The following is a 72,089-nucleotide window of genomic DNA, read 5'->3' on the forward strand; positions in this document are numbered from 1 at the left end:
CATTTCCCCTTGAGGGTTTAAGCAGAGCCTGCAGTTGCAAATTGGTGAATGCTGCTGACAGAGAGGATAAATGATCAGATACAGCAGCTGAATGTGAACTTCCACAGCCATTTCTTTCACTCCTTGGGTGGTCTACAATGTCAAAATCTATCGGCAGCTGATGGAAGGCATGAATGTACTGTTGTGATCTACATCATATAAATGTGAGATGTTGGTGGTAAGGAAACAGTTGGATCAGATACAGATGCTGTATCTGACCATTTCTCCACATAAAAAAGGAAAGTGTATGCTACTGCCCATGTATGCATGCATATGCATATGAATGCGTGTATACATACATACATACATATATATACATGCATAGACATGTGTATCTATACGTACATACATGTATGTATGTATATCTGAATTGGAGAAGGTTACTAAAAGCGAGAAGGTTAGCTTATCTGGAAACTTATGTGATAATCGTATTTGTAAGTTAGATAATTAGTTACTCGTTTGAGGATGATGAATGTTTCAATTTCTTGGATGGATGATGAATGTATTTGCGAATGTAAATGAAAATAAAAAACTTATAATATATATATATATATATATGTTATCAATGGAGGATACCTTGTTTAGGAGGACATGAAATTCTTGTAGCTTATGGTATGGTGCCCCAATATTGGTTGTATGTTACTAGTATGTAGTAGATAATACTAGGTTCAATAGTAGATAATACTAGAGAATACCTAAACCTGATCCAAACTCGAAACCGAACCTGATTCCCTAAACCTAGACCTAAACCTATAGCTTAAACCTAAACCTAAACCTAAACCTATGACCTATAACCTAAACCTAAACCTAAACCTATAACCTTAACCTAAAACCTAAACCTAAACCTAAACCTATAACCTTAACCTAAAACCTAAACCTAAACCTAAACCTAAAACCTAAATGTATTCTCAAATCCCTAAACCTATAACCTATAACCTAAACCCAAACCAAAACCTACAACATAAACCTAAACCTAAACCTAAACCTAAACCTATAACCTAAATGTATTCTCAAATCCCTAAACCTATAACCTATAACCTATTCTCAACTCCCTAAACCTATAACTTATCACCTAAACCTAAACCTTAACCTAAACCTAAACCTAAACCTATAACCTTAACCTAAACCAAAACCTATGACCTAAAACCTTAACCTATAACCTATAACCTAAACTTATAACCTATAACCTAAAACCTATTTGGTTTTCATGTTTTGACAGGATCAAGTTGACCCAAGTTTATTTTTTTGGGTTTATGTATAATGGAAATCAATGAATTTAATTCCCACACTGGTTTCCACTGAAATCAGTGAGAATTCTCTTTTCACGCTGGAAAGCCAAAGCAGTTTGATATAAATGACTGTAGAAAGAATTCATTTATAGAACCAAGCTCAAACCATATGATTATGGGCTCAAACAAATGTGACCTCAAATGAGTTCATTCTTGGATTTTTTTTAATTATAAAAAAGGTCATGGCGAATCTAACTGGGATAAGGGGGATGTGTGCATGTGCACTCCACCTTCTTCGTCTTCTTTTTTTTTGCATTGATTCAGGTAGGGGTGCCGTCACTTGTGTGCTTTCTGAATAAGGTTGATGCTGTTGATGATCCAGATCTACTGGAACTTGTAGAGATGGAACTCCGTGGTATGTACTATGACCGTTGTCATTCATTAATTTATTTATTAATGTTTTGGTTATGAGGCATCCTATTATGCTTGTTTGAGAGAAACTACTTTGTTTGTTAAACAGTAGTAGCTACTCGTAATATATGATTTTTTTGATGGTTGTTGTCACATATTTGAAGATCTGCTGTATTGTATTTATATGTGGCGTCCTCAGGTCTTACATGAACTAATTGATGACTTCAATTGGACATGCCAAATTTGGATGATTAATGATTAATATACTATCCTATCAACCATTTCTCAAAGCACTTGCATCCATTAGTAGCTATCTATTATCCTTAGCTTTTAAGCCCTTCCAGTAGGGTTGCAATTGGTTTTGTTTCACAATAAACCAAACTTTACAACTAAGCTATCAATGAGCTTCTTTCAAAGAATCAAAATTGATAGCACTCTTACCTAAAAAGTTTTGAAGGTCTTTAAAGTCCTTTATCTTAAAATTTTGAGAGAGATTTTTCAAAATTTTCACATATCCTACAACACCACTTGTGATGATCAAATTATCTATGTCAACAACACAAAGTTTCATTTATGTATTTCTTCACAAAAGTGCATGTATTAGTAAAAGGGAAAATAAAATCACTTGAAGAAAGTATTCTCTAACCTTTGTAACCAAACTTTAGATGCTTGTTTTAGATTATGGAGTGCCTTGTTTGGTTTGCATGCATGCCTCAGCTTCATATGATCATAAAATTCCATAGGTTGATCAATATATATGATGAAACCCTACTCTCTCACAGCAATGTGAGAATAACAACACTCCAGATATGTATATCTTTTATCTTTCTTGTATGTAGTTACGTGTCAAAAATCTTTTTGTAAAAAAAATGATTTCATTTGATTTTTTTTGTATGGATGCATCATGCATGGTTTTATGATAAAACACATGTATGTATGTGTGTATATGTATGCATGCACACATGGATGGATGAAACGTATGCATGCATGCATGGATGGACAGATTATGCATGTGTGTATGCATGCATACATGCATGGATGGATTTATGTATGTGTATATGTATGTATGTATGCATGCATGGATGGAAGACTGGATGGATGGATCATCACGCATGTGTGTGTATGTGTGTATGCATGCATGGATAGATGGATGGATTGTTAGATCATGGATGGATGGATCATCATGCATGTGTTTATGTATGTATGCATGCATGGATGGATGGATGTATCATCATGCATGTATGTATGTATGCATGATCCCAAACCTAAACCCGACCCCAAACCCGAACCCGATTTCCTAAACCTAAACCTAAACCTTAACTTATCCTCAATTTCCTAAAGCTATAAGCTATAAGCTATAACCTAAAACCTACACCTAATCATGTGCATATATTTGCGGATATATATAGATCCATGTATCGGTTGCATGGATCTATATATAGGTTGCATTATAGGGAAACATTTAATGATGTGTCATACAGGTTGTGGCTATCAAAGATATAATATCACCTCCTTATAGGGAAACATTTAATGATGTGTACAGGTAAATTCATTTTTTCTTATTCCTTATATTGTTTCCCAGTTATATTTGTGTTGGTTTCAGAGTATAGGTAACAATAGAAAGTGTTGGTCGATTGTGGCTAATAGACAAAGGGATGAGTAACCAACAATACGAATATGGGAGGCCTTCCCCAGGTATCCAAATGTTTTTAGATATAATTGTATTGTTTTTAAATGTATTAGATTGAAATTGATGGAGCAGACCCGGATGTGCGTCGGACCTATCCGGATGATGAGCGGGGGTCCCTGGAAGGTGGGAACCGCTGTTATGACCATGATGAAACTGTCCATTTCCTATGGACAGCATTAGAGTGGCCTGACCATTTGGATAGGCTATGTTTATGTATTAACTCGAAATTGATGGAGCAGACCCGGATGTGCGTCGGAGCTATCCGGATGTTGAACGGGGGTCCCTGGAAGGTGGGAACCGCTGTTATGACCATAATGAAGCTATCCATTTTCTATGGACAATATTGGAGGGGCCTGACCATTTGGACATGCCGTGTTTATGTATTTGATCGAAATTAATGGAGCAGACCCGGATATGCGTCGGAGCTATTCGGAAGAGCGGGGTTCCCTGGAAAGAGGGAACCGCTATTATGACCATGATGAAGTTGTCCATTTTTTATGGACAGCAATGGAAGGGCCTGGCCATTTGCGCCGGATGGCCATGTTTATATCTGTATTTGCAGGGACCATACCCTTAACCTAAACCAAAACCTATGACTTAAAACCTTAACCTATAACCTAAACCTCAACCTCAGCCTAAACCTAAACCTTAACCTAAAACCTAAAACCTAAACCTAAACCTAAAACCTAAATGTATTCTTAAATCCCTAAACCTAAACCTACACTTAATCTTAATCTTAACTCCCTAACCTAAACCTATACCTAAACTTGAAAACCCAAACATAAACCCAATCCCAAACCCGAACCTAAACCTTAACCTTAACCTATTCTCAATTCCCTATACCTATATCTTATAACCTAAACCTAAACCTAAACCTGAACCTAAACCTTAACTTATACCTATAACCTTAACCTAAACCTAAACCTTAACCTAAAAGTATAACCTTAACCTAAAACCTAAACCTATAACCTAAACCTAAATCAAAACATATAACCAAAACCAAAACCAAAACCTATATCCTAAACCCGAACGCATTCTCAAATCCTATAACCCATAATCTAAACCTAAACCTAAACCTAAACCTATAACCTATAACCTAAACCAAAACCTATAACTTAAACCAAAGCCAAAACCTATAGCCTAAACCCGAACCCACTCTCAAATCCAAAAACCTATGACCTAAACCGTTAACCTATAACCTAAATCAAAACCTATAACCTAAACCTAAAACCTAAACCTATAATCTATAACCTAAATCAAAACATATAATCAAAACCAAATCCCAAAACCCAAACCTAAACCTAAACCTAAACCTAAAACCTAAACCTAAACCTATAACCTAAACTCAAATCCCTAAACCTAAACCTAAACCTAATCCTATAACCTAAACTCAAATCCCTAAACCTTAACTTATAACCTAACCTAAACCTATACTTATAACCTAAAACTATTCTCAAATCCCAAAACCTATAACCTAAACCTAACCTTTCCCTAAACTTATAACCTAAACTCAATTCCCTAAACCTAAACCTAGACCTAAACCTAAACCTATAGCCTAAACTCAAATCCCTAAACTTTAACCTATAACCTAACCTAAACCTATACTTATAACCTAAAACTATTCCCAAATTCCAAAACCTATAACCTAAACATAAGCTTTCCCTAAACCTATAAGCTAAACTCAATTCCCTAAAGCTAAACCTACACCTAATTCTAATCTCAACTCCCTAACCTAAACCTAAACATAAACTTGAAAACTCAAACTTAAACCCAATCCTGAACCTGAACCCGATTTCCTAAACCTAAACCATAACCTATTCTCAATTCCCTAAACCTAAACCTAAACCTAAACCTTAACCTATAACCTAACCTAAACCTATACTCATAACCTAAACCTATTCTCAAATCCCAAAACCTATAACTATAACCTAAACCTTAACCAAAAACCTATAACCTAACCTAAACCTAAACATATAACCTTAACCTAAACCTAAACCTATAACCTTAACCTTAACATATAACTTTAACCAAAACGTATAACCTAAACCTATTCTCAAATCCTGAACCCGATTTCCTAAACCTAAACCTTAACCCATTCTCAATTCGCTAAACCTATAGCTTATAACCTAAATCGAAACCTAAACCTATACATTAACCTAAACCTATAACCTATAACCTAAACATAAACCTAAAACTTAAATGTATTCTCAAATCCCTAAAACTAAACCTACACCTAATCCTAATCTCAACTCCCTAACCTAAACCTAAACCTAAACCTAAACTTGAAAACCCAAACCTAAACTTGATCCTGAACCCGAACCAGATTTCCTAAACCTAAACCTAAACCTATTCTCAATTCCCTAAACCTTAACCTATAACCTAACCTAAACTTAAATCTATAACCTAAACCTAAACCTATAACCTAAGTGTATTCTCAAATCCTTAAACCTAAACCTACACCTAATCCTAATCTCAACTCCTTAACCTAAACCTAAACCCGAACCCGAACCCAATCCCGATTTCCTGAACTAAACATTAACCTATTCTCAATTTACCTATATCTTATAACCTAAACCTAAATCTAAACCTATAACCTATAACCTTAACCTAAACCTAAACTTAAACCTGTAACCTATAACCTAAACCTAAACCTAAAACCTAAATGTATTCTCAAATCCCTAAACCTAAACCTACACCTAATCCTAATCTCAACTCCCTAACCTAAACCTAAACCTAAACTTGAAAACCCAAACCTAAATCTGATCCCGAACCCAAACCCGATTTCTTAAACCTAAACCTTAACCTATTCTCAATTCCCTAAACCTATAGCTTATAACCTAAACCGAAACCTAAACCTAAACCTAAACCTAAACCTAAACCAATAACCTATAACCTAAACATAAACCTAAAACCTAAATGTATTATCAAATCCCTAAACCTAAACATACACCTAATCCTAATCTGAACTCCTTAACCTAAACCTAAACCTAAACTTGATAACCCAAACCTAAACCCGATCCTGAACCCGAACCCGATTTCCTAAACCTAAACCTTAACCTATTCTCAATTCCCTAAACCTTAACCTATTCTCAATTCCCTAAACCTTAACCTATAACCTAACCTAAACCTAAATCTATAACCTAAACTTAAAACTAAAACCTAAGTGTATTCTCAAATCCTTAAACCTAAACCTACACCTAATCCTAATCTCAACTCCTTAACCTAAACTTAAACCTAAATTTGAAAACCTAAACTTAAACCCGATCCCGAACCCAAACCCAATTTCCTAAACCTAAACATTAACCTATTCTCAATTCCCTAAACCTATATCTTATAACCTATACCTAAACCATCACCTAAACCTAAACCTAAACCTATAACCTATAACCTTGACCTAAACCTAAACCTAAACCTGTAACCTATAACCTAAACCTAAACCTAAAACCTAAATGTATTCTCAAATCCCTAAACCTAAACCTACACCTAATCCTAATCTCAACTCCCTAACCTAAACCTAAACCTAAACTTGAATACCAAAACGTAAACCCGATCCCGAACCTGATTTCCTAAACCTAAACCTTAACCTGTTCTCAATTCCCTGAGCCTATATCTTATAACCTTAACCGAAACCTAAACCTATACCTAAACCTAAACCTATAACCTACAACCTAAACATAAACCTAAAATCTAAATGCATTCTCAAATCCCTAAACCTAAACCTACACCTAAGCCTAATTCAACTCCGTAACCTAAACCTAAACCTAAACTTGATAACTCAAACCTAAACCCGATCCTGAACCCGAACTCGATTTCCTAAACCTAAACCTTAACCTATTCTCAATTCCCTAAACCTTAACCTATAACCTAACCTAACCCTAAATCTATAACCTAAACCTAAACCTAAAACCTAAGTGTATTCTCAAATCCTTAAACCTAAACCTACACCTAATCCTAATCTCAACTCCTTAACCTAAACTTAAACCTAAATTTGAAAACCTAAACCTAAACCCGATCCCGAAACCGAACCCGATTTCCTAAACCTAAACATTAATCTATTCTCAATTCCCTAAACCTATATCTTATAACATATACCTAAACCTAAACCTATAACCTCTAACCTTGACCTAAACCTAAACCTAAACCTGTAACCTATAACCTAAACCTAAACCTAAAACCTAAATGTATTCTCAAATCCCTAAACCTAAACCTAAAACCTAAATGTATTCTCAAATCCCTAAACCTAAACCTACACCTAATCCTAATCTCAACTCCCTAACCTAAACCTAAACCTAAACTTGAAAACCAAAACCTAAATCCGATCCCGAACTCGAACCCGATTTCCTAAACCTAAACATTAACCTATTCTCAATTCCCTAAACCTATATCTTATAACCTAAACCTACCCCTAAACCATCACCTAAACCTAAACCTATAACCTTGACCTAAACCTAAACCTAAACCTGTAACCTATAACCTAAACCTAAACCTAAAACCTAAATGTATTCTCAAATCCCTAAACCTAAACCTACACCTAATCCTAATCTCTACTCCCTAACCTAAACCTAAACCTAAACTTGAAAACCTAAACCTAAACCCGATCCCGAACCCGAACTTGATTTCCTAAACCTAAACCTTAACCTGTTCTCAATTCCCTAAACCTATAGCTTATAACCTAAACCTAAACCTATACCTAAACCTAAACATAAACCTATAACCTATAACCTAAACATAAACCTAAAACCTAAATGTATTCTCAAATCCTTAAACCTAAACCTACACCTAATCCTAATCTTAACTCCGTAACCTAAACCTAAACCTAAACTTGATAACCCAAACCTAAACCCAATCCTGAACCCGAACCCGATTTCCTAAACTTAAACCTTAACCTATTCTCAATTCCCTAAACCTTAACTTATAACCTAACCTATACCTAAATCTATAACCTAAACCTAAACCTAAAACCTGAGTGTATTCTCAAATCCTTAAACCTAAACCTACACCTAATCCTAATCTCAACTCCCTAACTTAAACCTAAACCTAAACTTGAAAACCCAAACCTAAACCTAATCCCGAACCTGAACCCGATTTACTAAACCTAAACCTTAACCTATTCTCAATTCCCTAAACCTATAGCTCATAACCTAAACCTAAGCCTAAACCTAAACCTAAACCTAAACCTAAACATATAACCTATAACCTATAACGTAAACCTAAAACCTAAATGTATTCTCAAATCCCCAAACCTAAACCTACACCTAATCCTAATCTCAACTCCCTAACCTAAACCTAAACTTGAAAACCCAAACCTAAACCCGATCCCAAACCCGAACCCGATTTTCTAAACCTAAACATTAACCTATTCTCAATTCCCTAATCCTATATCTTATAACCTAAACCTAAACCTAAACCTAAACCTTAGCCTAAGCCTAAACCTAAACCTAAACCTATAACCTATAACTTTAACCTAAACCTAAACCTAAACCTGTAACCTATAACATAAACCTAAACCTAAAACCTAAATGTATTCTCAAATCTTTAAACCTAAACCTACACCTAATCCTAATCTCAACTCCCTAACCTAAATCTAAACTTAAACTTGAAAACCCAAACCTAAACCCGATCCCGAACCCGAACCCGAATTCCTAAACTTAAACCTTAACCTTTTCTCTATTCCCTAACATATATCTTATAACCTAAACCTAAGCCTAAACCTAAACCTTAACCTGAACCTAAACCTAAACTTAAACCTGTAACCTATAACTTAAACCTAAACCTAAAACCTAAATGTATTCTGAAATCCGTAAACCTAAACCTACACCTAATCCTAATCTGAACTCCCTAACCTAAACCTAAAGCTAAACTTGAAAACCAAAACCTAGACCCGATCCCCAACCCCAACCCGATTTCCTAAACCTAAACCTTAACCTATTCTCAATTCCCTAAACCTATAGCTTATAACCAAAACCTAAACCTTAACCTAAACCTAAACCTAAACCTAAACCTGTAACCTAAACCTAAAACCTAAATGTATTCTTAAATCCCTAAACCTAAACCTACACCTAAACTTAATCTCAACTCCCTAACCTAAACCTAAACCTGATTCGGAACCCGAACCCGATTTCCTAAACCTAAACCTTAACCTATTCTCAATTCCCTAAACCTATTGCTTATAACCTAAACTAAAACGTAAACCTAAACCTAAACCTATAACATATAACTTAAAAATAAACCTAAAACTAAAATGTATTCTCAAATTCCTAAACCTAAACCTACACATAATCCTAATCTCAACTCCCTAACCTAAACCTAAACCTAAACTTGAAAACCCAAACCTAAACCCGATCCTGAACCCGAACCTGATTTCTTAAACCTAAACCTAAATGAATTCTCAAATCCCTAAACCTAAACCAACACCTAATCCTAATCTCAACTCCCTAACCTAAACCTAAACTTAAACTTGAAAACCCAAACAAAAACTCGAACCCGAACCCGATTTCCTAATCCTAAACCTTAACCTATTCTCAATTCCCTAAACCTATAGCTTATAACCTAAACCTAAACCTAAACCTATAACCTATAACCTTAACCTAAACCTAAACCTAAACCTGTAACCTATAACCTAAACCTAAACGTAAAACCTAAATGTATTCTCAAATTCCTAAACCTAAACCTACATCTAATCCTAATCTCAACTCCCTAACCTAAACCTAAACTTGAAAATAAAAACCTAAACCCGATCTCGAACCCGAACCCGATTTCCTAAACCTAAACCTTAACCTATTCTCAATTCCCTAAACCTATAGCTTATAACCTATACCTAAACCCAAACCTAAACCTAAACCTATAACATATAACCTAAACCTAAACCTAAAACCTAATATATTCTCAAATCCCTAAACCTAAACCTACACCTAATCCTAATCTCAACTCTCTAACCTAAACCTAAACCTAAACTTGAAAATCCAAACCTAAACCCAATCCCGAACCCGAACTTGATTTTCTAAACCTAAACCTTAACTTATTCTTAATTTCCTAAACCTATAGCTTATAACCTAAACCTAAAACTAAACCTAAACTTAAACTTTAACCTAAACCAATAACCTATAACCTAAACCTAAACCTAAACCTAAAACCTAAATGTATTCTCAAATCCCTAAACCTAAACCTACACCTAATCATAATCTCAACTCCTTAACCTAAACCTAAACCTAAACTTGAAAACCCAAACCTAAACCCGATCCCGAACCCGTACCCAATTTCCTAAACCTAAACATTAACATATTCTCAATTCCCTAAACCTATAGCTTATGACCTAAACCTAAACCTAAACCTAAAGCTTAATCTAAACCTAAACCTAAACCTATAACCTAAAACCTAAACCTAAACCTAAAACCTAAATGTATTCTCAAATCCCTAAACCTAAACCTACAGCTAATCCTAATCTCAACTCCCTAACCTAAACCTAAACCTAAACTTGAAAACCCAAACCTAAACCCGATCCCGAACTCGAGCCCGATTTCCTAAACTTAAACCTTAACCTATAACCTAACCTAAACCTAAACTTATAACCTAAACCTATAACCTAAACATAAGCCTAAAACCTAAACCTAAACCTAAAATTGAAATGTATTCTCAAATCCCTAAACCTAAACCTACACCTAATCCTAATCTCAACTCCCTAACGTAAACCTAAACCTAAACTTGAAAACCCAAACCTAAACCCGATCCCGAACCCGAACCCGATTTCCTAAACCTAAACCTTAACCCATAACCTAACATAAACCTAAACCTATTACCTGCACTTATAACCTAAACCTATAACCTAAACATAAGCCTAAAACCTAAACCTAAACCTAAAATCGAAATGTATTCTCAAATCCTTGAACCTAAACCTACACCTAATCCTAATCTCAACTCCCTAACCTAAACTTAAACCTAAACTTGATAACCCAAACCTAAACTTGATCCCGAACTCGGACCCGATTTCCTAAACCTAAACCTTAACCTTAACGTATTCTCAATTCCCTAAAGCTATAACCTATATACTATAACCTATAATTAAAACCTAAACCTTAACTTAAACCTAAAACCTAAGCCTAAACCTTAACCTAAACCTAAACCTTAACCTATAGGTTATAACCTATAACCTAAACTTATAACCTATAACCTAAAACCTAATCCTAAACCTAAACCTAAACCTAAACCTAAAACCTAAAACCTAAACCTAAACCTATGTTAATGATCAATTTTATTTTTAAAAAGTGCCCACTTTTTTTGATGAAGTTTATGCAATTCTTCATAATTCTGAATTATAATGTTTTGTTGGTTTAATATTTTTTTTTCAGGTGAAAGAAACAAAAAGAAAATTGTTGTTGATTTTTTTTTCTTTTTTTATTTATGATGTTAAACTTATATGTATTTATGTGTGGATGAATGTGATGTGGATAAGATTGCTTGTGTTTGGATGGATGTAGTTTATGTTTGGATGAATGTAGTTTATGTTGGATTTACGTAGTTTGGGTTGTTTAGATGGATGTGAATGTGAATATGATGAAATATATTATATAATAGGTGTATATCAGGAATAATACGATGAAATATATTGTAACAGGTGTATATTAGGAATTTTGTGCTGGAATATTTTTTTTCTTTTAACGACGAAACTTTTCGTAGCTAAAAAGAGACAGTCCATGACAGTCCTTTTTAAGGACGGTCCATGACCGTCCTTTTAAAGGATGGTCTATGGCCGTCCTTTGAAGGTTTATCAGAGACAGTCTACGACAGTCTTTTTTAAGGACGGTCGATGGTCGTCCTTTAAAGGCTTATAAGAGACGGTCCGAAACCGTCCTTTTTAAGGACGGTTCACGACCGTCCTTTTTTAAGACGGTCCATGACCGTCTTTTTTTCGTCAATAAAAATGACGGTTTTCGACCGTCTTTTAAGTAATACGACACGTCAAAATTTGACAGCCCTTGCGACGGTCCATGACCGTCCTTTTTGGTCATTTGAGACGGTTTTAGACCGACCTTTTTTCGCAGTTTTGGCGTAGTGTAGGAGTGGCAACGGCCCTAGCCTCGACAGATGTGGCTGGATCAACTTCGACCCGAGGAGTCTCCTTCCTCCGAATGGTGACTTTCACTCGGGGCTCGGAGCACAACATCTCTTGGAGACGAGGAAGTTTTCTCTTCCTTGACCCCGACGCCTCACCCATACCTACGCAAAAGAGCTCAATTAAAGGAGGTAGCTTCACTAAAAAATCACAACTAACAGAACCACGTATTGATACTGACCTAAAGCGAAAGGGGTGGGTTTAAATTTATAAAATCCGGACTGAAAAAAGGTCATCCGGGTTGATGACGTGGTGCCAGACACATTGCTCGACGTTAAGCAATTGCACCCTGGCAACGTGGGCCTGAAGAAGGGAGGAGAGCTTGGGAACGCCCTTCGGATAATCTACCAAAGAATAGATGAGAACAATACAATGCGAAAATCGATGACAGAATAGACACCTCAAGAAATCCAACCTAGAGTAGAAAATTTGGTGAGGACCCTGACCCGCAGACCACTGAGCTCTGTCGCGAGCGCCTCCCACTCTCCCGAGGCCCAAAATCACTTGATCTTCCAATCCTTGTTGGAAGTGGGGAGCATGGTGACAAGGCTAGAACCTTGCTGAGCCCTCACCGAGAAATAATACCAGTACGGATCGTGACGGTCATACTTGGCTTGGTAGATGGCCATGAACTTGTCAGGCATTAACTCTTGATTTTTGAGTCAACGCTAGATCAGGTAGGCCGATATTAGCGCCCTCCAAGCATTGGGGACAAGCTGGCCCGGAGCCAACTTTAGACGTGCGGTCATGGCACGCACGAAGGGGTGAATCAGAAATTGAAGTGCGCACTGGAGGGTGTAGATGAAAATTGCTATATCACCTTCAGCTGGGTCCCCAGGGGCATCCAGAGGAGCTGGAGCACAGATATGCACTGAGCTCGGAATCTGATAATTCGCTCGGATCTCATCCATCTGAGATTCTACCAAGACCGAGCCCCCGGGGGCAAGCTCGTCAGGTCGGCCACCTGATGGTCTAGCAACCACCCTTCCCATAGGATCTCGAGGTATTCTCATGAAGCCCTTAGAGAGAGCTCCGACTTTAGTGCCCTTATCTTTTCTGGCATGAGGTCGGAGGGGTATCGCTTCCAGCGGACCTTCCAAAGCCTCGTGCCTATAGTTTGTACTCTTTGGCTCTGAATCTTCCTCAAATGCATAGACTTCACGAGCTCCACCCGACCCATTTGATATCACAGAATGAATGGAAAAGGAAAGAGAGAAGAGAAAAAGGGAACCAGAAAGAGAAAAAAACTCACCGAAAATTGCTTGCTCTGGGGATTTGCTAGCAGCAAGCGTCTTTTAGGAGAAATAGAGTAGAGATTCAAAATGAGGGGAGGAACCAGCTTTTATAGCCTTAATCGGCCGTTCATAATGATGAAATCAACCATCTGTAATGATGACAAATAGCTGTACCCGAAGTTGGAATGCCACAGAGTTGAACCCTACGGTGTACATGGTAGCAAACCGTTGGTTTAGACTCACGTCCACTGAGCCATGCGCCACTCACATTTAATGTGAATTAATGTGCAGACGTCTTCCCATCTCCTGAAGTTCATGTGGCAACCCCCATTCACTCCAACGATTCGAATCCTTAACCGTCACCACGTGTTCATTAACCATAGGCTCAAAATCAAAAAGCTGCCGCCATAGTACGGCTCCTCAGTAACAGAGAATCATGATTTCAATTATATGCCTCAATTTTGCTGACTCCTCATCGTGAAGGGTGAGACGGATCATCTCCCTAGGCATTTACTCCCTGAGTCCGAGCTCGAACTCAGAGAGTAGGGGGCTTCTGTTATGGGAGAATTTGAGCCGACTCCAATTGGGTTAAGCATGGCTCGGCCAACTGAGCGACCACATCGGGGAAAATGGATGGCCGAGTAAGATAAGCCGACCCGTGATCTGGAATGAGCCATATTACTCTGTCCAAGTTCTTTTGTAGAGCTTTCACATCAGTCTGGAACCCAGTAGAAGTCATTACACACCTCATCCGCCGACTCCGAGGAGGTGCTTATTGACAACACGACTAAACTATCACAGGAAGGACTCAGATTATAAGGTCAGCTCGGGGAGAGACAAATCCTATAATTGTGCTCGGGGCTTAACTCCAGTAATGCACGTATGGAGTAATATTCGGTGCATAATCTCAAGGTAACTGCCAACTTCAGCGAATGCATCGTTCCCGCTAAATGGCATAAGTTGTGCCGAGAATGATGTGCACGATACTCTATCCAGAAGGTATAAATAGGGGATTCATTTATATAGACAGGTATGCAAAATCTCTCACCCAAACCTTCATCTATACTACTTAGACCCAGATTCCTATTCCGACTTTGACATTAGAGGGTTCCTTGCTTTAGCCAGGGTCTCTTTTGTCTTCCTCCTGTGCAGGTACACAGGGCTCGACACGAGTGCCTGGAACTCGGAGCAGGTAAGCTAGATTTTTGCATCAACAAAATAGATAAGTAACATTTAGAAAATAATTTAAAGGTGGGAGGCTTGTATTAAACCATAGCAAAAAAAAAAAAAAAAAAAAAAACTAAGGGTAGTTAGTCATGTCTCGGTGGATTCACAGTAGTTTCAACATGAGGTCATGGGTTCTGGACTCACATTAGTTTCAATCCGAGGTCACGGATTCCTTACTCATAGAAAAATTATTGTGTTGCGGATTGGCTGGTGTACCACACACCAGTGATAGAGCTGGTGTGAGTATGTGTCGGGTGAAGATGGGCGCTGACGCTCTCTGAGTTGTATGAACGGTTCAAAGGAGATTAAAGTTACGTGGGCCTCAAAATGATGTATTTGTTATATCCACACCGTTCATCCATTTGACGATATCATTTTTGACCATGAGCCCAAAAATGAATCATATCCAAATCTCAATGGACCACACCACAAATAGCGGCGGGGATAATGATTTTCACCGTTAAAACATTTGCTGGAACCACCGTAATGTTTAATTTCCATCCAATCTGTCCGTAAGGTCACAAAGACCTGGATGAAGAGGAAAAAAATTATCATATTGATCCAAAACTTCTCCCATCCCCAAAAGGGTTTCAATGGTAGATGTTCAATCCCCCGCTGCTTTTTGCAGCGTGGTTCACTTTATCTTTAGATCTGTCCTATTTTTTTTGTCTCAAGACCCTTACCACGAGCTTGCCAAATGGATGGACGGTTTGGATATAACACATACCTCGTGATAGGACCTACAAAATTAGGTGACGTCAGCACACTAGCTATATGGGCGGGTGTGGTACACCAGCCAATCCGCTTCCGTGTGAGTGCTAGTGGTAAAAAAAAAATAAATAAATAAATAACACCCGAAAAAAACCCTTTGACTCTGACATAACAGTCTCATTCAAATGCTTTCTGAGGTCCCATCTACGGAAGATTCCTTTACATTTAATACGACAGTATATTCGAATCTTTCTTAGGTCCCATGTATGGTAGAAATACGAGACACGTGACTGCACCTTTGCACAGAAAATCGTTTTTAATTTCCACGAGTATGGACAACCTACAGCCGGGCCCACGATTTAGACCTTTGAAATACTGTTTGTGAATTTTTAAATATAGGGTGGCAGTGTTGTGGGTCCCATTTACACTAGGTTCCGTGATCTGGATGTTGGGATTTAGTGTGCATGAATTCGACGTGTGCAGTGTCATCGGTTATGTACTCGCAGGAAACTCTCCTATGGGAAAAGTATGACGCTATGGACAGAACAGTTTATGCAATCCCCTATTTGCCTTGCCTCTCGCAAACATGTACAGTGATCAAGGCCGTTGATCGAGCGGTTTGTACCAATTGATGGACTATATGACTAGCAACCGTGATTGGAAATCTCCGACTGACCATTAGTCACAAGTTTTTGGTGTTGAGTGTGGACCGTAGTTTTCTTTTCGGGTGATGGTTTTCGGAACTTGTCTAGTGGGGCCCACTCGGATGCCATCAAATAAGTTACTTTTTCTATCTACAGTAGTAGATAAATAATTTATTTGAGATACGTAAGTTTGGTTTATAATAAATTATAAATATTTTTATTATTATTTAAAGTTACTTAATCATTTTATTTTAATAAGTATAAATCAAGATAAGTTGCTCTAGGCATAAGTAAACTAAGATCCAAATGCCTCCATAGTGTTCATTTCTACATGGCAGTAGGGTTTTTCAACCGTGATCTATATGCTCTCTGTGTAGGTCGGAAATTTACAATTTGTAATGTGCTGTAATGATCATATGTTGTTCTACCTTGAATGTAGAATTCCCTCTGCCCGAAATCTAGTCAGCTGGGTGTGACTCCGTGTGTGGCTCATCTCGATGTATCCATTGTATATCACTGCGGTCTATCCATTTTGCCTGATTATTTTACCACACGGACTAAAAATTAAGGTAGATTAAAGTCTCAGGTGGACACCATGCTGTAAATAGTGGTGGTTAAATGCCCACCATAAATTTTTTTATTAGTCATTAAACCTATTGATAAGGTCACATATAATTATTTCTGCGAAGGAAAAATACAAATAACAGATCGATCCAAAACTTTTATCATTTTAACGGTGGGAATTCAATCCCTAATATGTGGTCCATGGTGGATTTGTATCTCAATCATTTTAGGGCCCATGCCATAAAATAAGCTGTGAGCTGGCAAAACTAATGGACAACACGTCGAGCGGCAGCTGGAGCATATAAAAAATCCAAGTTTTCATCACATCAGACAAAAGTGAATCATTTCGGGCCGTACTTCCGCATCGCACCCAAAAAAGGTAACTTTTCGATGGTATTTGGTAGGTAAAACAAACACGCCATAAATACCACCAACTTTAGATCATGGCCCAATCACTATCGGAATTGCCAAATGAATGGTTTGATCTAATCTGTGTTTTGCACCTATCCACCGAATAAGTAGCTTTTTAAATTAATGTAAGTCAATAAGCTACTTTTAAAAAAAATTTAAGTTAGTTGGTTAATCAACTTAAATAAATAATTTATTTTCTTAAGTTATTTTTTACTGTTTTTTAACTAATGAAAAGTAACTTAAATCACACTCGTTGTGAGGAGTGTGCTCTAATCTTGATGAATTGATGTGCCATATTGCACAATCCACCTGTTTGGTTTTTGATAAATCCTCCCAATCAACTATTTATTCATCTCATTTTAGGAGTTAGGCCCAAATACGATGTATATCTAACACTCAAGTGGGCCACCTGACTTACAAGAGTGGTATTGAATGACCACCATTGGATTGTACCCATTGTTGTGTGGCCCACTGTGATGTTTCTTAGAATTAACCTGTCCACCACTTTTTCAGCCGATTTTAATTGGTGGGCCAAAATATAATAAAGATCCAAAACTTACCTAGATGAGGCAGCTTGAAACAATGTTGTTGAACCCTAGAGGGAAGGAGCTCAAAAAATTAGACTATCCCACCATGATGATTTTGAGGAATCCACTCTGTCCACCATTTTTGTCAGCTCATTTTATGCTGAGGACCGAAGTATGAGACGGATTCAACACCCAAGCAAGCCACACTTGAATAAGTGGTATTGAACCTCCACTGTTGAAATAATTGGAAGACCTACGGCCCACTTGACACCGTTTGGCTAACCTTTTCACTAATTCTTTTTCAAATGTGTATGCAGGCATTGTACACTTGGATGGAAAGGGCCAAGAGTTTCTAATTTATAAGACTAGGTTATGCTAATTCTATCATTAAAACCAAATCTCATTGAACTTTCCTTCCTTATCACATGCTAGCATTTATCTAATGAATTTAGATTACAATTTTAAAATCAAAAGAACCCAAGTTTATTTAAAGGGTCCAAAAAAGGAGATGTACACATGAACATGCACAATTGTAGAAGAGACTGGAGGAGATGTATACATGAACATGCACAAAAAACGAGATGTACACATGAACATGCACAATTGTAGAACAGATCGAAGGAGATGTATACATGAACATGCACAATATTTGCAGAGGAGATGGAAGCTAAAACATTGCACGTGAAGAATACATGCAATTATTAATCGTTGAAGACCTCCTGAGCAAGGACCACATGGCTTGGTTGTCAATTCAACATGAATGATTTTTATTTTATTCGATAGTGGATACAAAACATGCCTTTCAAAAGAATTCAATCACTGTCGCTTCCCTAACTTTGAATGTGACATTCTCAAACCGATAGTAAGCAAAGTAGCTGAGCTCTCAACTAACTTTCACACTAACAATTTGAAAGTTTGATGTTTTGGTGTATCGGTGCCATTCTGTAGTGTGCACTTCCTTGGTCACCCACAAGTGATTGCCCACTAAAGTCTTCTTTATTATTGATATTAGACAACTTCTTGGAGCCATTATTATGTTGGAAAACATTTATGAGCCTTGCCCATATGGTTAATCATGTAAGGGTCACTGAGTCATGAACAGTTTTACATAATAACATAGTTTTTGGTATTAAAGTTTAGTTTGAAGTCAAAATTTATTATTGAAGAGATTTTGGTGCAGTTTGGCCATCCTCATTTAAGCACATAGGCCTAGATTATGTGGGTTACTTGTTGAATGGCTACGAAAGTTATACTAGTTGGACGATCTTAGCCATTTAATCAATGGACTAAAACCGAACAAGGTCCACTCACCAGCTGAACCACATACGTACGTTCAATATTTCCATCTTTCTCTAATTCACCTTCTCTGTCATGTACGTGGCCCACCCGATGAGTGGACTGGACTGATTTTTAGGTCAGATCATATTCACGGTGTTGTCCCGATCTGATGTATGGCCTGGATCTTGCACATTGTACGGTAGAGATTGTGCTGGTATGTCGGGCACATAGCACTTCCACGTAGTCGCTCTAGTATAAAGTGCAATGGGGAATGCTATTTGCAGCAGTGCATCTCAGTGGGCCAAAATCAAGAATCCTGCACTTTGGACACGTGATGAGCCAGTTTCGGGTCATCTTTGAGGTTAACTGGATTGCGTGCGTTTGTCCGATCCAATTAGTAGTGAAAATAGGCCCGACTCCGATTAAGTACTTTGGTGAGGCAATTCAACTATGGGTAGAACGGGTTGTTCCAAGGCCCTGAGTACAAAAACCAAAAAAAATAATATATGGCGTAGATTGTGGGCCCACCTTTTTGGACGGCTTGGATGTCACATAAGATTTTGGCATGTGTACCCTGAGGGGATGATGTTATGTGAATGTACCAAGCTAGGCTAACTTCTCAACCTTTACATGGAAGGCCTACTTGGCCAGGAAGTAGCCACAGGCTCAATCCCAGCATCGAGCAAGTGGGCTGATTGCCCACAGCCATTCATCAAGTGGCCCCAATATGTGGGGCAATATGGTTATAAAGAAAGACCAAAGATCACAATTCGATGCCCGTATGTGGTCTAAATAACATTATGGTGGGGTATTTAGACGTGCCCCACTTGATGAACGGTCCCCATCTTGGGTAAAATAGAAAAATAAATGCAATTTCACCTTCATTGTTTCTATCATCAGCTTTCCAATAAGAAAATATGGTGGGCCATATCTTATATTCGATTGTTTTGGATTTGAATTTTGAAATATTGCATTTCTTAAAACTTCATTTTCATTGGGAGATGACATGGGACAAGATACCGGACATCTTACGATGAGTGGTTGAATCTATTGAATCAGTGCCAAAGCCATCAGTAAAAAAATGCCAACGGGGAGAAAGATTTTCATAAAATACATCATTGTAGATAATTTAGTGTCCTCTTATTTCTTTGTGTGGGTTAGTTTAGTTTTTAATTCTGACAAGAGAGCCTGTTTGGATCTTTCATCAGGAAAATAAGGACAGCGAACTTATCATATAGGCCAAAGCTAATGAAATGAACAGGTGGCTAAGATCATATTTCCTACATTGTAACCCACCTGATAGCCCACCAGTCCTTTTTTTTTTTTTTTTTTTGCCTGTGGCATCTACCCATTGCGACCCATCTTATAGATGGCTAGGATCTGGTACATGTGTATCATGTTGGCCTGTACATAGTTTGCACTAACACAGAAATGTGTTTGGTAAACCTCCACATTTGGGCTTAATCATTTATATTAATTATCAAGTACTCATTTCAAACTCTGCATTCAAGCCCACTAAAAAGAGATCAGAAATACATTGATACTTTGGCAGTCTGATGGATCGATGACACGGAGTCACTTAGATATTACTTATAAATTTACATACTCGGTTGCAAGTAATTCAAATTAAACTGTCCACGTTGCTTAGATGCTTTGTGAAAAGAGGATGTTAGAATATATTAGGTAATATTATTGAATTAGGTTATTTTTTTAAATTTATTATAATGTGTAATTGTTAAGATCTTTTATTTTTCTATATATTAATGTAGTTGTTATTAGAGAAATAATACAAGTTACAGTTTTTAACAATATACTCTGTGATTTAGCATTAAACAAAAATCTTATTTAATTATCTAACTATGTTGTATTAGTAGGCATTTATTGAGCGGTTTAAAAAAAATTGAAAAATATCTGATGGCTCTTTTTCAAAGTGTCCACAAATGAGAGTTAAATATTGTGCTATAGGTTTCACAATTTAGAAGGTTTAGCTTGAGTTTATGTGTGCTAGGAGTATGAGTTTTTAGGGCATGTATATCAAGAATCATACTTTGTTAGAGTTATTCTCCCCCTGATAATGAGGTTTGGATCCTCTTGGGTGTGCTTGGCACTCTTTGAGTGTATTTGAATATACTAAATAATTTCAATGCATTTCAAATATATGTACTATTGGATTCAACCTTTAGATTTCAGTACATTTTAATTACAAACTGACAAATGCATATGTGAATTTTAATTCACGCTGATTCTATGGAAATTATAATTTGAGTTTTAATTCATTCCTAATACATATGCTTCAAAACAAGTTTTTGTCATACTTTATTCAACCATGTTACAACTTAGACATAAATCCAGCTTGGTCATTGAAATATCAAATAGGTTTTTTCTTTTTCGCTCTCTCCCTCTGTTTTTTTTTTTTTTTTTTTTTCTTTTTTGACCAAAAAGTGCGAGCTCACCTAAATTCATAGTGCAGGAGTCACGTCGACATGTCTACTCCCAAGTGTCCTAGAACTATAACTATTTTATATACATCTTGCAACCGCTTATAATATTGGATACTAAACGGTTAAAATAGTTAATTATGTAAGGGCGTGTTTGGGCAGTGGGATTAGAAGGGATTAGGTGGGATGGGATTCATATGGTCGTGTGCCAATTCCACTCCATGTTTGGAAAGAATGGAAAAGCTCGGAATTAGATTTGATGGAATTGCATTGGGTCCTGTGCCAATTTCCCTCAATGCTAGCAAGTTGTGTAGGTCCCACCATGATGTGTGGGTTATATCCACACCGTCCACCCATTTTTTGAGATTATTTTAGAGCATGGGCCAAAAAATTAGGTAAATCTAAAGCTCAAGTGGGCCCCACCATAGAAAGCAATGGGGATTGAATATTTACAGTTGAAAACTTCTTTGGGGCCACATAAGTTTTGGATCTACCTCATTTTTAGGCCCATGCGAGAAAATGAGATTACAAAACAAATGAACAGTTTAGATATAACACAGTAATAATTATGTTTTTTGAATCCCATCCCACCTAATCCCTTCTAATCCCACCACCCAAAGCCCTAAAAGCCAATTTGATCTGATTGATGGCATATATTATTGTTAGACCCTTTCTCATTGTTTTGCCTTTACCAAATTGCAATATTATCCTTACTAGCCCCCATTTCAATTAGTTCAAATAGTTTAAAGGTTGGCGGTTTTTAATCCATAGAAAAAATAAAAAATAAAAAATAAACGTAGGAAGGATCTTTACTCATGCCTCAAGGGTAAACTCACGGGAGTTTCAACATGAGGTCACATGTTCTGGTACCACTTTCTTACGCTCATGTACCGAAGATCCCTTTAACGCGAGAGTATCATTCAAATGCTTTCTTTGGCCCCCATGTATGGAAGAAATCGTTTTCAATTTTCATTTGTGGACAACCTACAGTCAGGCCTACAATTTGGACTTTGGGATCTCACGACCTATGGATACTCGAACCCTTTACCGGGTGTTGAAACTCCTGAGAGTCTACCACCGGAGCAAGAGTAAGGATCCAATTTGAACCTTTGAAATATTGGGTGAATTCCTAAGTATAAGATTATTTTATTATTTTATTTTTTATTTTTTTATTTTTTTTTAACACACGCACACACACCACCACACACTCATTTCACCACCCATGGGTGCTCAAACCCTTGACCAGGTGTTGAAACTCCTGAGAGTCTACTACTGGAGCAAGATCTAGGACCCATATATGATGGCAGTGCTATTGTGTGTGAAGTCCTACTCATGAGGTGGCAGTGTTGTGGCTTTTTTACGTCCCATATGCGAAAGAAACACGTGACAGTACTTGACTGCACCTTTGCAGAGAAATCGTTTTAAATTTCCACGAGTGGGGACAACCTACAGCCGGGTCCAAACAATTCCTAAATATAGGGTGGCAGTGTTGTTGGGTCCATTTACACTAGTGTCCGTGATATGGATGTTTGGATTTGGTGTGCATGAATTCCATGTAAGAACTCTATGTGGCGGGTCTTATTGATCAACGGTCTGGATTGTCCTATCAGTTGGACTACGTGATTGCCCACTTCAGGTGATCCGCTGCGCAACCTATCTGCGTAGTGGTGCGTATTAGGGCTGGAATGCTATAACTATTTTACGTAGACAACAATTTTAGTTGAATTGGGATATTGCAATGTGGAGCAGTGTGTGAGAGAGTTATGATGGGATTCAAACTCTCATCTCCACAATTTCTATATAAGAGAAAGCTGAGTCCTTGATCCAACATAACGACAGAAGCCTAAGTCCCATCTATAGTTCTGTATACGGGTGTGAAGAAAAGGAAGACTACAGCATTGGAGTTCTAGTATTTTAATCTATGTCATCTCAGTTAGGTAAACCATCCGACCCCTTGATCTCCATGTCCTATGCACAGCGTGATTAGTGGGGCTATTCCGCATATCTGGTAAGTCCTACAGTTGGTATCAGAGCCACTGTGCAAAGGCATGGATGATCAGTTTCATCTATTTCATATTTGGATTCGAATTAGGGCTTTCAAATTCAAAACCCATATAGGTAATTAGTGTTTATTTTTTCCCAATTCGAAGCCTGTATTAATGTTTAGGGATTTTAATCCCAAATCTATATTAGGGATTTCAGTCTCATAACCCCAAAATCCAGTTAAGATTAGGGATTTAGAATCCTTGCATTCAGTAGTCAAATTAAGATTTTCGATTTCGAATCCCCAAATCAATAATTAGGGATTTCAATTTCGAATCCCCAAATCAGGTAATTAGGGATTTCGGATTTGAATCCACAACATTCCTATATCGGGGATTCAATCCCTGTATCCACTGATTAGGGATTATGGATTCAGATACCCCAAATCCAGAAGTCAATTGGGGATTTCAAATTCAAAACCCCAAATCCATATATGGGGTGTGCAGTGACGATTTTAACACTCTTACCTATGTATATCAACGGAGGATACCTTACTCATTGCAGCGCCTAAGAGATGTCGTAGATTTGGCAATGGTTGCAAACTTCAAACTCCTAGTTCTTTTATCCATCTTCCCATGGTTCAATCGGGTAGCTTCCTAGCCATGCGATTTGAATCCAGCGACTGGATTTGAAGGGTGCGATTGCCATTGATATAGGCTTCTTACTATCCAGACCATGTAGAGGAGATCGGGCAGCGGCTTTAGCTCTTTCGGTACTTCCCTCCTGACCCAGCGGCTTTCGGATCTAGCTACTAGATTCTGGCCGAGATTGCAACTAGCATCAAGCAGTGCAGAGCTCATCTTGTTAGGGCTTGCATGCGGCAATTTTTATTTTTATTTTGCGGAGAAGATCTCTCTCTCTCTCTCTCTCTCTCTCTCTCTCTCTCTCTCTTTCTGTATTCAGTGTTACTCAGTCGACAACAGACCGTTTTCAATAGCAGCTAGGTCAAAATTCGACCTTGTTAGTTTTGGGCTTTTAGACCCAATTACTGGTATTTGGGTCCAATTTTGTACCCGCGACTAGTTCTATTTCAGATCTAGTATGGGCCTGATATTTAGGCCTATATGGATTTTCAGATCTGGTATGGGCCTGATATTTGGGTCTGTACAGATTTTCAGATCTGGAATGGGCCTGATACTTGGGCCTACACCGGGTCTTAGAACTGATCACCTTATGGCATGAGTCCTTGACTAAGTCTAATTTTAGAATCATCAGATTTCAGTCTGAATTTGTAAACACACTCCAGTTATCTTTGGGCCCTGTTAAGGCTAGGTAATTATACATATAAAAATCTTAATAGTGTGTGATATTAACCATTTTCAATTTTGACTCATTCACTAGATATCCATACAAATACAAACTTTTAGGATATGGATCTGCAATATATAACCTTCAGGATATAAACCCATGGGTCTACCCATCCAGTTAAATAATTCATCCTATCATGTGAATGTCATGGGTTAGACTTGTGATGTTCATTTATCATGCGAAGTCTTGATTCGGCCTAGTTATAGCCCATTACCTATCCTTGAAAGTTGATATATAGACCATGAGAACATATAATGTGAAACTATACGTATGTTTCATTTTAAGGTTTCTATATGTTCCAATGATCAATACCGACCATCTTGTGAACTGCATCAGACTCATTTAGATATAATCCATTGAGACGCAGGATTATAATCGCGATCCTAAGTTAATATTTGTAGTGTTGGATTCGGTTGTGTTAGCCACCATAGTGACCTCAATCGATGAAAATTTTACAAGTGTGGCTTGTAAATTGGGATTAAGAGGATTACATACAGTTGCATTTACATTTTCATGCGTACGGTAATGAAAACACAGACAATTACCGTTTAACAATCACGTAAACGGGTGAAGTAGATGGTGCTGGTAACGTAAAGCTGAAAGACTCATCTCACCCACAGGTGTTGAGTGTCTCAGATTTACATGAATAACACCACTTAGCTTCATATTTAGGAGGATCACTAACATGTTATTATTACCACCCATAGGATGATTGATGATGATGTAACAAATTCTCACTAGGATGTGATGGTTGGGCCCATTGTCATCTTGGATGATTCAGTTGATGCCTCTCTTAGCAACTGAAATGATTAACTTTGCCTGATATTTTGTTTACATTTACGAAATTGCTTTGTGAAATAATGAACTAATGTGAGTATATATGTATCTCTTCTATTTCAGTCTCAATTCCAAATAATACGCATCAAGTCCCTGCCCTAAATGAATCTAATTATGCTCAATGGAAGAACGCCAATGAAGTTGTACTGAGCTACCTACAATTAGATCTTGCCCTGATAACACTAGAACCGCCAAAACCATCTGATAATGCCACTGAAACAAAATATAAACAATGGGAGGCATAGTTTAGATCAAATGATACATGCCTGAAAGTCATAAAGTATTCGATTTCTGAATCTATGAAGGGTGTCATGCCTGAAACAGATAAGGTCAAAGCTTTCCTGACTGAAATGGAAAAAAGGTTCTGATAAGTCTGAAGTGGGCATTCTTTTGAATAGATTGACTTGTTCATCCTACGATAGAAAATGCAATATCCGTGAATACATTGTAGAGCAGAACAAGGTTGTTTCTAAGATCCGTTCTCTACGGCTTGTACTCACTGATGATCAACTGGTTCATTTGATCATGAACAACCTACCTCCCCAATTCGGAACGTTCCTGGTAAACTATAACACTCTGAAGGACACGTGGACATTGGATGAACTTATCACTTAGTGCGCCCAAGAAGAAGACAGGATTAGGCAGATGGTCAAAGTTTAAAATGTTAATATGGTGACCTCAAGTCATAGGCATGGGTAAGGGAATAAAGGTAAAAGGAAAAGGAAACAAGGTTCTAATAATGGATTCTCTGGTCTTCCATCTAAAAACCATGAGAATCAATCTGAAAATGGATCTAAACGTAAAGGGGTTGAAGGCAAACCGTGCTTCTTTTGTAAAAAAACAGGTCATTTAGAGAAAGACTGCGAAGGGTTTAAGAATTGACTCATAAAGAAAGGTAATTATTCTGTTCTTGTCTGTTTTGAATTTAATCTGACCGATGTGTCAGCGAATTTCTGGTGAATAGATTCAGGAACTATTATTCACATATGCACTTCTATGTAGGAATTACTACAGGCCAGGCCACCAACTGATGCAAAACGCTCAGTATATATAGGCAATGGTGTCAAGGTCGATGTGGAGGCAATAAGAGTCTATAAGCTTAAGTTGAAGTCTGTTTTTTGGATTTAGTAGATACATTTTGTGTATTGTATATAAGATGTAATTTGGTTTCAATTTCTTGTTTGGATAAGTTAGGATATTCATTCCACTTTGGAAATAAAAGCTTTAGCATTTACTTTAATTAGATTAAAGTTAGAACCGACTCTATAGTAAATTAACAACTTATACCAGTTGGACTTGATTGCCTCTCACGTCTATAATATTAATACCTCGCATAGAAATAAAGTAGGATCCAAGAGAAGGCTAGATTATGAGAATTCCTCCATATTGTGGCACAAGCGGCTATGCTATATATCTCGTGAGAGATTAGATAGGCTTGTGCGAGAAAGAATTTTATATTCTCTAGACTTCTCTGACTTTAAAGTATGCATTGATTGTATAAAAGGAAAACAGACTAGAACTAGAAAGAAAGGTGCAACCAGGAGTGTAGGTCTATTAGAGGTGATACATATAGACATTTGTGGATCATTCCTTATAGCTTCATCGAGTGGACACAAATATTTTATTACCTTATAGATGACTACTCTCATTTCAGGTACCTATACCTTATCAATGAGAAATCAGATGCCCTTGATGCTTTTAAAATCTATAAGGCTGAAGTTAAAAATCAATTCGATAAGAGGATTAAAGTTGTCAGATCTGATTATGGTGGTGAATATTATGGCAGATATGACGAATTATGACGCAATCCAAGGCCATTCATTAGATACATGTAGGATTGTGGAATTGTCGCCCAGTACACTATGCTTGGTACTCCATAATAGAATGGTGTGACTGAGAGGCGTAATCGCACTCTTATGGATATGGTGCGAAGCATGATTAGTAATTCGACATTACCAGAATCACTGTGGGCTGATGCGATCAAAACTGCAGTTCATATATTAAACAGGTCCCCAGCAAAGCAGTAAGCAAAACTCCTTTTGAGTTATGGAATAAGAGAAAACCAAGTCTCCGATATGTACATGTTTAAGGTTGTTCTGCTAAGGCCAAAATTTATAACTCGCATGAAAAGAAGTTTGATTATAAGGCCGTAAGTTGTTTCTTCATTGGATACCCAGAAAGATTAAAAGGCTATCGATTCTACTGTCCTTCCCACTATATCAGGATTGTTGAGACTAGGACCGCCAGATTCATTAAGGACACTGAAAACAGTGGGAGCACGAACATAAAAAATTTTGTATTTGAGGAATAAAGGACTATGACTCCAGTCATAGCCACTTCAGATTATGTGGATATTAATGATGCAGTTGATCCTGCAGTCACTACAGAACACCATGTAAAACCTCATGTATAAACTACTAATGAGGAAAATCAAGATCACACCCAACTGAACCATTGAGAAGATCTAAAAGAGAGAGAAGACCTGTAAATCAAGATAATTACATCATATACTTACAAGAGCATGACTTTGACATAGAGGTGGAAAAGGATCCTGAATCCTTTACACAAGTCAAACAAAGTACTGATCTTTCTCGTTGGTTTGATGCCATGAAAGATGAGTTGAAATCCGCAGGACAATAAAGTATAAGATCTTGTAGAGTAACCCAATGGAATAAGGCCAATTTGTTGTAAATGAATATTTAAAACCAAGAGGGACTCCAAGGGTAAAGTTGAAAGGTATAAAGTCATACTTATTGCCAAGAGTTTTAACCAATGTGAGGGCATTAACTTTAAGGAGACTTTTTCACCAATATCTAAGAAAGACTCATTCAGGATTATAATGGCTCTTATAACTCATATGGATTTAGAGTTACATCAGATGGATATAAAGACTACATTTCTCAATGAGCATCTGAATGAGAATATATACATGTTTCAGCCTGAAGGTTTTATAACCAATGGCTCAGAACACTTGGTTTGCAAACTAAAGAAATCCATCTATGAGTTAAAAAAGACATCGCGACAGTAGTACCTAAAGTTTCATGAAGTAATTTCCTCATATAGTTTTGTAGAAAATACCGCAGATGAATGTATTTATATTAAAATCGGTGGGAGTAAGTTCGTTATGATGATTTTGTATGTTAATGACATTCTTTTGGCTAGCAATGATATTAGGATATTGAGCGACACCAAGAAATTTTTATCTCAAATATTTGAAATGAAAGATCTTGGTGAAGCTTCTTACGTCATCGGTATTAAGATTCATCGTGACATATCACTTGGACTGCTCAGCCTGTCATAAAAGGCCTATATTACTAGGGTACTCGAAAGGTATGACATGCAAAATTATGCTTCCGGACAGTCACCCATTGTGAAGGGCGACAAATTTGGTCTATTTCAGTATTTAAAGAATGATTTGGAAAAGAATTGAATAAAAGAATTTTCGTACGCATCAGTAGTAGGGAGAGTCATGTATGTTCAAGTCTATACGCGACCAGACATTGCCTTTATTGTTAGAATATTGGGAAAATACTTATCTAATACAAGAATGCAACATTGGATAGCTGCAAAGAAAGTATTACGGTATCTACAGAGAATGAAAGATTTTGGACTCACATACAGAAGATCTAATTGGTTGGAGTTGATTGGATATTCAGATGCAACTTTGCAAGCTGCGTTGACACTAAGAAGTCTACTTCAGGATACATCTTCATGATGGTGGGAGGAGCTGTGTCGTAGAAAATTGTGAAATAATTTACGACAACCTCATCCACTATGGAAGCTGAATTTATTGCCTGTCATGAGGAATCTAATCAGACACTTTGGTTACAGAGTTTCTTCTTAGGTTTGCGGGTACTGGAGCATATTCCAAAACCATTGAGAATATTTTACGATAATTCAGCTGCTATTTCCTTCTCTAGTAAAAACAAGCATTCATCAAGGTCGAAGTATATTGACATCAAATATCTTATTATAAACGAAAGAGTTTATAATCGTCAAGTGTTCGTGAAATTATCGACACTAAGCAAATGATTGTAGATCCGCTCACTAAATGACTCTTTATCACGCCATTTCAGGAACATGTGACATCCATGAGAATCATATATCCCACAGATGTTTTCAGTTAGTGGAAGTTTGAGCGTATTTTTATTTTGATTTTCACAGACATTTAGAGATCTCATTTTATACAGTTTGTTTTTAATGATTTTGATATAAAGATTTATTTCTGTTTCACTATATATATGCACAAATTTTGAGTAAGTAGAACTACAGCCGTATCTCGTTGGAGACATCTAAAATCTTCAAAACCTCTTAAGGATAGACACATATCATCACACTAAGTGTGTAATCTTTATACCATATTTTCTAGTTCATGATCTATGTTATTAAGATTGAAAGTACTTGTGATCGCGCTTAGCCTTACTTCGCCTAAAGTAAATGTTGTAATGACTACCGCGTTTCGATACTGATAGTCTTGATGGACCAGATTGAATAACATTACTCATATTGTCCAACAATTTCATTGGTTAACCATTTGGATGTTTTCTTAAAGATCAAGATTTGTTTTCAACATTATTCTATATGATAATCATTGACATTGCTCAATGAGGCCCAAGTGAGAGAATGTAAGAACTCTATGTGGTGACCCTTATTGATCAACGGTCTGGATTGTCCTATCAGTTGGACTATGTGATTGAGTAAATCAATGGGCCCTACTTCAGGTGATCCGCTGCGCAACCTATCTGCACAGTAGTGCATATTAGGGCTAGAATGTTGTAGCTATTTTACGCTGACAATAATTTGAATTGAACTGGGATACTGCAATGTGGAGCAGTGTGTGAGAGAGAGTTATGATGAGATATTCAAACTCTCATCTCCACAATTTCTATATAAGAAAAAGCTAGGTCCCCAATCCAACATAACGATAGAAGCCTAAGTCCCATCTATAGTTTTGTATATGGGTGTGAAAGAAAGGAAGACTACAACATTGGAGTTTTGGTGTTCTAATCTATGACATCTCAGATAGGTAAGGCATATCCAACCCTTTGATCTCCATGTCCAATGCACATCGAGATAGGTGAGCCTATTCATAAGTCCTACATTCCATGTGTGCAGTGTATGCTTATGAGCGGTCATGTAGGTAATTCTTACGAGGTAAAAGTACGATGTGATGCACGGAACGATTTATGCAATCCCTTCTTTGCCATACATCTCACAAACATTTACAGTGATCAAGGCCGTTGATCTAGAGATTCGTATTGATTGATGGACTATATTACAAGTAACCGTGATTGGAAATCTCAAACTGTCCATTTGTCACAGGTTTTTGGCGTTGAGTGTGGACCGTAGCTCACTTTTAAGTGAACCGTACCCTGTTCAGATCGTATGTCGACCACAGTCCAATCTAATTATTTCTTATGACATGGCCCATCCACATGATATACCACATGATAATCAGCGGTCCTGATCATCGTACGGTAGTGCCACTTGTAAAACAGATATCTCACGTGAAATCTAGCACTCATAAGCAAGCGGTAAATCTGACATCAATACAAAAGACATTTGAGTAAGAAATCTTACATCAGAACGTATGCCTGCCTTTGTAGGCACACAGCATTTACATGTCTATATATTATGTACAACACACGTGCCACATGTGTATGCCGATCCCAACCATACATTCTACTGGTTACTTTGTTGTTTAGATTTTTTTATTTAAAAAAAAAAAACAAACTTCACAATTTTAAGGCGGGCTCCACCAAAAACACCGGTAGGCCTTGTTTTTTGGTCCATTATGATGGACATGCCAATAGATTATGACGCGGATTAGCTAAGGACAGGTTGAGTAGGTAGACTGCGTCACCTACTTCACCTACTTCTGTGGGTCGCACCATGATGTATGTTTTGTATCCACACCGTCCATCCATTTGTAGAGATCATTCTAGGGCATGATCCAAAGAGTGAATCGGATCCAAATCTCAAGTCGACCCCACCACAAAAAAACAATGGAGACAGTGACGCCCACCATAAAAAACATGTAAGGGCCACAAAAGGTTTTTGATCAAGCTGATATTAGGACGCGGATTAGATCCTGACAAGTTGAGTAGCGAGTCCACTACTGAAGTGACGTCACCAAGTTATGTGGGCCCCACTATGATGTTTGTGTTCTATCCACATCGTCCATCCATTTAGAGATATCATTTTAGGGCATGAGCCAAAGGAGGGAGATAAAAATCTGTAGTGGACCCCACCACAGAAAAAAGTGGGGAGAATGATTCCCACCGTTGAAACTATCCCAAGGCCCACTATAGTGTTTATTTGAAATCCAAGCCGTTCAAAAGTTAAAAAAGACATGAAAGAAGGGAAAAAACAAATATCAGCTGATCTAAAACTTTTGTAGCCATTAGAAGGTTTTAATGGTGGGCATCACTTTCCCACTGTTTCTTGTGCTGGGGTCGACTAGAGCTTTGGATTTAACTCATTCTCCGGGTATTTCCCTAAAATGATCTATTCAAATGGATAGGAAGGCATGGAAACGTAACATACATAATGGTGGGGCCTACGGAACTTGGTGACAGTCACTTCAATAGCGAGTTTTGCTACTCAACCTGTCAGTAGCTAATCCGCGCTTTGATATTAGTGTTTTCCCTTCTTTAATATCTTTGTTAACTTATGAACAGGTTGGATCTCAAATAAACATCACGATGGACCTTAGGAAGGTTTCAACGGTTAGCGTCACTCTCCTAGCTGTTTTTGGTGGTGGGTCCACTCTGACTTTTGATCTGCCTCATTCTTTAGTTCATGTCTTAAAATGATCTCTAAAAATGGATGGATGGTGTGGATACAATACATACATCATGGTGGGGCCCACAGAACTTACTGACATCACTACAGTAGCGAGACTCACTACTCAACATATCAGCAGCTAATCCGCGTCCATCATATTATTCTTTGATTATACTATTTTAGCCATCTAATAAATGTGGATAAGCTAATGGAACAAGCATGGGAATGGTAGATGAGGTCTCCTTTGAGGTGGGGAGCTGCTTCCTTTCCCATGTGGTGGGTGCCAATGATGTTGCGAGCGCAGCAACGACTAATGTGTTGGATGCCCATCAGATAAGTTACTTTTTCTACCTACAATAGTAGAAAAGTAGCTTATTTCAAATAAGTAAATTTAGTTTATGGTCAATTATAAATATATCTTTTATATAAAATTATTTAATCACTTCATTTTAATAAGCAGAAATTAAGATAACATGCTCAAGGGGGTCCTTACTCTTGCCCCGATGGTAGATTCCCATGAATTTCAATGCCGGATCAAGGGTTCGAGTGTCCATAGGTGGTGAAATTCCACTAAGGCGTGAGGTGTGTGGGGGTGTATGCGCGTGTGCCCAAAAAATAAAATAAAATAAAATAAAATGCTCAGGGCATAAATAGCTTATTTTAAGTAACTTAAGATCCAAACGCTTCTATGGTATTCATTTCTATATGGCACTTGGTTTTTTTAACTACGCGCTGAAATAATCATGTGGCTCTAATGCAGATTTCCCTCTGCCCCAAATCCAGTTAGGTGGGTGCGAGTCTATGTGCGGCTCATAATGATATATGTATTGTATATTAACTATTGGAAATCAAACCCCAGTGTCTGGTCCGCCGTAGATTTGTATCTCAATCATTTCAGAGCCCTGACAAAACAAATGGACAGCATGTGGAGCGGTGCCTCTCAGTAAGGGTACAATAATAATGTTGGACCATGGTGCCAGCTGGAGCATATAAAAACCACGTGTTTTCGTCAATCATGGAAGGGTCACATCAGTCATTTCGGACTGTACTCACCATCAAACTCAAAAAAACGTTACTTTTAGATGGTAATTGGTAAAACAAATGCCAATTTTAGATCATGGTCAAATCACCGTTGGAATTGCCGAATGAATGGTTTGATCTAATCTATGTTTTGCACGTATCCATGTCTGCTCTCTGTGTTACAATCGTGACAATGTTGAGAAAATCACACTGTTCAGATAATACCAAAATCAGAAGTTCTGTTAGTGGCATCCAGAAATGGATGGATAAGATCTTTCCAAAAGATAGGTCCATTGATGGATGACTATCACCATGCGATTGTGGTGATTTTTGCACTGCAAAGGAAGAAAAGTAGACCTGACTCTTTGGACGGTCCAAACAGGTGATCCGCAGGCCAACAGTCCAAATACAACCATGTGCATGGGAAGGTTTGCGTACACAGCCCACTTGATTTTTTATTTTTTATTTTTTCATTTTCATTTTACAACAAAGAAAACGTACAAACTTATTAATGGTAGCACCTCCAGTACGAATACGTTAGTTTACATACACGCTCATGTTTCTAAAGAATCATTTTTGTTAGGTGATCGTAACCATGCATCCATGGTTAGGAAGGTGGATTAGATCATTCCATCAGTGTGATTTTTGCATGTTAACTCATGAAATATGTTATAAACTTAAATGGACAGTTCAGATCGATCGATTGGCCTGTCCAAGTGAACCGATTCGTCCAGATGCACAATAAGATACATGCAGAACCTATGGTTGATCCAAGCCGTTGATTTGATGCCAATAAGGGATATCCGCTAAAAGAATATCTTAGACCCAAAAATCCTAACCCTTTGACCATTGGCCTACAAATGGAATAGTCATTTCACACTAGGGCTGTACACGAACCGAGTTAGCTGGGTTAGTTTGCTCGACTGACTCGAAAAAACTTGATTCGTTTCGGTTCCAAACTAAGTTTGAGCCAAGTCAAGCTTATTTTTTGAGTTCAAGAAAAATTTTGATCTGAGTTCAAGCTTAGGTGATCTCGACTAACTCGGATTGAATCCAAACTCGAATTGAAGTTGGATCAAACCAGTTCGCTGACTCGATTACTTTGATATTGAGGTTGCTCACTAAGTGTTGATGAAATGACTCAATGAAGTGTCGGCTAGTGTAAAAAAGGTATGTATATGAAAGAAATATCTTTTTTTTCTCTTGATTTTGACCTTACCTACAAGGTGTTTGATGAAATACTTATAAAATTGCTGCTGTTGTTTTACATACAATAAGAATTTGAATGTGCAGTCCATGTATTTGTAAAAATGTTGCATAAGAGAACTTGGCTCGAACTAGCCTGAGCTACTAAGTGAACTGAGCTGAGCTGAGCTGAGGTGGGGTCAGCTAGTGGCCAAGCCCGGTCAAGCTTGGCACAAGCTCGACAAGAGTCCACTCATATACACCTCTCTTTCACACTGAGGCGAGCTGGCTCATCATCCAATCCAGATTAGCCTAACCATTATCAGGTCATTTTGCGCGTGCGTGTCATAAATGCATTTTGATCAATCCATCCAAACTGTAGGGTCCATTATAAATAGAGCATTGCATAACCTATAAATCTCACCTATTGAATGATCCTGGCCATTCAATTACTTTCCATGAAATGAACAGTCCCAATGCTGTGCACTTCTCCATTATTGATGGGGCGTCTCCATTCTTGATGGGGCGTGCAAGCGGACATTCTGGATTTTGGGACCACGTACGCACGCTAAGTGTACAGACAGCAGACAGACAGCACACGCCAGCTTATAAATGGTGGTGAACTGTCACCATAGTTTGCTCCACCAAACAAATGCATTAAAAAGCGTTCAGAGATTGCCCCCGCTTTATGGACGCGGATTTCCTGCGAAAGCCTTTCGCACGAAGTTCCTGCGCAAGGATTCTGGATGGGGCCCACTGTGATGTTTGTTAGAAATCCAATCCGTCCATCCGTTTTTTGAACTCATTTTAGGACAGGAGACCAAAAATTATTAGGATCCAAAACTCAAGTGAGCCATACTAGATGAAACAGTGGGGAAAGGAATTCCTACCGTTGAAACCTTCCCAGGATCTACCTTGATGTTTATATTCCATCCAAACCGTTTATAAGGTCATTTTCACTAAGATGAAGTGAAAAGACCAAGAAATTAAACCGATACAAAACTTTTGTGGCCATATAAATGTTTCAACAGTGGTCACTAAATCCCCACTGTTTCCTCTCGTGTAGCCTACTTGAGTGTTTGATGCTCCTCGTTTTTGGTGGCATATCCTAAAATGAACTCCAAAAACGGATGGACGGAGTGGCTTTCTCACAAACATCATAGTGGACCCCACGCAGAATCTTGCGCAGGAACTTCGTGCGAAAGGCTTTCGCAGGAAATCCGCGTCCCCGCTTTATCATTTCATGCACTAGGAATCCAATAACATTGATTAATTTCACTGGGATTGGCTTCTACGACAGTGGGCCCACCATCATAACATGGTTAAAACAAAGGCGTCTACTAGTAGATAAGAACAAATTAAAGAAAAAAAAAAATTAAAAGACAAAGGAGACGCTCAGGGCATACAGCCATTTTTTACTGCCACCCTGCTGAACATTCAAAGATGGACAACAATTAGATGATGATATGAAATGGAAATAAAATATGACCCACTCATTTTATGGTCCACATTTAACCATATCATTGGTGTCGCGTCCTGCCATAGGAGTGGATTTACCTTGTTTTCAAAGAAGGTTATCATTATGGTGCTGCCAACCTTTTCAAAAAGATTAGATAATTTAAACATATAACTTGTTATAGTGATAGATAATTGGATCTTAGTATTATATTATACCATGACCATCATAAGTTTCAGAACATATTTGTGTAAAGGTTGAAGTAGAAAGATATATATATATATAAACAATCCCTTTTTTTTTTTTATTTGTTTTTGTTTTTTGTTTTTTGTTTTTTCAAGGAAAGGTGGAATGATCCATCAAATTTCATTCATGAGGAACTGGACTATACAGCCAATCAGGTAGGCCCCGACAAAAAGGAACCGGGCCTCGCCTATCATATGATAAGAAAAGGGCCAGAAAACAGCTAAAATAAAAGACAAAAAATCTAGGCAGGGAAGGTCTAAGACTTCCTCAAAGAACCTAAACCAACCTTATCTAGGAAAACCAAACCTCGAATTGATGGCGGAAGAGAGGCGGGGAGGGAAAAATAGGACGACGCTTGGGAGTTGCTCCCAAGGTGCGCCAGACCATCTGCTAGGCAGTTGCCTTCTCTCAAGACATGTTGGAAAGATAGGTAAGACCGAGGTCGAATCCACAGGGACTGATACCTGTACGTTATCTGAAACCAAGTAGAACTAGAACTAGACTAAGATGTGATCTAAACCAAATAGAATTTAAGGAATAATTGTGGAATAATTATCTAAAACTTTAAGGAATTCAGAGGAAGGAAACTAGGGATTCAGAGGATCCACTTGTAGGGATCAGGGAGATCTTATGCCTGCATTAAGATTTATGGAAATCAAACTGAACCTACTTGATCTGGTTTTTAAGAGATGAAAAGTATATGAATTAGAATGGATTCCATCATCTAACCATGCCCAGGAGACAAAGCAAACAATATGATTAAACTAATTACCAACTAATCAACAATGTATGAAGATCAGGAAGGGTACTGTCATCCTACCATGCCCATTGGATAATGATGAACAACAGGGCCTCCTGACGTCATAAACATTAAAAGAGAAAAAGAGATATTCAAAGCCATTGCAAACCTATTGTAATTTCAGTCACAACAGACCATTAAAGACTGAGAAAATATTCTTTTAATAATCAACTTAAAACCAAGTTCAGTTCAGAAATTCAAATTGAACGCCTGAGGTAGCATCTCTCATCTCGCTACAGGCTTCACCTCTTAGCCCTAGCTAAGAGGATTAGCCACACATGGATGGGCTGAATTCAAATATCAAAAACAGAAGAAGGAGAAAAGAAAGAGACAAAAACCAGGTCCAGGTCCAGCCCAAGCGATACTGCCAGCAGCCAACCTCTCTGTACTCTCTCCCGCACCTTCTCGTTTCTTCCTTTTCTTCCTTTTCTTTCCTCCTTCAAAGCAAAGCCCCACCCTCTTGCTCCTCCTCCAAAACTGTCCCACGGTCCAGCAGAACTGTCCCACGGTCCAGCAGAAAACGCACCCCTTTCTCCCTCCGTTTCCTTCACCTCTCGTTTCTTCCCTCTTTCTCACGTCTCGGCTCCCGCGATGATCCGACGGATGAATTTCGACATGTACGGTTCATTTAGAGTCCTCAGGCCCTGTATAGAGTTTTGAGCCGGTCAGATGGTGAGAACCCTGTGATCTTGCATTCTAGCTTATTTCCAGGCCACTTGAACTTCAATTTCTCGGTTTTCTTGGATCTCTGGCGTTGATCTTGGTCCCCTGGAGTCTGGCCCTTGTCATGGTGATTCCTGAATGTTAAATCCATATTTTTAGCCTTCTATTTCAATCCATGCTTGTAAATGCGTCCTGTATTACAAATACAATTAAAACATGCCGTCAAACAGTATCATATTCGTAAAATCGGGTAATTACTGGGGTCTAATATGCAATATTTGACCCTCAACACTGCCCGAACTTCTTCAGGTTTGAAATTCTCGAGCTCCAATTTTTCTAGATCTAGGCTGGGATGGAGGAGTGATTGAGGATGTCCACCACCAGTCTGGAATCAGACTCCACCACTATCCGCGATAGGCCTAGAGATAAGTAATGGATCAGACCATCCCAGATTGCTCTGAATTCAGCCTGGTTGTTGGAGCCTACGCTGTACCCCACCGTATAAGAAAATAGGAAAGAGCTATCTTCAAACCTACAGATACCTCCACCGCCAGATGGGCCAAGATTGCCCCGTGAGGACCCATCTGAATTCAGCTTCACCTAACTAGTTGGGGGTGGAGACCACTTGCCAGATTCCACGGCGAGCAAGGCTGGATGTGAGGGCCTATTTTGAGGTTGCGTAAGGTCAGGATCACAGTCTGCTTGGACGGCGTGAGAATCCGCATAACCTCCCCAATCTGTTGCAGCCACTAGGCCACTTGAGCTATGGTTGAAGTAGGAGACATTCTCTTTCCATCGAATTTTGCGTCATTCCTAGCTATCCAAATCTCCCATAGCACCAGGCTAGGGACGATGTTACGAAGGGAGGAGAGGTATCTACCTGAAGGAGAGGAGAGCCACCATTGGTTCATTTTGGCTTCAACCGTAAGCACTCGGAGGGAGGGGATATCAAAAATTCTACCAAAATGGACCCAAATCTTATCTGCAAAAGCACTGTGGAGGAACAGATGGGCCAGAGATTCGACATCTAGCCGGTGTTCAAGAGATCCCTCACAACATACACATTTAGAGGCTAGAGGAATATCTTTGTCCTGGATTCTTGCATCAAGGGGAATGGGGCCTTGGAGTAATCTCCACACGAACATCAAAATTTTTGGAGGCAACTTGCTGTGCCAAATTTTGCTCGTCCAGCTCTGAAGAGGCCCAGGATCTCTGCACATGCCAGGCTGATTTGACGGTGAAGCTTCCAGATGGGTCCAGGGGCTAGAAGCAGTTGTCCAACTCATCAGAAATTGGAAAACCACCCTGGAAGATTGCGTCCACCACTTTTTGAGGGAGGAGAGCAAAAACAGAGGATGGAGGTAGGGGACCCGCGACACCAATAAAGTTAGACACTTTCATATGGAGAAGAGGAATCGGGATGGGATGGACCACGAGTCTGGAGAGGGCCCCTAGCTAGTCCAGTTAGATTCCCACAGATTGTAGTCCCCATGCCCCACTGACTATTAGGACTTTTCTTCAAGGGTTTGGAATGTGGCCTTAATTCTCTTCCACAACGGAGAAGGATCAGCTGCCGCAGTAGCACCATTAACAGATGAAATGTCCCTGCTATATCTTGCCTTCATGAGGGCTGCCTACGAAGAGTTGTCGGGACCAAATTTAACAGCTTAGCCCAACTTCATCCTGAATACCTCCATCACCTCGCTCAGGGGTCTGATTCCTAACCCTCCTTCCTGTAGCGACTTGAATATTTGATTCCAGTTAATCCAATGGAGCTTCTTGTTATCGTTAGCCCAGCCCCAGAAAAAATCGCCGAATTTCATTTCGAGATCCCGAATTACTTTTCGAGGAACCTGCGTAACTGCCAACACATGGATGGGGATGCTTCCCAGAACGTGCCTGATAAGGGTGGCTCGCCCCCCTACGATAGGTGGCGATTCTTCCACCCATTGATGCAGTTGTGAACCTCATTGAGCAAGAATTGGAAATCGGAGACCTTCACTCTACCATGAATAATCGGCACACCCAGATACCAGCTGGACACTGTGGCCCTAGAGATTCCTAAGAGGCACTCAATGCTTCTAATTGTGCTCGCTGCCAGCTTGTCCGAACATAGGAATGAGTTTTTCCTGTAGTTAATTTTCTGGCCAGACGAATCTTGGAAGAGTTGCAGGAAGTTCTTTGTAGCCTGCAAGGAAAAGTGGCACCCGTTGAGAAACAAGAGCGTATCGTCCACAAAGAGTAGGTGGGAGATGGTTGGACAGCCCCTATGGAGATTGAACAGGTGGTAAGCACCTGACTAGACTAACTCTTTAAAGCCACGACTTAGAACTTCAGCCACAATGATAAACAACCCTGGAGATATTGGGTCACCCTGTCTAAGCCCTCTTGAGGATTTGAAGTAGCCTACTACCTCCCCGTTGATAAGAACAGAAAACCAGTTGTAGAGCCAACATGATTCCAATAAAGAAATAGAAGCATCGCTGAACCCGAAACACTTCAACACCCCCCTTCAAGAAATTTCAATCAACACGATCGTAAGCTTTCTCAAGATCAAGATACAACACTAAGTTACCACCATGGACCTTTTTATTAAGTCCCCTGACCATTTCCTGGGCCAACGCCACATTTTCTGCAATGGAACGACCCCTAATGAAGGCCCCTTATTTGCCCGAAATAATTTTGGGGAGAAAGACGCTAAGCCTGGTAGCCAGAATATTGGAAAAGACTTTGTAGATCACCTCAACATAGACTTATAGGCCGAAAATCTCCAAAGGAAGAAGCTAATGCCGCTTTAGGGATTAGACATATAAGGGAGGAAGAGAATGCTTTCGATAAGGGACCACCTTGAAACCAGCAGACAACGGCCTTGTGGAGATTGGACCCAATAATGGGCCAACAAGAAGCAAAAAAGGTCACGGAGAATCCATCTGGGCCAGGCGCCCCATCTTTCGGCATGACTGAAATTGCTTGCTTAACCTCTTCTAAGGAAGGAGGGGCCGAGAGACTGACATTTTCCTGGGAAGAGATTAATGGAGGACTGATGGAGGAGAAGTCAGATTGGATGATGGAGGGGTTTGCCTTGAAGGCTTATTGGAAGAAATTCATTGCTTCTGTTTTAATGGACATTTGGTTCGTCACTACTCGTCCATTTTGTACTTCAATAGAGCTGATGCAAGCTCTTTTGGATCTCTCTTTGGCTGAAGAGTGGAAGAACTTGGTATTTCTGTCCCCTTCCTCAAGCCAAGAAATTTTAGATTTCTACTTCCAAAAGACCTCTTCCAAAAGTTCAGCGTGCTCCAGCTAAAGCCTAGCCTGCTCAAGCTCAATGGAAAGATCCTCATCTAAATTGTTCTGCCACTAATTCTCAATACTATTCAGACATGTTGCAGCCTGTTGGACCATAGCAAACACATTACCGAAAACGTCGTTATTCCAGGCCTTGAGGGATTGCTTCACTCGCCGTAAGTTGAGCTGGACATTGATCAGGGGTTGTGGAGAGAGCTCACCATCCCACGCTTGCTTGACGACTTCTTGGAACCCTTCGTGGAGGGTCCACATCCACTGGAACCGAAAAGGTTTGGCGTAGGACTGGTTATGCCTGGGGAATACTAGTCGAAGAGGAGCGTGGTCTGATCTTGCTCTAGGAAGATGTTCAACCCTGAACTACTGAAAAAGATTCATCCAATCATCGTTTGAAAGGACTCTTTCTAGCCTATCCCACCTTCTTGACTTGCCGGACTAGTTGTTCGACCATGTGAATCGATTGCATGAAAATCCTACATCGCATAGGCTGGCTCTGTTGATGGCTTATATGAATTTTGAATAGTTGGCCTGATCATTGGTGCGACACCCCAAGCGCTCTAAAGGTGAAATAACTGCATTAAAGTCACCACATACCGCCTAAGGGCCCTGATTGTTCCTGCTAATGGTTGTCATGTCTTGCTACAGGGGTCTCCGTTGGTACCTATCACATTTAGCATACACAAAGGATAGGAGAATATTGTTGGGGGGATTAGGAAGACATATATTCAAAGAGAACATTAGAGATGAGGAAGAGAAGATAGAGGTAATCAAGTTGCTGTTAAGGAATACCCAGATTTTTCCTCCATCACCCGTATTACAGAATGAGGAATGGAAGCCTAGTTTTAAGCCAACACTCACTCTTTTATTATCTGACAACATGGGTTCAAGGATAACAACTATCCAAGGGTTGGAGTTTCTAATAAGCCTGGTTAACGTCCGGGTTGTGGAGGGGTTTCCCCCCCTCCGGGCAATCCACACAATGACGCTATCCATCTTTAATACAACCAAATCGGCTGCCCTTCTCTGAAGTTTCGGCAATCTCCTTCCTCCATATTAACAATAACTTTTATGAAGCTCTTTTTCTTCCTCCTGACCCTGGTCCGGCTAATGGGTTTGGAATTACCTCCATTGGTCACAGGAAGGGTAGATTGCTGGCTATCTAGTCCCTCTTGAGTGTCTAAAATGATGGCCTCAATCACAACAATGTCACCAATAATTGACTTAAATCTGGTTGATTCCTCCTGGTCAAATAGATGCTTATCTATTTCTATGTGTAGCTCCTCTCCTGAAGAGATCTGAGGAAGAGAGTCTTCCTCATGTTGTATGTCTAGACTCTCAGTTCCAAATTGAGATAGGTCCGCCTGAGATTCCCTTCTGTCTCTAGGCTAGATAATTGGGGCCTTGTTAGCAAGCAAGCAAACAAGAAGTCCTTCATTAGCACTGACCATTCCGATCTTCTCTTGTGGTCCCAATGGAGAGTTACCTGCTGAAATGGACTTCCCATACACATAGGCAGACTGGGAATCAACCTTACTTAGCAGGGCCTGTGTGCAACTCGTTCCAGCTGGTAGTTGAGGAAGACGCTTTTCCATAAGATTTAGCTTTCCCTCAGCTAAAGGAAGATTACAAGGAACCCCATGTATGGGTGCCATCTTGATAGGGCTAGCTACTTGCCTGCCAACCACAAGAGGGAAAAGGTTTATGTTTATATGTAATTGGGGTTCCCGAAGATTGTCCCTAACTACCTACCTAGCTCTCCCTGGGTGAGACTAGTGGTGTGGCACCGCAACATGAATGCACTCTACTCTTTCTCCCTCCAAGTAAGGGGATAGGTCCACTTCCAAATCACAATTGAAGGGCAGGTGGGTGTCGGAAGTCTGGGGATTGTTAGCAGATTCCAACCTGGGATTACCCAAGGCCACTCTCCTTATGTTCAATTTTTGACCAGTTGAGGTAACAAACCTAATAATTGGGTGTGGAGCTTGGAGACGTTGACAATTTGTCAATAACTGCTCTACCTGAATGGCTGGTATTAGATTAGATGACATCATAGCTGGACGGTCTTCCACAATCTGAATCTGGGACGCTTGCAGCCCCTCCATATGCCTAGTACCCGAGGAGCCATAGGCAACAGTTCCAACTAGAGAGGTGACAGGTTCCAAAAGATGGTCATCTCTCCCATCAACCACTACAGTCTAGTTGTGGAGAGAATCAGAATGATTTACCACATGAACAAAGCTAGGGGACATTCTGTTCCTGACCAGCGGCCACATCTGGGCTTCTCGATGGTGTTCAGTTGCTATCTGAGCATTCTGGACTGACATATCATTCTGGGTTGGAAATTCGTGATCAGCTTCTGGGCGAGAAGCAAAGACCACTATCTTGTCTCTAAATGAAACAATGTCAGTGGAATAGAAGGACCCATGGAGGCCTGCCAGTTGCCTATAGCTCGGGGACATACTGTTGTTAGGCATCGATATCAACTAGAGTGCTCTATCAACTAGGGGTAGTACTAGGTTGGGGGGGATGATGGTATCCTCATTTCGTCAAGCATGTAAAGAGCGGCCTGGGGTTGCCATACCTTGTTCCTCCTCGGATCTAAATTCCATCAATCGCTCGTCACTTGAGCTACGGTTGAGCGAGCCTACATTAGAAACAAATTCTTTATCTAATTCGGCCAACTGAGATGACCCCTGAGTGATCCAATCTTCAACCAACCTAACAGGTTCTAGTTTAGCCGTAATAGTGTACTCTCTATCAGCAACCAGGAGCTTGATTTGCTTATTGATATCTTGACCATGTTTTCTCCTGATTTTGACCCGGGTGAACATCTAAAAGATACCAAATTTTGAGTTAGTGTCGATCTGCAACACGCTTCCAAAAGCATTGGCAATGTCAACAATGACCGATTCCATCCAAGCGTGGGCCGGAATACCATACAATCGTATCTAGCTTCCTTCTCCAATGAGATTAAAAGTAGGAGACCAGGGTTCCAAGCTCACCGGTCCCATAGCTTTGGAAAGGGAGTAGGCTAAAAAGTCCGACAGCTTTGATTTTAACTTGAAAATAATTAGGAAGTGGATGCAGTATAGACGTGCACTGTCGATTGAGGATGCGGCAAAACTAAAATTTCTGAGGCCATCAATCAGCTATAGGATCAAGACCGAAGGGGATTCCGCCTTTCCAATTAGTCCTAGCTCAAGTTCTTTGAGTTTCCTCTCCACTGATTTCGCATCTGCCACTGTCGCTTCCACATCCTCGACTATCTAGGGATCCCGCTGTGGAGCCTTCTCCCATCCTCTACCAGAAGCTTGGTGCGGAATCGAAGGATTTCAAGGGTCGAACTACTTTTGAGGTGAGGGTTTAGAAGCTCTTGCGTTGGGGATCAATGGCCTAGGATTGACATCTTTCAATGAGACTACTCTTCCGTCGATCCTTTATCTGTCCAGGACACCCTTCGCTGCCCTGGCGTCATCCTTGTACCAAAATCTCACGAATGCAAATCCTCTAGGTTGGATGGTACCTGAGAATTTTAGGATGAAAACCTCTGTAATCCTTCCATACCTCTGAAAGATCTTGAACATGTCTTCTTAGGAGCAGTCAAATGGCAGATTACCGACGAACAGAGTAAATCCTACTCTTTTCCCTAGATGTCTGTTGCTTGCTTTGGAAGGCCGACGAACCCTAGGAGGGGCTCGTTCTCTAGAACGACCCCTCATTCTCTCATCCCCCAGGGTTCTTCCGACACTAGAAGTCTTTTAGCAGCACTAGCAGAAGTTGGATTCACAACAAGTAACCTTGGATATTGATTCAGGGCATTCAAATAATCAATGAAATTAGAGCCCTCAATTCAAACGATTCGAATTCATCCAAGGGCACCTCATCTCCGATGGTAGCACATGATATCTGAATTGTCAACCATTTAAGGCGTCCCGGCTCAAATGACATGATAGATGATGGCCCATCATACAACGATATATATATATATATATATATATATATATATATATATATATGGGCAATATTAGCACTCTATTGATGATTAAACTAGTTTGAAAGAGGGTTACAACAAATCCACAGCTAGAATACAATAAGCCTTTTCTCTATAACTGAAGAAATGTGGGCTTTGGCAAGTAAAACTGAAAAATTGCACCCCAAACACACTTTTACAGCATTCACCCATGAATTCTATGTTGTTATAGCTTACCCCCTGAAAATTGTTTGTAGTTTACTGTGTAAAAAACTATTTACATTTCAGTGTCTGAAAAACTATAACTTTTCAAAATCCATCCAAAAACAAAAATGGAGAAGAAGAAGAAGGAGATGAGATTGTTAGGATTGTTGTTCTTCGGATTGACCCAAAAATGGGTTTATATAGAGTCATAAGAGTTGCTTTAAGATATTTTTTTCTTTTCTATAGAAAGACATCTTTTCCTATGGTGTCATTTCAACAATGGCATCCCTTCACCATTAATGACATCTTTTTGCCACCATTTTGAATTCAAATGATGCTCCATTTACGAAGATGCACAATCATTCACAAATGAATGGTCACTAACAATCGCCAAAAGGTTACAAGTCACCTTGAAAGAGGTCAGGACAAAGGATCAAAAAGCTTAAGAGCAAGCTGATCGTCCCCTCTAACATGCCAAGCAATAGGATCAAAAGAATAGAGAGAATAATCGGTATGCATTAGAGCCTCTAATGCCCTGCTTATCTACTTGGGTGTGCCTCTATTCATAGGGCGCTCCAAGGCAGCTTATTTCCATCCACTTTTGGGAAAGATTCAGCAACTCCTCGAGGGTTGGTCCACCAAGTATCTGACCCAAGCGAGAAGGCTTACGCTCGTCAACCATGCCCTTTCAAGTATCCAGATCCACACCTTAGTAGCAGTCGATGTCCTGGTAGTAGTTTTGATTGAGCTGGAGAAGGATTTCTCAGACTTCCTATGGAGAAGGGACGAAGGCCTCAAGAAGCTCCATTGTCTAAGCTGGAATCAGTTATTAGTGTCAAAGTTGGAAGGGGACTTAGTTGCAAGAACCTTAATGAAGTAGTGAAGAGCCTCAAAATGAAGCTGGCGTGGTCGGTTAGAACTAGCTACTCAAAAAGTTTGTGGGCTACTCTCATCAGGGCTAAGTACGCTGCCTACCTAAACACCCCTCCCGACATTCCCCCTCCCACGTCTCCCCCTCCTTCCCCTTTCTGGAAGAAGATAAGGAGCCTCTTTCCTGTCTTAGATAGCCATTCAAGGTGGCTAATTGGCCAGGGGGAGTCCAACTTCTAGATGCCTGATCAGACAGGCCTAGGTCCATTAAAGGAGTTGGTGCATGGGGGTATTTTGTCTGATTCTAAAGGGCTGTGAGTGCAAGATATCTTAGGATCAAAAGGGATTAGGACCCAAAATCCCATCCAGGGTCTTTTGCCCCAACAGGTGTGAAATCAAATATTGGAGGAAGGCTTTTCTACATCGGAAGGGAACAATAGATGTGTGTGGACGTCGTCACCTTCTGGCAAGTTCGAAGTCAGGAAGGCCTGGGATTTGTGTAGGATTGGGTCCAACAGAAAATTGTGGGCCAAATGGGTATGACACTGAAAATTACCCCCCAAAATACATTATTCGTTTGGAGGGCTCTCCATGGAGTGGTTCGATGGATGGGTGTATCAAGAAAAAAGGGATTAGCTTGGCATCCCACTGTGATTGCTGCCTTCTAGACTTCAATCACCCGCCGGTTGAGGAATCACTAGACCATCTCCTAGCATCCGGTGGCCTCGCTAAGTAGGTTTGGTCCTTCTTTGGGGTACATTTTAACATGCCCATTCTGCCAGTCCAATCCATGTTAACACGGGTGAACTAGATTGAGGCAACTATTCCCACATGGGAGATCTTATCCTTTTAGACTTCGGCATGGAAAAGCACCATCCATCTTGTGCCGAGAAGTCGCAGGTGATTAAATGGACAAAACTGTCTGAGGGATGGAAAAAACTGAACATAGATGGCTCAACTAGGGGCAACCCAGGGGAAGGAGGTGGAGGTCGAGTGTGCCGAGACCACCTGGGCAACCTTATTTTTGTGTTCCACAATAGCTATGGTCTCGTGACGAACACGGTTGTAGAAGCTCAAGCAATGGTGGACGACCTGAATATTTGTAAAGAGATGGGGCTATCCAACATCATAGTCAAAACTGATTCTCGTGTTATTTTCAAAGCGGTCTCCAATTCCCTGTGGATGTCGGAACATTTGGTATCACCTGTGAACCATTCAACAACTCACCCAACCTATTAACCTCCTCTTCACTCACTCCTACCGGGAAGGCAACTCAGTGGCGGATGGCCTCGCCAAATTGGCCAGCAGCAGCTCCTTAGACAAGTTATATCATAGCACTACTAATAGAGGTGTACACAAGTTGAGTTAGCTCGTTAGCTCGCTCGAATCGACTCGAAAAAGTTTGACTTAACTCATATTGAAATTGTGTTTGAGCCGAGTCAAGCCAGTTTTATTGAGCTCGAAACTTTCAAGTCTAGTCCGAGTTGGACCTAGCTCAACTCGACTTGACTCAGTAGTGAGCTCGAACTCGACTCGGTTCAGCTCGGATTGATTTTTAAGTAAGAATATATATATATATATATATATATATATATATATATATATATATATATATATTAAATCAGATGCCGAAAATAGGTTTTTCTTTTTTTTAAAAAAACCTTAACCCCCCAGCACCCTCTTGTTTTGGCCGTTTGCTCATTCCTAAAAATCCAAACTCCAGCTCAAACTCGACTCTCTTTAGTGCCCAAACGGTGACCGACGACCGGTACCACTCTCTTCTCCTCTATTTCTAGCCATTCTCCAGTGCCTGATAATGATGTTGCTCACCAAGTGTTTGATTAAATGACTCAACGAAGTGTGGCTGGTGGCAACGAAGGTATGTATATGAAACAAATACCCTTTTTTTTCTTGATTTTTATGTTACTTAGAAGGTGTTTGATGAAATACCTGTAAAACCACTGCTGTTATTTTACATACAGTGAGATTTTGAAGGTGCAATCCATGTGTTAGTGAAAATGCTGCACAGGTGAACTTGACTCGATCTTAGCTCGAACTGGCCCGAGCTGCTGACTGAACAGAGTCGAGCTGGCCAGTTAGTCTCAAGGATCGAGTCGAGCTGAGTTTGAGCTGGGGTCAGCAAGTGGCCGAGCCGAGTCGTGTCATGCCCAACTCAACTCGGTTGGACTCATGTATACCTCTAACTACCGACCTCCCCAGCTTCATAAAAGGATCCATCCTTCTAGACAATGCTAGCCTGGGCCAGGTTAGGAGGTGTAAACCTAAAAAAGGTGTGGGCTGATTAATCCTATCGAAATCTTGGCCCCTTCTTCCCTTCCTCTTAGTTTCTAGCAGCTCAAGAATAGCCCTCGGCGAGTCAGAGTTCTGCTCTCAAGGAGTTGTTGCCTCCCTCAAGTTTGTTGGCAGGTTTCTGTCTAGCCCCTGGGATGGCATTGATTTTGGGGTGAGCATAATTCAGCTCTTGTGGTAGCACCTTTCCCATCTCCATGGGGATCCCCTGTCCTCTGATGAAGAGCTTTCGGTTGGAGTCCCCTTTCCTGCAGGGAGATTAATGCTTGCCCTCCTGTTCTAGTTTAGGTTATGCTTTTCTTCTCTGTTTTTAGTTTAGCCACTATGGTAGGTGAGGCCCAATTTTTTGGTGTGGAGCCCACTCGAAATCTTAGCTTGTTCACAATCAATCTCTTCTCAACAAAGTTAAAGGGGCATGACCCTTCTTTTGAAAAAAAATAAAAAGGAGTAATCTTCATCTATGAATCTAATCATCCATCCGTTAATAAATAAATAAATAAATAATACGGGTGAACCACTGGTGGAGCAAGGTCAAAACATCCAATGCTTTCCTCTCGCTGCGCGACCTCCTCCCAAGCTTAATCTTCTGGGACCTATGGCTGACCAGGAAGAGCTCCGGGTTTGAGGAAAGGTCAGTGAGTGGGACTTGCACGATCAGCCAGGTGATCCTCTATATGCAGCGGATTTGCCCTTCTCTACCCATTCCATTTAGCGTTAATTCCTACCATTAGCAGTCATTGCAGCTGCTAGGTATCAAGTGCGCCCCCATCCTCAACAGGAGACCATTGATCATCAAATGGTTGTAACACCCGGGGTTTTCAGGGGCCGTGTAGGAAGTCGGCTCCCAAATTCCTAGGTGCCATGGGTGCCCTAATGGGCTTTATATTTTAATTACATTTGGATGACTCATAAACAATGGGGGATTTAGCAAGGCATGAAGCATAAGTACGTCATAAAGCAGTACCAATTGCTACTAAATATAAAAATATCCAAACAACGAATCCAAAATCATCCAAATAGGGAACTAGTTCCACCCATACATGACCAAAAACGATTAGGGCCCTGGTCCATACCCCGTGGTAGCCGGGACTCAAACTAAAATGATCCACCGAAAGTCTGGAAGTAGGGAAGCTCCTCCTCCCTATCCATGCTCACCTCGCTCAGTTCGTCGAGCTCCACCTCACCTGCATCTAGTAAAGGGGCTGGTTAGTGTTTTAAAACACCGTCCCGGAGTGGGAGTGAGTAGCTAACTCAGTGGTTACTATTAGCCTTAAGTTACAACAAGTATTAATTATACAATGAATTTAATGAAAGGCATACGTTCAAAGATCCTTAACTAATTTGGCTAATGCATATGCATGTATTATGATATGATGTAGGCCCTCACAACAACACTCCCTCGAGCGACTTCGTCTAACGATTGCGCATGACTAACCACCCTCGTTGCGACCTCAACTGCCGAGTCGCCAAATTCTAATTAATGCTTTACATGGATAATGTTAGCTGAATATTTAGTTAATTTCGTTCATCCAGCAGATTGGGAAAACTGGTACACCCCACGTATCATTGCCCTCAACTGGTTACGAGGCCGAGACCCCTCAACGTGTGAGGCCAGGACCTTACGATCCTTCATCCCATCAGGTTTTTCATCCCGATTTCAAGCACATGGGGAGTGCTGAGAAGAGGGATCGCTTGTGGTTACTACGGGGAGGCTCGTCACCCCAGCGTTGGCCGACAACTCGGACACAGTGTCCTATTCCACCATGCCCGGCTCTCAAGTCAGTGGATCAGTTTTAGATGGTTATTAATAAGCTTCAGTGGTTGAAGGGTGTTCTAGGTTCCATACAGGCATGAGTAGATATGGTTAACGAACATGGTTGGTCAGTGAGCAAGCTAGACCGTGCGAGTTCAGGTGAGTACATGACGGATGACATCGAGTACAAGTGACCCATGTAGTCCAACTACTATCACCCATTCGCATCTGCCCAAACCCACTGGTTTAGCCGCAGGATGGCCCTACCAATGGGACCACCTTCTCCCACTTCAACAAATTAGAGTTTATCATCTAGCACAAGTGATGTCAAGTAGTCATACATTAAACATATAAATTCAAATTTTTCTATAAATGTGACTACTAATATTATTACGAAATAAATGTGCAAGTGTGTTGTGTGGGTTAGCAAGGAAGCCAAGAATTTGATGTATATCATAGTATAAAATACATAAGGGTTAATGCATCATACATGTTATAAGGAAACATTGTACAAAAATCAAGTAAGGAATGAACAAACAATCATCAAATTCATATCCAATCATGTTGAGGAACAACAAACATTCCATAATCATTCCATGTTGATTAAGAAGATCTAAACTATAAGGTCTTGCCTAAATTTTCTCTAGATTATCCAAATACATCACCCAATTAAACATAATCATTAGATTCATACTAAAATTGTTGCTAGGCCACCTAAGAATAATGGTTCGTACTTAATTATGATCGGAGAGTAGAGAGGCGATTCTAACGGCGCCGGGTCCGTAGGCTTGAAGTGCCGGGGCCCTACATGGTGTAGAATGCACAAGGATCAAACATAAAGATGAAATTCATGAAAATTAAAGGGAGAACACCACATTACCTTAATTAGGGTGAGATCCCTCTTCCAACAACAAGAAATTTGAGGATTTTGAGGGAGAAGGGGAGAAAGAGGTTGGAATAGACGAGATCCGGCCGCCGGGGTTGCATGCAAGGCGGTGGCTCCCACTTTATGTCACGCCCCAAACTCGGAGACCGGGCTCACAAAATTCCCGATCACCGAATCCGGCGCCGACAGCCTCCGTAGAACCCCATTCTCGGCTCCCAGCGCCCATTCGCCAGGTTCCGATCCTGAGATGCTACAAGGAGGATTTGTACATCAGTTTGATTCGTAATAAGCATAACCAAAGGCATAACCCACAAACAACAACCAAAAACTCCATCACATTTCCACTATAAAAAAAAACTTTACAGGTACAATGAGCATAAGGGAAATACAATGAATATAGACCAAAACTCCAAAAGAAGATCAGCCACGCGTCCAAGCCTCAGCGCTGCTGCGATCCAACGTCACCTGCACGCAACGGTCGTGCATAAGCTTATAGAAAGCTTAGAGGGTGGTGAAAGTGTATGCTCAAGGTGATAATGTAGTCATGCAGTATCAGAGTAATACGGAACATGCTGATGAATGCTAAGAATCCCATTAGCCGTACCAAGGCCATGCGGTGCAAAGAATGATGTCGGCCATACCAAGGCCATGCAATACAAAATGCAAGTCAAGCATACAAATCCTCATCTAAGTCCACATGTCAATACGGCTCAAATCTGGAATATCACCGGGGTCTAGTACACTCCAAGCCAGATTGCCGCCCCATCGCGCGCAATAAGGTGAGTGGAAAAGACCTCACTATCCGCCTGCCAATATCGGGCTCGGCTCGTCAATAGTGGACCCATTCCTCGAGCTGGTCAGACTCAGCCTAGCATTGCCCCCTACTCTCGGGCGGGTAAGGCCGCACCCCCCTTCCAACCGACCACGACACAGTGGAAAGCGCAACCGTCTGGTAATCGGCACTCAGCGCTCATGCACCCACTCGGTCTAGACGTTGGAGCAACCTCCTGGTACCATAAGGGTTTAGGGACTTTCACCCAGGGATATCTATCGCACCCCATGTAGAACAGTATTTCCGGTATCCAATCCTGCCAACCACGATGCGTCTGTGGAGGCTATGACCCTGATGTCGCTAGGGCGTAGAGTAACCATATCACACAATGCGAATGCATGAATCACACTATTCAGTCATGCAGCAATCCTGCGCGTATCGTGCGCTCATGTAGGCCAACACCCCCTATGCGGGAGTCCCTAAACAATCTACCCAAAGACTTATGCTATGATCAGTCATCTCTCATATCAAGCATACATATGATGCATATGATCATGAATTATGGAATTTAAACATGCTATATAGGATGGATGACATGCATAACGAAGGTGGGCCCAGACGACCTGCACATAACACGCATGGGCCCGCCAATGGGCCCTAGGGAAAGGCATAATGTGGACATTTAACCAACATTGTACTTGCAATGTGGACGTCAAACCAACATTGCTCCCAAGGCACGACTGTCATAAATCATGTCGGGATTGCACATTGCAATGGACCTTTGGTATATCCCATTGGGCCTTTAATACATCAAATGAGCCGTATCCTATGGCCTATATTCATTAAGCGGGCCGCACCAATGGGCCTTATGTACATTGCAATGGGCTATAACCCGGGGGCTTCAGAACATATCAAATAGGCCTAAGCTTATGGGCCTTACACGTGTCAAATGGGCCTCGACAATTGGGCTCCATATGTACATCAAATGGGTCTACTCACCTGGCCTTATATGAATCAAAAGGGCCTCACCAATTGGGCCCCATGTACAAATCAAATGGGCCTCAACTCATTGGCCCCATTACGTCAAATGAACCTCGACCCATGGCCTCTAATACATTGGATGGGCCTCAACCCATGGGCCTTTTATATACATCAAAGTGGGCCTCAACCATGAGTCACAGGTACTGAGGTGGGCCTCAATCACGGGCCTCAACATTAGTAAAAAAATAAAAAAATAAAATAAAAATATATACATATAATATAGTATATAATATGTATATAGTATATAATATATATACATAATACATATATATAATATTATATGAAATATAATATATATATATATATATATATATATATATATATATATATATACACACACACACACACACATCACAGTGGGCCCACACACTCATCACAGTGGGCCCACACATTCATCACAGTGGCTCCACGTCCACCGTCCAGGCGGACGGTGAGACTAAAACACTTACATCACTGTGGGCTCCATGTGGGGCCCACCATAATGTTTATTTTCCATCCAAACCATTGATGAGGTCAAGCAGACCTCGATGAAGGGTGACAAGATTTTTCACCCTGATCCAAAACTTCTGTGGACCCCAAAAGAGTTTCAAAGGTAAATGTTCAATCCCACTATTTCACACAGTGTGGGCCACCTGAGTCTTGGATCAGGCTGATTTTTGGGGTGGGCCCATGTCAGGTAGTGGCCCACCCTATGAACGGTTTAGATAACATATAAACATCAAAGTGGGGCCCATAGCTACAGCCGTGGGAGGCTGTACGGCGGCCAGGCCGTCTCATTTCTTTTTTTTTTTGATTTCCCTTTTCTTGAGGATTTTACCGGTGGGGTCCACATCCAAGCAATCCACCCCATCCAATGGCCCTCCATGGCTCTAAACAAACAAAACAAGCCCAATATTGGGCCTGTTTCGGCGTATAAAAGCAATAGGGGAGGTTTTAATGGTGAAGACCACCATTTGCTACGGTATGGCCCGCCCGAAGGTCTGATTGGTCCCATATTTCGGCTCAACGCCTAAAAGATGGTTGGGAAGGGAATGGATGGCATGGATTGAAAACATGCATCAAGGTGGGGCCTACATGAGTGGACCATTCCAAGCTTAGGGAAAAAGCTTGTAATTGTGTTTCTCCCATCAGACGTCCAGCGTCCCTGGACGCTGGACTTGGCATGTAGGTTGGAGGTGGGCCCTGCTTAGGTGGGCCACCAAGTGATGGGTGGCATGGAACCACACATATAAGGTGGGCCCCACTTATAAAATGGTTTGGAATGAATACCTACCTCATGGTGGGTCCATTCAAGTGGGCCACATAATCTCATTATTACAAAAATAAAATAAATAAATAAATAAGATAAAAGGGAGAGAGATGGAGAGTGAGACCGTGTGATGGAGGGACCCCGGCACTATGGGCCCTCCCTTGCACTAAATCATACATCAAGTGGGTCCCGTTTTATGTGGCCCATTAAAATTAAATCCAACGGTGGAGATCCCTTCTCCACCAAATTAAACGGTCTAGATGACCCTAAATATACAAGAAGGTAAACATCATGATGGGGTCCATGGAGGATGGCCCCGTCATGGAATGATCATGATGATCCAAGTGGGCCATCGGCCACATCTTAGGGTCCAAAGCGAGATCCAAACCATTGATCGGTTGGCCTCACTTGGCCCATCTTAAAAACATCAAAACTATCCTATCCAAACACCCACCGCTTGATCTTCTTGCTCCCTTGGCTTCCTTAGTTCCTTGTGCTACCCTTTGATGGTGGAAGATGAGAAATGGATGGTTGAGATGAGAGATGAAGGGGTGGGAAAGGTGGACCTCACAAATGAAGTTTTCTCACCATGGGGGACTCATGGTGCTCTCTCTTGGATTTGGATTTTTTTTTTTTTGAAAAAAAGAATAAGAGAGATAGTTGTAAAGGGAGGGAGAGAGAGAGAAAGAGATGGGTGATGGAGTGATGGGGGATGGTTTGGGTTGAAATTTGTGAAAAGGTGTATGGTTGTTGTTGAAATTTGGAAAAGAGGAGTGGTGAGGTGGAAAGAATGGTGGACTTTTGTAAAAGGTGGAGATGGGTTGATGTACTTGAGGTATGGGATGCTTTAATGGTTGATTGATGGGACTAATAGTAGAGATTCCCTCGAAATCCGCAACGCGCGGTGTTTCTTCGGAATAAACGCTGATCGGCATCTTCTTACCTGGGTATCGGTTTGGTGCGCAAGTCACGGCGTTGGAACCGCGGCGACGACGCGGTCGCTATGATATAACCTCCGGACCAAGCCGACGTCGGTGCGCGGGACCTGTCTTAGGATCATGCGCAAATACCGAATACGGTGCGAAGGTTGCCGGAATTTGACCGGAAGGACCGCGGAAGCTAACGGAACAGTACGGATTAGGACACGGGTCTTACACTTTATCTCTCACTCTCTCTCTTTTTCTTCTCTTTCTCTCTTTCTCCCTTTCTTTCTTCAAGGGCAAATTCGTATGGAGAGAGGGAGTGCCCAAATGAGGCCCTTTTATAATGCGAGATTTGGTATAAATGGCCCGAAGGGCTAGGTTTTTACTATACTAGCCCTATAGGAGGGTTTTTCTAACCTCTAGGGCCCACTATGGGGCGTACATATTGATATACACCATAGGATAGTTAGTCCTAATGATGATCTACGTATGAATATGATCAGCCCGCCATTTGGATGCGCCGATTGACAGATATGATTAGAAGTCTGTTCAACGGTCACCGATGGTCGATCGGGGCCGCAGCTATACAAATATGAGAAGGGAAATATCCTTACTCCATGTGTGAAGTTTGGTCATAAACTGACGGTTCGAAATCCTCAACTTTACATAAAAGTGAACGACCCAATTCACTTAAGTTTTAACCTTTTCCTTTAGGGTATTTGCACTTCTCATACACTCGTCATTTGGCTCAAGTTGAGCGGTTCTAGACAGTACCCAGGTTCGACTTCCATGATGGACATCAAGCCCAGTAAGATGGATATTATTTTATAATTTTGGAACTAGTGGCCCACCAACGAGCGGTTTAGAACTTGTTCGGGAAATCGGGGTATTTCTGGAATGAATTAGGTATTGAGATTTCTCGTGGGCAATGATTATGGTTAGGATTAACTATGTTCATAGTGTGGCCTAGTTATAAGTAGTGAAAGTAGAGATTTGGTCATGTTTACTCTAAACCGTCGGTTTTATGCTAAAAGAGTAACGGGGTTGATTTGGTCTATTAGTCAAGATTTGGACCTTATTTGACTCGGCTTCGATTAGATCTTTAATTTAGTTATGATTGTCTTGATTAGTTAGCGATGGGTCAGTTGAATTTAGGCCCTACGTAAGTAAATCATGAGGCTAAACTTGATGTTCAAGTGATCGGGCAGATTCGTTGGCTTCCTACGGTTGATTAATCGGACTTGTGCGGTTCTTTACTGGTATCACCCATGTATAAACTAACATTGAGTGCCAATGGTCAGCAAGTGATAATATAAGTTAATTACATAAAAAAAATTTAAGGATTTTTGGAAATCCAAAACAGTGAAAATTCAGGATGTTACAATGGTCCAAGCCAAAAGTGAGTTGGGTGAAAATCAATGTACATGGATCTGCCAGGGGCAACTCAGGGCTATCAGGTGGTGGGGGGATTTCCAGAGGGAGCAGCAGGGATTTCATCTTTGCGTTCGCCTCGGGCTATGGAAATGGAACTAACTTCTCGGCAGAAGCTACGATGTTTGCGGATGGTCTGGCCTTAGCGGTTGCTAAAGGCCATTCACACATTGTCATGGAGAGTGATTCAAAGAGCTTAGTGGACCTGAGTAACAAAGATGGCAACCCGGGTTGGGCTCATTGGTATTCGTGGGCAAAAATTTCTCGTGTAAAGAAGAGGGCCACTTTGAGGATCTCCTTCACACCGAGAGAGGCCAATGTAGTGGCAGACAAGCTGGCCAAATTTGGAAGTGATGTCTAAGGTAGGACGGTTTTCTTTCCTTGATAGGGTGGGGCTCGGTGCTGTCGGGTTGGGCTGAGGCTGAAAGAAGTTTAGTCTTTAATTAGTTTGTGGATTTTGTTACAAATATAGGATAGGTGAAGTCTTCACCCCTTTTGTGAGGCCCTCCCAAAATACTTATATGTCTCCCCACATGAATATAACCTCTCAGCTTAATAAAAAATAAAATAAAATAAAAAACAATCGCCAAAATGCACAACCATTTTTCTACATTTTCTTTTATAAGTTAAAAAAAACCAACAATTTTCTTTTCTTATTTAAAAATAGAAATAAACTCAACAATTTATGATTTATTATCATCACATGATGATACCTATGGCCATTTTATTTGAGGGGACGGCTCGGATCAAGATAAAAATCTCTACCATTAGGCATGACATGAAGACGCTTTGCCCTTGCTTTATAATTTAGATATGAGTGTGACATGGATATAGGATCTTGACTTTGGCTTATTATACATGTGCATTGGTAGATCAAGGCCAAGTCACTAGTTTGTAACTAACTCACACTCCCGAATCAGAATAATTAATTCAATAATCCAAACCTCCAAATTCATGAACACTTGTTTGTTGAAATAGGAGCGTTGGATACTTTTTACTTCTTTCACCTTTCTGTAATAACCGTCCACCTATCCGATAGTCAGAGAATAATAATTTGGACGGTTTGATTTGAATTACTTATAAGGTACGCAAATATGCAAGCAATTTCAAACTCTGCCAAACTAACTCAGTTTCTTCCCCTAAAAAAACACCTTTTTTCTTCCCCTAAAAAAACACCAAAAAAAAGGTCAACCTAGCATCCTACAAATACCAGCAATGGACCAATGGGTGAAGCCCACTGCATGCACTAAAACGGACCACACATCAGCACCTTAGCTGGTGTGGGTACGTGTCATGCGAAGGCGAGCGCTGAGCTCCTCGATCTCCAAGTTGTACGCACGGTTCAAAGGAGATCAAAGTTACATAGGCCCCACAATGATGTATTTATCATATCCACACCATTCATTTATTTTGAGAGATCATTTTAAATGTTGTTCCAAAAAACTGAGTAATTTCTAAGGCTCAAATGGACCACATCACAAATAGCACTGGCACAATGATTTTCACCATTAAAAAATTCGTAGAGCCCACCGTAATGTTTACTTTCCATCCAATCTGTTCATAAGGTCACACAGATCTGAATGAAGAGAAAAACAAATATCATATTGACCCAAAATTTCTATGACCTGCAAAAGGGTTTCAATGGTAGGTGTTCAATCCTCCACTGCTCTTCATAGTGTGGTCCACTTGAATTTTGGATCTATCGTATTTTTCAGCTCAAGCCTTATGAGTTCACCAAGTGGACGGACGGTTTGGATATAACTCATACCTCATGATGGATCTACATAACTTGGTGACGTCAACACACTAGCCACATCGATGGTGTGTAGGGGTGCACATCGAACCGGTAGAACCGTGGAACCGGACCGAAACTGATCCAATGGTCTGGTTTGGTCTGGTTCAATACTGCACCGGTTCCAGTTCTGGTTCCAAATTTCTGAAAACCGTTGGATACGGTTCGGTTCCGGTTTAGGGCCATGTAGAACCGAACCGAACCGTTGATCCGAACTTGAGATTAAAATAGAAAATAAAAACAAAAAAACAAAAAAAATAAAAAACCCTAATCTCTCTCACCCCTGCCCCTGCCCTCTGTCTCGCCGTCTGCCTAGGCCCCTTTCTTCTTCTTTTTTATTTTCTCATCAATGACACCGTGCTTCTCATTTACCATTTATTGAAAATTTCAAATTTCAGTTCCCATCGAATGCAGACCACACATCATTGGTACAATCCTTCTATCATGGTTAGCTCACTGCTAGTGAAAATAGAAAAAGAAAGGGGAAAATGACAGACAGTAGCTGGAGGAGCTCTTCAAATGTTCCTACTCCTGCTCAGACCAGGGGAAGCTCACCGCAGTCGCTGACCATGACCTTCTGTTTTGGGCAATCACATCTATCGGTTGGGGCAGTCACCTCTGTCGGTTGGTTGTGATTCAATTAGCTTGACAATGTCCATGCCCTCCAAAACTTGCTTGAAAACAACATGCCTCTGATCCAGCCAACGTGTCTTGACAATGCATATGAAAAATTGACTTCCGTTGGTGTTGGGTCCCGCATTTGCCATACTAAGAATCCCGGGGCCAACATGAGCTAGCTTAAAGTTTTCATCTTTAAATGTACGGCCATATATGCTTTTGCCTCTGGTTCCATTTCCCTTATCAAAATCTCCTCCTTGAATCATGAAATCTTTTGCCCAGGCCTCTCTCTCTCTCTCTCTCTCTCTCTCTCTCTCTCTCTCTCTCTCTCTCTCGCCGTCCCAGTCCCAAACTGTGAGACCCGATCCGAGTTCGCATATGTGTGTGTGAGTACGCATTCCGTCTATCTTGATCCTAGTCCGGTTCCGGTTCCGAAAATTATAGAACCGTTAGGAATGGTTCGGTTCCAGTTTCACCCCAGAACCGGACCGAACTGAAACCGGAACCGAACCGACCCGTGTGCACCCCTAGTGGTGTGTGGCACACTGGCCAAACTTCTTCTCACCGAAACGGAAGCCGATTGGCTGATGTACCACACAAGCTATATAGCTGCTGTAGGTACTTGTCATGGGAAGACGAGCACTGGCAGTACTCAACAGGCTTCGAGTTGTACTAACGGTTCAAAGGAGATCAAAGTTACATGGCCCCACAGTGATATATTTATTATATCTACACCGTTCATCTATTTTTAGATATCATTTTAGAGCATTATCCAAAAAAAAAAAAAAAAAAATCATATCCAAAGATGATTTGGACCACGCCATAAATAGGAGGGAGATAATGATTTTCACCGTTAAAAAATTTATAGGGCCCGCCATAATGTTTATTTTCCGTCCAATCTGTTCATAAGGTCACAAAGACCTAAATGAAGAGGAAAAACAAATTTCGTATTGATCCAAAACTTCTGTGACCCCAAAAAAGATTTCAATGGTAGACATTCAATTCCCCACTCTTTTTTTTTTTTTTTTTGTAGTGTGGTCCACTTGATAGTTAGTTCTGTCTTACTTTTTCTTTTCCCTTTCAAGCCTTAAGATGAGCTCACCAAATGGATGAACGGTTTGGATATAACAAATACCTCTTGATTAGACCAACAGAACTTATTAAAGTCAATACACCAGCTATAGAGCTGGTGTGATCAGGTACACCAGCCAATCCTCTTCCCAAACATGCATGCATTTACTGAGGGCTACTTGACTGCGACCCGGAACCAGTCAAGTGGGTGGGACCCTAACTTTAGGGCCCACCTCGATGGATGCATTGTATATCCACTCTATCCATCTGTATTTCTAACTTATTTTAGAGAATGGTTCCAAAAATGTAGTAGATACAAATTTCAGGTGGACCACAGCACAGAAAAAAGCAGTTATTGACCATTAAAAGCCTTTGTAGGCCACAAAAGTTTTGGACCAAGCTGATATTCCCTTTTTTTTTTTTTTTCCTCCATCCAGGAGGTTTTTAACTGCGGGCATTCAATGACCACTGTTTCCTGCGGTCTGACCCACCTTAAATTTGTATCTATTTTATTTTTGAGACCATACCTTGAAATAAGCTGAAAAAACTGATGGACAGCGCGGATAAATAATGCATCCATCAAGGTGGGCCCTATGGACATGGCTGGTTCTGGAGTCGCAGCCAAGTTGCGCTCATTAAATACATGCATGTAGTGGACCGCACCCATCGGTCGCCCCACCCATCCGTTCGTTGCTGTTATTTATAAGGTAATAGGTTGATCTTTTGGAAGACTTTGTTGGTGTTTTTGAAGGGAACAAACGGTACATATTAGTCTAGCAGGCTTTGAAATTACTTACATATTGCGCGCCTTATAAGTAATTCAAATCAAATCGTCCAAATTATTATTCTCTGACTATGGGATAGGTGTACGGCTATTACAGAAAGGTGAAAGAAATTAAAAAACATCCAATGGTTCTATTTCAACAAATCAGTGTCCATGAATTCAGAGGTTTGGATGATTGACTTATTCTGATTTGGGAGTGTGACTTAGTTACAGTGGTTCCATGGTTTATTTAGTTTAACATAAGTTAGTGTGTGTCACGTGTATAATTATTAATTGCCTGTGTATCAAATGTCCAATACTGCCTATCTATTAAGTGCCTGTGTATCGAATGTCTAAAAGCGGACCACACAGCGACAATTTATAGTGTTTATTTTCCTGATTTATTTCGCTTTCGTCTTCCTTTACTATAGGCCTCTGCCTAGGATTTTTGTTGGCAGTCGCCCGAACCACTGTCCATGATTGTAAATTTTTATGGATGAATGAAAAAAAGACGCTTTTTGAAAATAACCCAAAAATAAAAATAAAAAATGCCTGTGTATCAGATGGATATAAAATGCGTCCATCAAAGTGGGTCCAACGGTCAGGGGCCTCACCCACATGCCGGTTCTGGAGTCGCAGCCAAGTCGCGCTGGTATTTAATAAGCTTTCACGGCACATGGTGGCATTTTTGCGAGAGCGGATTCGGTGAGACCCCGGCCTCACAAAGGAAAGTGCGGCCCTTACTGTGGGGCCACCTTGATGTATCTATTATGTGTAACACGCCGTCCATTCTTTTTTACATATCATTTTAAGACACGATCCCAAAAATGAAGCAAATCCAATTATTAGGTGGATTTACCATATGAAATAAGTGATTGACCATTAATGGACCAAATATTTTTTTAGATCGAGCAGATATTTGTTTTTTCCCTTTCATCTATGCGAATAGAACTCTACACAGTGCCTATGTGAATTACTCCACTATGGAAAAAGAATTCTTAGCCGTAGTGTTTACCTTAGGACAAGTTTGGGTCTTACTTGATCGAATCTAAGATAATCATCTTTACCAACCATGCAATGTTAAAGTATTTCTAAGAAGGATGTTAAGCCTTATTTGTTAAGATGTATTATTCCACTTCAAGAGTTTGATCTAGAAATTCGAGATAAGAAGATAGTAGAAAACGTAATGATTGACCATCTCTCATGGCTTGTTCTATCCGATTCCATAGAGACAATACCCATTAATGACATATTCCCTAATGAAAAACTCTTTAAAGTCTCCCAATTACATTGTTATGCTGATATTATAAATTATCTTGACATATGTATAATTTCTATTCATTGGACTGCGCAACATAAGAAGAAATTCTTTACTGAGGTACACAAGTACTTTTGGGATTATCCTTATCTTTGCAAATATTGCCTACATCAAATCGCAAAGGGACGTGTTCCTGATCACGAACAACACAGTGTAATATTCTTTTGTCACTCATACGTGTGTGGTAGACACTTTTCGCTTAAGAAGACTACAACAAAAATTTTGCAGTGTGGCTTTTATTGGCTCACTATATTCAAGGACACGAACGAATTTTGTAAAACGTGCGAGAGATGTCAAAAATTGGGTAGGATAAACTGTCGAAATATGATGATGCTGAATCTCATTCTCATTATTAAAGATTTTGATTGTCGGGGCATCGATTTCATGCAACCATTCCCCATATCTTTTGGAAATATTTATATTCTCCTTATCGTCGACTATATTTCCAACTGGGTTAAGGCCATTCCATGCCGGAATAATGACCGTCGCATGATCATTAAGTTTCTAAAGGAGAATATCTTATTTAGGTTTAGAATGCCTCAAGCCATCATTAGTAATTGAGGATATCACTTTTCTAATAAACCATTCGAAACATTAATGAAGAAATATGGTATTTTACATAAAGTGAGTACCCCTTATCACCATCAGATAAGCAACGAATCTGAAATGTCGAACAAGGAGATTAGACAGGTTTTGGAGAAAATGGAGAATCTGGATCGCAAGGATTGGTCACTCCAACTAACTGATGCACTGTGTGCTTACCGTATGGTGTATAAAAATCCTATTGCTATGTCGCCCTATAGACTTGTTTATGGGAAGGCTTGCCACTTGCCTGTAGAATTGGAACATAAAATATATTGGGCTATAAAGAATTTTAATTTTAATATCGACAAAGTTAGCTCGTTGCGCAAATTACAATTAAATGAACTTGAAGAAATTCGGAATGAGATATATGGGAACTCTCAGATATACAAGTACAAGATAAGGGTGTTCCATGACAAGAACGTCATTCAAAATTTTTTTGAACCACATTAGAGAGTCGTTCTATATAATTCGAGAATACATCTTTTACTTGAAAATTTGAGATTTCGTTGGATCAGCCCTTTTAATGTCATAAAAGTTTATCCTCGTGGGGCTGTTGAGATAGAGAATCCAGTGAATGTCAATATTTTTAAAGCGAATAGTCATTGCCTTAAGCCATTTGCTGATAACTTTGATTCAGAGGATATGTCCATCCCTCTGAGAGATCATGTCTACTAGGACAAACCTTCTAGTCTAATAGAGATCCCTTAATCCATTTTCTGCTTTCTTAGGTTAGGGTAGAGTAGTTTAGGTTTACTTGTGTTAGTTTGCATTTGTTTAATGACCTGGACACCCCTTTAGATGATGAAGAATACATACCATTCATTTGAACTTTCTCAGGTACTCTCTCTTACTCGCTCATCTTTTACTGTTGTTTTCTCATGTTATGATGCATTACTTATCTTTTAACACTGAGAACAATGCAAATTTTTTTTTTTTATCTTTTAACACTGAGAATCATCAACATTTCTTAGTTTTTGAGCAAAATTTTCAAATTTGAAAACTTTTTTTTTAATTATTTTAAAGATTGATTTTCTGTGTAATTGAGTATGTGTGAGTATAGGATGCACGATAAGATATAAACTAATCTTTGATATTTTAAAGTTTAATTGATTAGTAGATTTTTGAACAAGTTCTTTTAATGAATTGATTGATAAGAAGATTTACACATCAATTGCGTTCTCGTAGGTTGTGGACCAAGTGGGTGTGGCATTCCAAAATGCCCCCAAAAATCTCAATATTTATTTGGAGACTGATGCTAGGGGCAGTCCCGGTGGAAGAAAGAATCCAGTCTAAGGGGATTTCCCTTGCTTCGAGAAGTATTTGCTTGCTCGCATATTGTAACGTCCTGAATTTTTGCTATTTTGGATTTCCAAAAAATCCTTAAATATTTTTTTTATATAACTAGCCTACGTCGTCACTTACTGACCTTTGATGCTCGAAATGAGTTTATATGTGAGTGGTACCAATAAAGAACCGTACAAATAAGATTAATCAACCGTAAAAAGTCAACAAATCTGACCGATATCTTAAACATCAAGTTTACCCATGTGATTTGTTCGCATAAGGCCTAAATATATCCAACCTATTACTGACCAATCGAGACAACCATAACCAAATATAGACTTACCTAAAGTCGAGATGACTATGGGTCAGATCTTAATTAATAAACTAAATCAACACAGTTACTCATTTAACCTACGAACCAATGGTTTAGAGTGATTATGACCGAATTGCCATTTTTGCTAATTATGAATAGGCCATACTATAAACATAATTAATTTAAACCTTAACAATTGTGCCTAAGAAATCTCACTACCTAATTCATTCGAAAAATGCCCCGATTATCCGAATAAACTATAGACTGCTCATTAGTGGGCCATTAGTTCCGAAATTATAAAATAATGTCCATCTCACTAGGCTTGACGTCCATCGTAGGTGGTGAACCAAGAAAGTGCCTAGAACTGTTCAACTTAGGCTAGAAGCCAAGTGTTTGAAACGTGCGAATCCTATAAGCTGAAATCTGAAAACTTAAGTGAAATAGACTTTTCGCTCTTTCGCGAAGTTATGGCTTTTCGACCATTAAATCGTAACCAAGCTCGCTCTTTCGCTCTTTCCCTTGCTAATATCTGTATAACCGTGACCCCGATCAATCACCTACGACCATCCATTGCAAGTAGGGCCCCTGCGGTCAATTAAGGCATTCGATCTCCATCCAATTTGGACCAATTGCTCATCCTATGATGGGGCACTTGCCCCATGGCGTGGATGAGCCAGAGGCCCCCCATAGGGGCCATGCAAATCAAAATTCAGCCCACTAGGGGCATGTATGCTAGAAAAGGACCCTCAGGGTCATTTAGACACAATCTCTGGACTATATAAGGTCCAGAAATTCACTCACTCACTCTCATACAAATTTTCAGCTGCAAGGGAGAGAGGGAGTGGGGAGAAGTGAAAGAAGGAGCTCCTCGGGGGAGTTAATTTGGGGAAAATCTCCATTATCGCTGCCCACAATGGACACCGCAATCGTGCCCCACCATAGAGAGTGGCCCACCGGTGATAGAAATGTAATATTCTAGCCTTTTTTAAAATTTAGCCTTGTAGGTCATTTGCATGTACCTTTACAAGCTAATCCCATCTGCATAGGGCTTTGATACACCCATTCACAGGCCCAAATCCTAGTGGCGATGCTAGAAATCCACCAGACTACTCCTAGGTGCGAACCATTACCTTTAGGTTGTCGATTATCGAACCTATGTAACAATTGATGATTGTGTAATGAAATTTGGAATTTACATGCTAAACAAATGAGAAGTTTGTAGTTGGAAAATCCTTCATGACTTGTAGCTTGCCTAGAATAAATGATCATTGAATGCATGTTAGAATAGATTGTCTCTATTGAAAATTCTATGCCCATATGCTCTATATTTTCCCCCAACACCTGCACCCAATTACTTTAATATTGTGAATTCTGCGATGATTGAATAATGCTCCTACATTTTCAATTGATTTATTACGCCCCAAACTCAGAAACCGGGCTCACAGAATTCTTGATCGCTGAATTCGGTACCGACAGCCTTTGTAGTACCCCATTCTTGGCTTCCAGCGCCCATACACCAGATTCCGATCCTGGTATCCTACAAGGAGAATTTTTCAACATACATTTATCTTGTAAGAAACATAACCACAAGTTTACCTAAATTACAAAGGCAATATCATCATCACATATCCATTAATATAAACAATTGAATACAGTGCTGAAAGGAAAATATATATATCGATAATCAAAGCTCCAGAAGACAGCTGCACGCTCCAAGCTCAACATTACCGCGACCTAATGCCACCTGTATGCATCTATCGTGTATAAGCTTATAGAAAGCTTAGAGGATGGTGTAAGTGTGTCCACAAGGTAAATGTCAAGTATGCAATATCAGAGTAATGCGAAAACATGCTGGCAAGTCCATAAATACCGTCAGCCTTATCTAGGCTATGCGATGTAAAAACATAATAAGCCAATATCATATACTGAGTAAGCAATATAGATCAGCTATGCAACATGGAGACATCGTAAGTCAAATATCATATACTGAGGATATAATGCAATATGCAAATCCTGACAAGTCCGCTAATACCGTCAACCTCATCTAGGCCATATAAATGTAGAAACGTAGCAACCCAAAAATGCTATATGCCGCGGATGTAATGTAATATGCACATCCTGAAAAGTCCATAATACTATCAACCTTTTTCAGGCTATGCAGTGTAGAAGCATAGCAAACCAAATGTTATGTGCTGAGGATGCAATGCAATATGCGATGCGAATTAAATGACCAAGCTAGAGTGTGAAGTTGGGATGATAGTACGTAGTATCGCAGGCTATAGGATCCATTACAAGGGACTTCTATCCAAATTAACAACCAGTTACGCACCACCAGCCCGAGTGGATAGTGAATGAATGAATGAATGAGTAAAATGCTAAGTATGCAAAACCTGCTTAATAAGTCCACATATCAGTACTGTACGTCTCTGGGATCATCATCGGGGTCTAGTACACTCTACGCCACTTACTGCCCCATCAAGTGCACAACTGGGTAAGTGGAAGAGACCTCACTATCCGCCTACCAATATCGGCCTGACTCGTCGATAGTAGACCCATTTATGAGCTGGTCAGACTTAGCCTAACATTACCTACTCCCTCAGGCGGGTAAGGCCTCACATATATCACACTGAGCCTCATCATATGAGCCTCACATATCATAATGAGCCGCATCACATGAGCCTCATATACATCACAATGAGCCACATCACATGGGCCTTTCACATCGCAATGAGCCATATCTCATGAGCTTAATACACATCACAATGGGCTGCATTACATGGGTCTCATATGCATCGTAATGGGCCTCTCACACAGCCCTAATATACATCACAATGGGCTGCTCACATGGGCTTAATATACATCACAATGGGGCGCTCACACGGGCCTAGTATACATCACAATGGGGCGCTCACATGGGCCTAATATACATCACAATGGGCCACATCACATGGGCTTCAAATACGTCATAATGGGCCTCATAGCTGGTGGGCCCTGCACAGCCAGCAGGTGGGCCCTGTACAACCTATAGGTGGGTCTCGTGTGTACAGCAGGTGGGCCCAGTGTGTATAGCAGGTGAGTCCTGCGTCCAATAATACGGACAAATGGCGTGGATATGAAACACATACATCATTGCAAGCCTCACCGTCCAGCCTATCTGGACGGTGTGGATAGAATACATGCATCAAGGGTCCCACATGTGGGATGCTGTGAATAAGACACATACATCATGTGGGTCTCACGCCCATCAAATGGACGGACATCGAGGATAGAACCCATACATCAAGGTGGGTCCACGTCCAAGAAGGGATGGACGGTTGGTATATAAAACAAATATATTGTATGGGTCCCACCGTCCATATCTGGACGGTGGACTGCATGGATGAACACATGCATCATGATAGGGCCCACTGTCCAGATCATGGTGGGCCACGTCAAAATGGATGGATGGTTAGATATGAAACACATATATCAATGGTAGGCCCCACGTGGCACAAAAGAAATGGACGGTAGGCTGTAAAGTACAAACATCATGGTGCATTCCACAGCACACCGTCCAGGGACGAACTGTGTGGATACAGAATATATACATCAAGGTGGGCCCCACCCCCTATATCTGCTACACGTGTGGGGTGGGCCCCACACGTCCTGAAAGAAATGGACGGATGGTGGGATAGAACATATACCTCATGATGGAGCCATAAAGCTTGCTAACGTTAATGGGCAGTAGCTATATTGCTAGTGTGGGGTCCACACGTGGGACGGTGTAGATACAACACCTCCATCAAGGTGCGTCCCACGTGTGTGGATGGCATATACATCACAGCAATCCCCACCGTCCTAAGCATCTGGACGTTGGAGGATATGCAATGCATATAACATGGTGCATCCCATCGTCTAGCGTTCTGGATGGTGTAGATGCCATAGATACATCAGGGTGGGGTCCACGGATGTGGACACCACACGAATGGTGGGTCCTATGGATGGACGGTGTGATGTAACACACATCAAGATGGGACCTTGCAATGGGCCTCACAACGTTAGAGAACACAATGGACAACGTGCTGTCCAGCAGTGTACTCCTCTTGAGATTTGAATCTATCTCATTCCCAGGCCCATGGCTTGTGAAGTCTTGGATGGATGGTGTGGATACACTACATCAAGGTGGGTCCACATGAGTATGGCCCACCAGCTTGGAACATTAAGTTGATATTGTAATTTCCTTCGTCCAGGTCCATCCTCAACGGATAGCCAGGTGGGCCCTGATGGACGTGGCAGCGGTGCGGGCCTCGTTTAGTGGACGGCTTGGATAACATACATGCATCACCACAAGATGGGAAAGAGAGAGAGATAGGGAGAGAGAAAGAGAGGGGAGGAGGAAATCGATTGGTGAAGAGAGCTTCGCCACTATGATCTCCCTTTACAAGATACAAACATTCATCAAATGGGTCCCAACACAAATGGGCCTCAAATAGAAATCAAGGGTGAAAATCTCAAGATCACCCACTGATTTTGCTCCTTATTGGCTCCTTGGAATGCTAAGCTCCCAAGCTTTCTCTTTGATGGTGAAAGACGAAGATTGAATGGTGGAGATGGGAGATTAAGGGGTAGGAAGTGGGCCACACCTAGCTTCTCCTTGGGAAGCTTGGACGGTTGCTCTCTCTTGGTTGTTGGGAGTGAAGAGAGAATTGAGAGAAGAGAGGGTGTTGTAAGAGGAGGTGACATGGAGGGTATGGGTTTCCTTGACTTTTTTGTAAGAAAGGAATGTGATAGGTATGGGTGTTGTTGACTTTTGGGTGATCGAGGGATGGGTGTGATGGGATGTGTACTTGACTTAATTGATTTGAAAGGTGGTAGAGATTCTATCGGGATTCACAACGCTTGGCGTTTCCCTTGATATAAACGCGGGCCCACAACTCTTGGCTTGGGTATCGCATCGATGTGCAAGACATAGCATTGGAACAACAGTGGTAGTGCGATCGTAATAGTATAAGTCTCGGGTCGAGTCGATTAGGGTTGATAGGTTGCGACTCAGGGTCATGCGTAAATACTGACTATAGGTTGCGGATTGTTGAAATTTGATAGGGAGGATCGCGAAAGTCTATGGAATGATACGGTCTAGGATATGGGCCTTACATGATTACCCAAATTAACTGAGATATTCTGATTTTCTGACATGTATGTTTGCCTATTCCTGAAATAAAAATGTTTGTTGTATACTATTAAATTTTAGTCGATTGGTCAATTGGGTTGGCCAACAAGCGGAAAAACTCACAAGGGCAGCCTTATTAGATCGGCTGCCCTAGGTCAATCCAATTGATTTAGGCTGAAGATAGACAACTGACTGTAGTTCGACTACACAAGATGCTTGCACCCAGTGCTGGTTGCACTGTAGTTCGCCTGAGTCAGCCGAATTAGTCCACTAGCCGGCTAACCATGTGCTCACCATGTATGTACACGCCTGCCTGAATCTTATGCACCTCATATCTTTGAGAGGCTTACTATTAATTGTTAGTGGTATGATCCCCAAGTCTTGGGAGCCAGCATTAGTGGTATGGCACACCGTGTCCATGTTGTCGGCCAACGTTGGACTGACGAGCTTCCCCATAGTGATCAGCGAGTACAAGAGATGATAGGTCTTTGTTCGAATGGCCCCCGTCAAATAACCTTGCTGATGGTTCCATACCAGAGTACCGTTTGAACGACCGGAGCATGAATGGAATTGGGTGACGAGCCCTTTTCCTTGTAGTGATGATTTGGTTATGTGACAAACCCGCACCTTGGAACTGAGTGATCACACTCGATGTTTAGGTGACGACCCATACCGAGTTGATCCTCATACCTTTGGGTTTCATGCCTCACCTTTGGAATTATTGATTTGTGAGACAAATGGGTAATACTTAAATTTGGATCACGGATCGTAGGCTCAAAGCCGCTACGGCCGCCTTAGGCCAAGTGATTTGGATAAGGCCATTGATTAAATGGAGGTGTTTAAAATTCTCCAATTTTGCTGGATGAATGTACTTAATTAAATACTCAGCTAACATGAACATTCATAGCATTGCATTAGTTAGGTTTGCAACTCGGCAGTCGAGGTCACCTTTTGAGGGAGTGTTGGTGATTTACGAATGTAAGATGGAGTCGCTATGAGGGAGTGCTGGATGATAAGGGCATGCATCATATCATAATGATGTGCACGTGCATTAATAAGAGTGTCTAGGGACTATATGCTTACTTTTCTTTTCATTAATTGTGCATACAGATTTGATAGCTTATGTAACTTAATGTTAATGGAACCATTGAGTTGATCACTCACTCCCACTCTGAGACAGTGTTTTAAAACACCAACCAAACACTTTTGTAAATGTAGGTACTATGGAGTTTGATGCATTGGAGGAGGTACACATAGACTCGAAGGAGTCCTCGTACTTCTAGTTGCTGGGTGGGCCAATGTAGGACACTTTCAGGACGTCAACGCAAATTTAGAGTCGATACATTTTGTAATTTTGAAACTATATATTTTGTCCAGTTGTAGTTACGTACTCTGGATAAACATATTTTATTTGTTAGTTGATTACCTGCGTTAAAATTTACGTTTATTCCAAAGTACATTGCATAGTCTTTTTTAATTCTATGAGCTGCTCGAATGCCAGGTGAAACGAATTATAAAATTTTGCTTCCACAAAGCATAAGCGGCTCCCGGATATCGAGAGTCGAGTATCTACTCAGCCCCCGAAATGCAGGGCATTACACATATAGCTATCCACAACCCTACCGCAGAATCATTAGAGCACCTGTTCATTAACAGGCATATGGTAGTGGCGGTTTGGCATCACTTCAGTTTGATTTTCAACTCAGTCCTCGCTTTGACCAACTCGGTTCCCCAATATTTGCGACATTGGTGGTTGGCCAGACCCCCAGATATGCACATTGTTGGGCTAAGAGGGCTCACCCCATGTTTCATCCAATGGGAGTTGTGGAAGGCCAGAAATGATGCCAAATTCGAAGGGAAGCAGGTTTCGATTGTGTCGATCCCTTCCAAAGTGAAATGGTGGTTAAGTTGGATATGCAAAGGGGAATCTTTCTCTGCCCCTCCCTCATGGAGTGATCGACTATCTCTAAGGGATTTGGGGATTGTAGCATCTTCCCCCTCTTCTAAGAGATTTCAGGTTGAGAAGTGGCTGAAACCAAGAGAAGGTAGGGTGAAACTGAATGTTGATGGGTCTACTAGAAGAAACCCAGGTTTATCTGGCGGCGAAGGTCTTTGCAGAGGTCCTCTTGGTAACCTCCTCTTTGTATTTTTTTAATGGATATGGGGTGGGTACTAACAACACCGCCGAGGTGCGTGTAGTGTTAGATGGACTGCTCCTCTATTTCAGTTACGATTTGTGTTTGGTGGAGGTTGAATCTGACTCTAAGCTAGTGATTGACTCCCTCATGGGCAGGTTTAAGCCATCGTGGAGATAGGCCTACTGAATGGCTTGCATAGCCATCCTTAGGAAATTAGGTAATATCAGTTTTGCCCACATTATTAGGGAAGCGAACGGTCTAGCGGATGGTCTGGCCCGTGAAGGCAGCAGTGTCTAAGGGAACAGTGTATATAGGGAGGCTGTTGATCTCCCTCCTCCTATTTGGGGAATGATTATACTAGATAGGGTGGGGCTGGGCGCTATCAGGGAATTTTAATTTTATATAGTCTTTATGATAGGTCAGCGCAGGTGCCTTACTTCGTTTCGTGGGAAACCCGAATGCCAGATTTTGTACTTCTTTTCTCATG

The sequence above is a fragment of the Magnolia sinica genome, chromosome 7, assembly GCF_029962835.1.
Source record: "Magnolia sinica isolate HGM2019 chromosome 7, MsV1, whole genome shotgun sequence".
Lineage (NCBI taxonomy): Eukaryota > Viridiplantae > Streptophyta > Magnoliopsida > Magnoliales > Magnoliaceae > Magnolia > Magnolia sinica.